The sequence below is a fragment of the Miscanthus floridulus genome, unplaced genomic scaffold, assembly GCF_019320115.1.
Source record: "Miscanthus floridulus cultivar M001 unplaced genomic scaffold, ASM1932011v1 fs_786_2_3, whole genome shotgun sequence".
In the NCBI taxonomy this organism is placed as follows: Eukaryota; Viridiplantae; Streptophyta; class Magnoliopsida; order Poales; family Poaceae; genus Miscanthus; species Miscanthus floridulus.
The window spans coordinates 1-68,348 of record NW_027097271.1 but is presented as its reverse complement, the minus strand read 5'-3'; the positions used below and the strand labels follow the sequence as shown (position 1 = coordinate 68,348).

The following is a 68,348-nucleotide window of genomic DNA, read 5'->3' as shown; positions in this document are numbered from 1 at the left end:
ATCCGGGCCAGCCCAAGCTTAGCCGTAAGGGTATAGGGGTTAATACCCCCACAGACCCTGTGCCAACAGCTGGTCATAGGATATCGGTGGGGAGCGGCGTGCCGCCCCGAATTTGTGTAGCGTCGGGGTGGTCTTGCTCGTGTCGTGCCTGGCGGGCGCGGCGAGAGCGGCCGCTCGGACGCCGCCTACGCCTGGGCTGCCGGTGCGCGACTTCATCATCGGTTGGTGGGGCTCGAGGAGTGAGGAGTACCATGTCGTACTCATGCCCTAGGGACATGAACTCTAGGCTCCCAAACCAAACCACCGTGCTGAGACACAATGGTCGTACGGGGTCTGCCATCCGGAACTTGCAGGGATGACAAAACTGACACGCAGGGTCCCCTACCTGGCGCGCCAACTGTTGGTGTTTCGGACCAGGGGGTCCTCAACCAACCAGTGAATTTGAACTGCGTGCTCCCAATTCTGGATGGTGATGCAAAGAGACACATGGTTTATACTGGTTTAGGCAATCGATGCCCTACGTCTAGTCTGAGAGATCGATCTTGTATTCCTTGCACCGAAGTGCTCGTAGTAGGGGGTTACAAGCTAGGGGAGAGAGGGAGCTAGTCCCAGGTCTCAGCAAGGTGTCGTGTGGGTCGTCTGAGACATTGCTCTCAGGCGGCTGGGATGTGTGTGTGTGTTACAATGTGTTCCTCCTTTCTTCTTCCCTCTAAGTGGCCCAAGTCCTCTCCTTTTATAGTTGAAGGGAGGACAAGGACAGTACATGTGTTCAACTATGCGGTGTCGTGCCAACAGGGGCGGCATGTCCGAGCACTGTGGCCTGTTCCTGTGGCGGCGTGGTCGTCGGAGTGGTCCGTCCTTGGAGCACTGGGGCGGCGTGCCAGTCCCATCAGATCCTGTGTGTCGTGAGAGCCCTGGGACTGCCCTGGAGTGGGTGCAGCGGTGGACGTGCAAGCCGCTGTGGATGGACTGTGCGCGAGGCCGAGGCTTGGTCGGTGCCGAGGCTGCACCGTAGTGGGGGTCTCGGCGGGCACAAACCCCGAGATAGCCGAGACCTTGGTGCACAGTGCTGAGGCCCCGAGTGGGCGGCTGACCTGGTGCGCCGGCTTGGAGGCGGTGATAACCCGGGCCAAGTTGTCCATGTCGCGTTGTTTTCGAGGCGGGGATCGCAAAGCACAGTGCAGTGTGGGCGCTGATCGTGGGCACATCGTCAGAACACAGTGGCCGGTAATCCCCACCGTGCCCTGTCCCAGCCGGTATGGCGTTGATGCGACCTCAGGTCCCGTCGGCCATTCTGTGGTGTTGAGCCATCGTCTAGCTGAGATTGCGGGAGTGGTTGAAGTATTAATGAGACATGACGTGCTGTCGGGAAGACCGGCCGAGGCGGGGGCGACGGACTATGGATAAGCTGGTCTCGCGTGATACGGGGAATGAGGCCTCGTGCGAGACGGAGAGCGGAGCCTCGCGCGGGATAGAGATCGGAGCCTCACGCGGGACGGAGATCGGACTCCTTGCTGAGGCCTTTCGTGAGAAGCCTCGCGCGATACGGAGAAGGCACCCCCTGCCGAGGCCTTCCGTGGAGAGCCTCGCGCGAAGCGGAGATCGTGTTCCCTGCCGAGGCCTTCCGTGGAGAGTCTCGCGCGAGGCGGAGATTGCGTCAGCACGCCGAGACCTCCTGCGCGAGGCTCGAGGCGAAGCGGAGGGCCTGGTGGGCTCGGACGTAGCGGGTGAGGGGCCCACGGCTTACCTTCTTGCTTTGTTTCTTGATGGGACTTAAGTGACCTCTTTGATGTTCGCCCGGGGTACCCCGTTCTAAGATACCCGACAAATACAGTTGAGGGCAGAGACCAGAGAGTGGCTTCACTATACTCTAGACACTAGTCCTGTGACAAAGGAAGTTCATCAACTCGTGGGCCGATCAATTTCGAGCCCATGTTGTAATTACAGTGGGTACTGGGTACAGGCTACAGCAACCCCTCTACTACTGGTCTACTGCTAGGCCCAGAGCCCTGGACCCCTGGATGCTTGGATGGATCCCATGACCAAAGATCCTTCGCGGCCCAGCCCCGCGCTCGACGGGGGCCTACCGTCCGCCATGGACACCTATGCCGCGCCGTGCGGGGAGGCCAGAACCAGAAATGCACGAGGGGGCCGGGGCCGGTCGGGAGGGTGGGTGGGTGCGTGCACACGGTGCGGAGCCGCTCACGTGCCCAGCCCAGCGCGACAGCGACGTCGCGCCGTGCCGCCCCATCCATGTCCACGGCGCCTGGATGAGAGAGAGCGCGTCGTAGCGTAGGGACGCGCTGTCCTGTCGTCTCTCAGCCGTATGCGCGGAGCTCTCGCAACTCTCTCAGCACGCAGCAAGGCGATGGCGTGCAGGAGTGGTCACCGTGAGCCGCCGCTCGGCCCGGCCCGGCGGCCGGCCCCACCGCGCGCAACCTCGGAGGCTGTCGCGAACCATATGCCGTTGGCCATTTCGCTTTTGGATAAAATCGGAGCCGCACCCGCACGCGTCCACCGCCATAGGATCCGGTGCGACTTTTCATTCCAACAAAAAAACAATAACGATTTCCCGGTCGTCTAAGCCCCCGTTTGGCAGGGCTTCACTTCACTGGTGAAGCTATTTTTTTTGGCTTCAGCTCCACGAACAGTTCCACCGGTGGAGCTGAAGCGGTTTTGGTAAACCGTTTGGCAAAATAACTTCTCTGTGAGAGTATGTTTTTAGGGGCATGGAGGACGAACCGGGAGAAGCCACTTTTTTTTTTTTTTGCTCCATCCCACCCAAAATCACTGTGAGAGCATGTTTTTAGGGGCTTCATAAGTGAAGCTATTTTACTTTACCCCATTTAATAAAAAACGACTCCAAACGGCTCTAAAGCCGATGAAAAAACCATGCCAAATTGGGCCTAAATACGAGCGGGACACCGGGGTTACACAATTCGCAGTGCAAAAGCGAAGGCAGCAGTGGAAGATCCGGAAGCCGCTAGAAGAAGCTCCCGTGGGACCCACCTCCTCGCGGGTGGGGTCCGCCGGGCCACCAGCAGTGAGTTGGCCACATGGCCCGGCGCGCGTGCCGCGCGTTAGCTACGTTCTCATCTCGCTGAGCAGCGGGATGAGATGATCAGCTCTCACATGCTTTAGCTTACTACAGGAGTAGTGGTTCATTAGTCTAGATATATTTACTGATCCCTTATTTTAAACAAAAAATAAGAGAAGACCCCTGGCCTGGTGCAGTTGTTGTACTGAATCTGTACACATTAATTTAGGTCTCGCTCGCTTCGCTGAAAAATCAAACTAAAATATTGTTCCAGTTGATTTGTTGGGAAAGAAAAATACTATTATAACTTAAAAACAAATTAAAAAGATGAATTATAAGAGAAGCGAACATGACCTTAAAAATTCAGGAGCTTGAGCGGCCAAAGTTTGCGCTTTTTCCCTTGGAATCTTCCGCTCTGGCACATTGCCGGGGCAATTATATTACTTACTTTGCCTAACACAATGTCATGTGATTATTTTATTTATTTCTATTTCTACACCGCTCGATCGAGCGAGCTAGATTTTTTAAAAGAAAATGAAAAAGAGCTTCCTAGCTCATCATCGCTTTGTTTAACTACACTCCCTAGCTCGATGAATCCATGGCCATGGAGTACTTTGTTGAGGGAGGTAGCTAGGGGGGCGCTATTGAATGAGATGCTTGTTAGCCAAGTTAAAATCAGGAATATATCAAATTAATTTTTTAGGTGTATTATACCATGATAATGTTTAGAAACACATTCATTATCGTAATGAATCCGAAATAAAAGCTAAGCTGAGAGCTTGTTGTCTGAAAGTTACGACAAACATCAGTTGTCTCGAAGGCAGAAAATTTATTGCTAGGCATCGAATTGAATTTATCCATGCTCTGTCTTGCCAAAATATGTATACTTGGACTTACAATATCCTAGTTCGTATGAGGCATGTCAATAATTCATTTTTTTTAAAAGTATTTGTTGTCAACACGCAACGCGAAGGACGACGAACGATATTTAGATCACGATCATGATCATTGCGTGGTGATATTCCAATAAATTTCTTTCTCTTCCCATAATTATCTTTTTGTTTTATTTTATTTTATTTACTTGCTTTACAGTGTCTCCATACAATGATTATTTGCCTGCCGGTGATTCCGTGAGTTTTATTATATTTTATTTACTTGCCTTCCAGTGTCTCCATGCAGTGATTATTTGCTTGCCAGATATGGATAGCATGAGTGTTTTGGTCCTGCCGGGTAGATGTTGACAATCCGTATGTTTTAGTTGTAGAGATATTTTATTTACTTGCCTTGCAATGTCTCCATGCAGTGATTATTTGTCTACCGGTGATTCCGTGAGTTTTGTTTTATTTTATTTATTTGCCTTCCAGTGTCTCTATGCAGTAATTATTTGCCTGCCGGATATGGATCGCATGAGATGCGATGATTATTTACGTGCGGGATATGGATAGCATGAGTGTTTTGGTTCTGCCGGGTGGATGTCGACAATCCGTATATTTTAGTAGTGTGTGTATATATATAGCCTGATCGTTTGTTGGTTTCAGTCAGATCTTATCAATTAGCTAATAATATTTTTTTCTCACAATAAATCAGCCACAGCCAAACTTATCAACACAGAAACAACCGACGAATGGGCTGATAGACACACACACAGATGGGTTTGCGTGTGCTCGTTGCTAATTTTTGCTGGGGCTGTCTGCTGCCTGCCCACGGCGCCGTATTCATTAGGGTCTCGTTTGATTTGTTTTTTTAGAGACGGAGACAGCAATGTAAGTGTCATGCGTGCATGTGATCGAGTGAGTGCATGACTTCAATAAATTCTAATTCAGCATCATCAGCGCTAGCTACAGGTCGATCGGTCGTTCCTTTTTGCTTTCGATTTCCTTCGTCATGTATATCACTGTCTTTTCATTTTCAGAATTTTACACCCATTATATATTAGTGCTTAATCACGTTTTATGTCCACCGGCCAGCACCCAAATCTATCCTAACAGTGGCGGTGATGAATTAGATCTATGTAGGTGAACATGACGTTCGAGTATTCGACGTCCCGTTCGACAGGAAATGAAATGAAATGAAAATGGAAAAAAAAAACCCGACAAGACCCAGACGTGTTTACACGTTCTCAGTTTACTAGTACAGTAGGGAGTGAATGAACAAAACAGACAAAGAAAAAGGCGAACGAACACAAAAGGGGCGGATGCTAGCTATGCTGCGTGCGCGCATGATAGTGTTGGTGTGTGCCTGGCTGCCATGCCATGCATGGATCTAAAGCTAGCTCCATCCTCCATCGCTCGAATTCTCTAAGCCAATACTTACATATAATAAAATTCGTGCCGAGATGGATATAGTATTATACAACTCCGACATGACAACTCATGCAAAAGTTGGAACAATTTGCTCTGGCTGCTGCATGCTGTTCACACCTATAGCTAGATATCGCTCGATTTCGATATGCATGGTCGGGCGTACGGCTATGGCTTGGATTAGCGCATCGCACTTTGCTTGACACGCAGATGGCGCTGTCCATCCTGCATTCCTGTACCAGGTCTTCCTGCAGATAGTAGTAGCTTATTACTAATTACAGTACGTAGTTTACTCGCTACTTAATAACAACACATGTAAAAGTTCTTCCTGCAGCTGGTCCATGAACTGATCAACCTAACATGTATTACCACGAGGCTTTGTACTGGTGTCACACGAGCTCACGGAGAAGTTACTGTAACACTGCAGGGGCCGAGCGCAGCGGTGCCTGGTGCTGTGGTGCTTTTTTACTGGCACGCACGGCAGTCGGCGGTCGGCAGAGAGAGGCTCCACCGCCTCCTGCCCTGCATGCTGATTTGCAGAGACGCAGGTCATGCATGCATGCGGCATGCCCTACCGGGTCGGACCAGCCGGTGTAGTAGGCGCTGATCGATCCGTCGTCGGCCCGGCCGCCTCGCCCTTGCGCGTGGCACCTTTTTCAGATCTCGCAGCAGTACGTGCCGCCACTGTTGGCACGTGCGCGCGTGTCAGGGCACACGTGTGCCGCGCCCGGCCCGGCCCGGCCCGGCCCCTGCTGCTCGCGCCGCAGCGATTCCAGGTCCAGCGATCATCAGCGATGGTCCCCCGCGCGGAGGCGACGGGGGAGGTCCAGGCCGAGGCCGAGCGGCGGCCAGGCCCCGCCTGCGTCGAGGCGTACGAGAGCGCGCGCTCGACCCGCTCACCCGACACGCCTGCCTGCCAGCCTGCATGCTGATCCCCGGAAACCACGGTTAGATTCACCTTTTTTTTTCGCTCAGAATCAGCACGGACGCGCGTACGTAGACGCAGTCACGCAGCGGCTCGCGGCCCCTTTTTGCGTGCGGCCGGGGCTCGCCGTCACGGGCCTCCGCACGGCACCGAACGCCGGCGCGCGATGACATGCCCACATCTCCACCACCACTCGATCCCCCCGCTCGGCGCGGGAGCGACGGGGGACGTGGATCTTGCGAGGCTAAGCTATCGTGGCGTGGTTGGACGTGGTCGTGTGTACGCACGCGTGCTTCTTCTCCATCGGATACGAGGCGTGGAGTTTACGTGCCGCCGGGCGCACTCGGGCCGATCGGGTCGCGGCGGGGCCACGTGCGGTGAATTCGCCGGGAAGCGATCGGTCGGCGGAGGGGATGGGTACGGTGGATCCATCCATCATATCTCCTGCTGCCGGTCTTATTTTTGCGGGGTGAAACGTGAAAGGGTGGGTTCGGATGTACTAGCTTGGTAGCTAGCCTTGTAGGGCGCGCCGCGGCACGTGAAGCGGTCTGATCGGGGCCGGCCGACCGGCCGAGCACCACGCACTAATACGCTTTTTTCACCGAGGCTTTGCTTCCGGTGGTCGGTTTCACCGGATCCGTTTTACCGCCACCACGGATCGACAAGATAGAAAGTGAAAGGCCGGCGGGCTAGGGCGCCGCAGCGACAGCAAAGGCACAAGCAAGGAAACGGCACGAGGAGCTGCCGTGGACGTGTCCCCTCAACGATTCTCCCGACTCCAATTAGTATTCGTTATTACCGGAAATGTCGTACGGCCAGTAACGAACTTTGTGTCTTGCAGGCTGTTACCGTATCGGTCGCTATTGTGAAAAAGGCGCGATCCAAATCGTTTCTTCTCTTATCCATCTGAAGCTTTGATGAATGAAAAGGAGACTTGGGAGCCATGAATGGGGGAGGAGTGGTGGCCTGGCCGAATCTGGAGTGGAGCACATGACCCGGTGGCCATCTCCATCCACGGGATGCCCGCAATTCCCGGCCTTACGTGCCTCCCCAGTCCCCACGCCTCCCCCAAACCGTCACGTGACCCCCCCCAGTCCCCATCCCACGTCGGCCCCTCAAATCGGAAAACTAATCAACTAATTAACCCGTGTGCACGACCTCCCGCCTCGGGATTAACCCCAGAACTCAGCAGAGGAGCATCGGTACGGCGCCGCGGCGGGTGATTAGCCCATTTAACCAGAAGCCAGCACGTGCGCGCCGGGCCTAACCGCCGCCTGCGTCTGCGCACCGTCGCACGCGCGCGGCGAAGGAAACCCTTCGGGTGCGCGAGTAGGTTGACCGCGTATAAAGGGTCTCGCGAGCGCTACCAGCAGCCATAGCTGGTAAGTAGAGTATAGCATAGTGGAGGACCGGGAGGGAGAAGGCGAAGCGAAGCCAAAGCAAGGTCGGAGTCGGAGAGGGAACAGGGAAGTGAGAGGGTGGGAAAGCTCTCTCTCGCGTCACGTGATCGAGAACTCGCCGATCCACCGGAGCGGCGGACTCCCTTGCGCGCGCGCGGCTTCTTCCGGTGCGGTCGGCGGCCGACGGCGGAGGCGCGGAAGCTACTAGCCGAAGAGAATTGTGCGGCGAAGGCGGCGATGGAGGGGCGTTGCGATTGACGTGCGACGATTATGGGTATGCCCGCCATGGCCTTTGTTGTGTTGTGTGTGTCTTTCGAGTCATTGGCGGACACAAACACAAGCATGGATCGATTGCACAGCTGACACCGACAGCTCTTTGGAAATATAATCTTGCCGCGCAGGGAACAAGGCGGCGACGCACGAGCACGACTTCCTCTCGCTGTACGCCGCCGCCACCGCCGCTAAGGAGGCTCCTCTCCTGCTCCACGACTCCAAGGCGCCGCCGCCTGCCTCTCAAGGTCTGCAAGCATGTTTTCTTCATTCTCTCTTCCTCGATCTCATGGCAATTGCAGTTACTCCCTCGTTCGACCTCCGTCCAGTACTCCTATAGTAGTGTTAGGTAGATCTGCTGCTTGCAGTTCCTTATTCCTGCCTGGATCAACCGGGGAAGAAGAAAACCTTGCAAGCCAGCTTGTAACTAGTTAATTAATCAAATTAGCCCGTTCCTCGCACTGACGCGTGATGATTGGGGTTTATATAAATATATATATAATAAAGTATAGTACCGTATAAATTTCGTGCAAATTAAGCAGGACGGCGATAAGAAACGACAACCAAAAGCAACGGTGGATCACGTGTGGGTTGGACGCAAGGAGCCGTCGACGGCCTTCCATCCCATCTGTCAGGGGCCCACCCACCCACCCACGGGCTGGCTTAATCATGCTTAGCCGGATGCACATTTTATTTTATTACGCGAACAATCGTGTGTTAATTTCCTTTCCTTCTTTTTTTTTAAAAAAGATCCTTCGTTCTTTTTACTGCTCCCTGGCTACCGCTGAGAAGAAAAGTTACTGCGTATATATAGGTAATTTCCTCTTGAAGACGCACGACTTCCTGCAGCCGTTGGATCAGAAGCCGGGAGCGCCGCTGGAGCCGTCGCCGCCGCTGCCCGCTTCCGCCGCGGAGAGCAGGCACCGGCAGCAGCAGGTGGTGCACGCGCTGCCCCTGCCCGGCGGCGTCGGCACCTTCAGCATCAGCCCCGCTCCCGTGTCGGTCGCGCTGCCGGCGGCGGCCGTCGTCAAGTCGGAGCCGCCGTTCGTGCTCTGGGGCCAGCCTGCCGCGACGCTGCAGCCGGGCGCGCGAGGTACGTTAACCACCAGCCAGTCAGCTTGTCCTTTGAATGTTTACCACCACCGTTTCTTCTAGCAAGCTAGCCCGTCGCGTGCGTCCATGCACAATGCACACGCCACACGGACACGGCGCCGCGGTCGCGGTCGCGGTCGCAGCGCGTGCGCGTCGTGTGCCGTGTCGCGTCGTTACTGTGTGTACGCAGGCCGCGCGGGCTTTGCGTGCGTGTCTCTACAGACAACGTGCATCAGACTATGAGAGAGAGCTAGAGACTACTCGTACCGTCGTAGTAGTACGTCTCTACCAGAGAGATGAGAGGGAGGGAACGGGCCTCGTGCATGTACGCCGGCCAGCAAGCCGGGCCCGTTCGGGGCCCATGTTGCCCGTGCACTTCAGCCTCGTGTCGTGTCACGTCGCGTCCTCTCTGTGGCGAGAGACCCACCCTACCACGTGACCTCCAGGTGCTTGCCCGCCGGGCCCGGCCCACTGATGGCCGCGCCGCGCCGGCTACATCCACGCCGGGTTCTAGCTGCCACCGGCCCCACCACCCACCGACATGTGGGGCCGCACGGCTCCGCCTGCACAATTCCTCGATAACTGTTTGTTTGTGGGAAAGGGGAAACAAATAAAGCTAAAGCTAAAGGCGGGCGCTTTGTATGTTTGCTGTGTTCTGGGTCTCCACCCCGCAGGGCACCAGCAGCAGCAGCAGCAGTGGGCGCTCCCCTTCGCCGGCGCCGGGCAGGTCAGGCCGCCGCCGCAGCAGGCACCACCGGATAGGAAGGCTCGCGGCGGCGGCGGAGGCGGAGTCATGGAGTCTGGCTCCAGATCCAGCGGCGGGGCGGGGTTCGACGACGACGACGGCCTCACCACGCACCGCGAGGTCTCCTCCTCGCTCCAAGGTACCCCAATTCCGCGCTGAATCTATGCGAAACTACTACTCCTCTGTTGCTCTTGACACCAGCGTCGATGGGAGAACTCGATCTTTATCTCGATTTTTGACAGTTTCCGCCCGTTTGTTTTATAATCTTTTTTTAAGCCACCCCCGTCCTTGTACTCATCGGGGGTAGTGTTCCGTGTTCGTGTAGCAGAGTTGACGGTGAGGAAGAGGATGACTGGTGTGGAAGGGATGAGTCCGCACGCGCTGGTGGCGATGGGCGCGGGCTGGAAGTGGCAGCCGGTCCACGTCCACCAGCTCCACGCACACCTCCTCGTCTCCGGCCGCCTCAGCGGCTCGCCTGCCCCAGCCGCGCTTGCGCTGCTGCGCGTCGCCTGCCGCGTGCGCGGGTCCCCTTGCCTCCGCCCGCTCGCCCACAACCTGCTCGACCGAATTCCCCACCCGTCCCCGCACCTCCTCCACTCCGCAGCGCGCCTCGCCTCCCGCCTCCGCCTGCCTTCCCTCGCGCTCCGCCACTATCTGGCTCTCCGTGCGCGCTACCCGGCCTTCCTCCCGCCCGCCCCTGCCATTGCCGACGTGCTGAAGTCCGCCCCTGGCCGGGCAGCACATGCCCACGCACTACGAGTTGCCGCACACGCGGTGGACGCTCGTTTCCTTGACAACACGCTCATCTCCATGTACTTTGCCTGTGGCGACGGCTGTAGGGCACGCCAAGTATTCGAGGGAATGTCCGACCGGGATGTTGTCACATGGACTTCACTAATATCTGGACTTGTGCAGAACGGTTGCCCCTTACAAGGGCTTCGCCATTTTGCATCAATGATGCACAGTGAGGTGTGCGCCGACTTTGTGCTGCTCGTATCCGTCCTCAAAGCCTATATGGAGCTCGATGACTTTCCTGGTGCCACAGCAGCCCATGCCTTAGTGGTCAAGAGTGGCTTTGACAACGAACTAGATGTGGTGATCACTCTGACAGCCATGTATGCTAAGTTTGGGTGCATCGTGTCTGCTAGGGCACTCTTTGATAGGGTGCCAACCCCACGGGTGAACGTGGTCCTTTGGAATGCCATGATATCAGGTTACTCTAAGAATGGCCTTGCCAATGAAGCAGTGCAACTTTTCAAGCAGATGAGGAAGGTTGCAAGGAGCTTGACCCCTGACTCTGTTACCTTGCGGTCGGTGATCCTGGCTTGTGCTCAGCTTGGATCCGTAGAACTTGCAGAATGGATGGATTGCTATGTCCAAGGCAGCGAGTACAGGGATGATGTGCTTGTTAACACAGCGCTGATTGACATGTATTCCAAGGCAGGGAGCATCGACAGTGCACAAACAGTCTTTGAACGTATGCACGTGCAGGAGCGGGATGTGGTCGTCTGGAGTGCTTTGATTGGTGGTTACGGGGTGCATGGCCATGTCGAGGAGGCTGTTGCCCTGTTCGAGGACATGAAGCGTGCTGGGGTGAAACCAAATGATGTGACATTCCTGGGCCTCCTGTCAGCTTGCAACCACGCCGGTGCTGTGGAGGAAGGGTGGAGCTACTTCCATTCAATGAAACATGACTATGGAATCGAGCCCCGGCACCAGCATTATGCCTGCATAGTAGACCTGCTTGCTCGTGCTGGTCATCTTGATAGGGCTTACCGGTTTATAATTGACATGCCCATCAAGCCAGAAATGAGTGTGTGGGGTGCATTGCTTCACGGTTGCAGGATGCATGAGCACTCAGACATGGCGCTGGCTGAGCATGCTGCGCAGCACATTTTTGAGCTGGAGCATTCCAACGCAGGGCATTATGTGCAGCTTGCAAACCTGTATGCATCTGCTGGGATGTGGAGCCATGTTGCTGGTCTCAGGGTCACCATGAGAGGGAGGGGCGTTAGCAAGGCAACAGGGTGCAGCTCCATTGATATCAATGGAGAGATGCACTCCTTCCATGCAGGGGATCATTCACATCCTAGGGCTGCTGAGATTTTTGCCGTGCTTAATCTTGTTTCTCCAACTCCAGTTGGGGGTGGAGGTGGACAAGAATATTTTTGAATGCTCTTTTCTTCCATCGTTCTTGCTGAGGGAGCATGTGTAATGTGTTGAAGTGAGGGAAACTAGGTCATATCCCATAATTATTTCCTTTGGTGTCCCAGCCTCATAATGGATTCTGTTGTTTATCCCTCACCATAACACAACCATGGCAGGGCACTCAAATCAACAAATGAACATGGTATACTATGGCAATTTTGCTTCATGAAAAGATGGTGTGCAATTATCTCTTTATTTTAATACGAGTAAAAAGGGGCTCACATGCCATTTTCTGCAATATTTTGTACTAATGGATAGTGTTTGCATCAACAGATTTGACAGTAAGGGTGGACAGGAAGGCTGGGAGCTGCAGCGATGGTGGTACAGATCAGCGGCCAAACACACCGCGGTCAAAACACTCGGCCACAGAGCAGCGCAGACGCAGCAAGATCAATGATAGGTGCTTTGATGCAGTAATTTTATGACCAATTATAAGCTCGTAAATAAGTTTTGACCTCTTTATGGATTATGTTTTTATTTTACTCCACATCATTCCTACAGGTTTCAGATACTTAGGGAGCTGTTGCCACACAATGATCAAAAGAGAGACAAAGCAACATTTCTCTTGGAGGTAAGGTTTCAACAGGTTTCCTGTTTTATCAAAGTAATCTTTCTCAGTTGATTAACACATGATTCCTTTGTGCCATCCTTTCTGATGCAGGTTATTGAATATATACGGTTTTTGCAAGAGAAAGTGCAAAAATACGAGGCAACATTCCCAGAATGGAACCAAGAAAATGCAAAGATGCTTCCATGGGTAATTGCTTCTTTCTCCAAAGCTGCAATGCTTGCTACTGCTGTTAGGAAAGGAACAGTCAATTCTTGATTGTGTCTGAATGTAGTTTTACATTTTTGCAGTCAAATATGTATTTTCGATCATTCTGGAAAAATGCACAGGCAAGTGTTTGTTGCTAAAAATGCATTTGCCTTACTGAATCGTTAACGTTGTATCGATAGTTTTCAACCAACATCTTATGCATGCTTGTTATTCTTGTGCTGCAGAGTAAAGGCCAAATCCCTGGAGATTCCCCGCCTGACCCTTCACATTTCATGAGAAATGGATCCTCCCCTGGATCTAATTTCACAGGGAAACTCGATGATAATCACAACATAGTGACATCTGCAGCTGCATCAGGGGCACAGGATCAGGCAGAAACTGATCACATGGCTAGCGGGTGCTACAGATCAGCAGATACACCGGCGAATATTACAAGTATGATCAATGGTTCACATATATTTTGCATTATTCTCAGAAGTGCTTTCTGAGACTAGATGCAGCACTGGTTACTTATGAGTCTTCTTTATATGCAGACAATGCTATATCTCAGTCCCAACCTCAATGGACAGGTCCGTCCCCTGTGGATGATTCTGCAGTGAACAGGGAAATGCTTAACATCCAGCAGTTGGCGATAGATGAAGGAACGATCAGCGTGTCCAGTAACTATTCCCAAGAGTAAGTCACAAAGAATATAAGTTATTTATCGCTCACTCCGTTCAAATATGCTTGTCACATTTGATTATGCATAGTCGTCGGTGCATATCTTTGACCAATAATTTCTTCTGCAACATATTCTTAGAATCCTTCAAATTTATGATATTTTGCTAGTGTTTTTCAATACAATTCTACACATATAACTTGCATACTTGCAAACCAAGTAATTTACATGTTATTGATGTTTGTTGTTTTTAAGGTTTGACTAAATTTTGTCCTAAACAACATAGTTCTATAACCGGACATAGTACCGTTTTTTTTCTGTACCCAAGTGTTTTAGGCCTTAATGTCAATAGCTCTCGTAGTTTTCATTCTTACTGTTAGTCTTTTTTTTTTTCCTTTGAGTGGGCCCAGCATTAGTTTTTCCCACCTGAAATTTCTTGCTATTTCGTTTGTACCTAGGTCCTTTCACAATATTGAACTCAGAAAGCACTTTGTGTTTAGGCATGGGCAATTAAGGATTTGTTATCTTTGCCGAAGATAAACGTATGTTGATACATCTTCTTTTCTTTTATTTGTAACAGGTTACTTAACTCGTTGACTGACACCCTTCAAAGCTCAGGTGTAGATTTGTCCCAAGCCAGCATCTCTGTGCAGATCAACCTGGGAAAGCGTGCTGTCAAGAGACCTGTTGCTGGTGTATCCTCCAACTCCAAGGTATAGTACCCCGACCATATGAGCAGCATTCCAGCAAAACTGAAATTAGCTCAAGTCATTTGTACAACTCATTTTAAGTGTGAGATGAGAAATATGTGATGGCCTTTTCACAATGTTGTGACAATGAAATATGTGCCTGGTTTCTGACAATGAAATACAAACGGTGGAAGCTCTGACATACCATCAGTCCATCACATAGGCATGATCATTTTGCATTTTTGCATCATTCATCCACACTGATTTATGATTTGACATGGTACTTCAATTCTGCGCAGGAACCAGCGGATCCAGCATCTAGTAACGAATTAGGCCATCAGCTGACGACAATGTTGGGTGCCAGTGCTGACGATCTCTCTCACGCAACGAAGCGGCATAAACCGGGCAACAGCTGATGACCGCTCTCACTCACCTCGCTGGGAGACGGATTGATCATTCTTTTCCTCCCAGCCAACGGGAGGCTCTTGGATTGGTTGTACATTGTGTGCTTGGTGACAAGCTGAGACCTCCGGTGTATTCTTTGATTTCATCACTCCCACCGCCATCCCCTATATTTAGTAGTCCATTGTTTTACGTAGAGAAACAAACCATGGAGGCTCTTGTACACAGGCTTCCATTCATATGAGAAGCTTCCCCTCCTTGACAAATCTCCGTGCTGTAGACCTGTAGCAGCCTGTAAGATATATGATGTCCAACAACTCTACTACCAGACCACCGGCTAGTCAAGTTGTTCCGCTATTTATGTACGGTGTTCTGTTTTGCTGGGAGTGTTATTGCACCGCCGTCTCAGTGAACTGATCGTCGGTCGTGTGCTTGTTTGTTTGTCCAACGGTTTATGTGGCTATGTGTGCGAATTTGTGGACGGATCCCGTCACCGTGCTCCAGTTCTGCCTCCCCGGCGCGGTCAGCGAGCTGACCATCTGCATCCATGTCGGTGCTGACGGATGGGCGTCGGCACCGGCGATTGCAGGACAGCGGGTGGCGTGGCCTGATGGTCGTCGGACGTCACGACGGTTGACGGACGGCGGCGGTGGGGGAGACAGAGTCCGAGATACGATCACATCGCTAATGCCAACGTTTGTTCGAGGCGCCATTGTGCGGCTTGTGCCACCTTGACTATGTGACGACGGTGACCAAGCGACTAAGCGAGGATAAACTACCTTGTGGTTGTGTGACTTGTCTGCGGGGCGGTGCAATATACCAAGTCTTTTAGGGGTCGTCTTGACGCACTGTCGTAGTGCGTGGACCAAGCAATCCATCACTAGTAGGAGTACTACTTACTGCGATACACCGCACAGTTGGTTGTAGTGATCGATCACTAATGCCAACGCCAACTGGATGGATTTGGTGGACTCAGCACGCCTGGCCTGACAGAGACACGCGACCTTGCCATTGCGAGCATCTTATCTGCGTGCACTACCAAGACTGCGCGGCGGCAGGGGCCGACGCACGGCGCGGCCACCATCTGGCCCCGTCGCCGCGCTGACCGAACCACCTCCCATGAGGCCACGACGGATCGAACTCGCATGCCAGCGTGGCAGGCGACCACAGCGAAACAAGGCGATCTCGCGTTCAGATGCAGGTACACCAACTCTCGTTGCTCATGGTGCGAGTGCCGTGCCACCACGAGTACTTGTATATATAATATAGAACGACAAAATTCTCTCTTTTTTTTTTTGAAAAATTGCGACAAAATTCTCTGCGTCCGTTGTTGGGCACGGACCGATGGGGATCACTCGTCGTTCCGTTCCGACGCCAACGAACGACGGCACAGGGTAGCCTGTTCTTTGCTCGTATAGTATCGTGGATTATAAGCTGGAACAGTATTTTTCTCTCACACAAAATCAGTCAGCAGTAAGTAATTCACGATCGTTTACGAGGAAACGAACGGGCTGACTCAGTACGCGCTCCGCTGCTGCGTGCACAGACACCGGTGGCTTGAATCCCAAGGCGACTGCATCGGTTTGCGTTGCGTGGCTTCAGGAAGACGATGACGGCTTCCATTCCAAGGGCAGCTTGTCAAAGCTGCGTCACCATACTCACATGCTAGCTCATGTACTTGCCATGTACTCCTCTTAATTAGCAGCTATATTGGGATTCAGGTCAGCGTGGTAGAACAAGAAAGTCCTAAAATATAGCGGGTTAGCGTCCCTGCACAGATATCGCTCGAGGAGAAACAGGAGGGCCAATGGTTGCAGTGCATTTCAGGAACAAACATCACGGATGCAACACAAACCTCCGTCTCAAAGTCAATCACCCCATTGTAATTTTGTAACACTGGAACAACTTTTCACTATTGTCGGTGTGTGTTTGCATCACATGGATCATGGATGAGAATGACCGATTCAATGTCAGAGACAAAATTTACCCCTCTTTAACCAATCTCAATTCTATTATCTTCGTCTGTACAAACAACAACAAAAAGGTTGTTTATTCTGAACAAAAAAAAGAATTGGTGAATCATTTCATGAATCTGTATCTAACCTAACCCAAGGAGGAGGTCCTTCATCTCATACGCTTGTTCATCAGAACAAACGAGGCCTCCGTTTATTGCCAACTCAACATGCATGCACAACATAATCCTTGCCAATCCTGTAGAGTGTGTGGTTCTGAAGTCTGAAAGGCTGCGCATTCACTGTACTGCGGGTATCACAAGACTGAAATGCCTTCTGCGGGCAAACACTCGTGTGGGTTCGCATAGAAGTAATCCTCTTCCTTGGGTTTGTCGGGAATCATCTGCCTCCTAGACGGCTCGCCCATGCGGCTGATATGTGACGCCATGACAGCAGAGGAGAACTCAGTCCAGCTCAATGTGCCGTTTCTGTACTCATCTACAAGCTCGACAATATGCCTCCGATCTAACAGTACCGTCTTCTTAAATCCCAAATATCTGTGCCCAGAAGAATAATAAGACATGTTACCATCAGCAGTTCAAAAGCGACAGGAGGTTTCATCAAGGCAAAAGATCATGACACTTCAGTTTCACCATACGAAAGTAACTATTACCTAGAATGCCAAAAAGTAAAACTATGCACACAAGATCATATTCAGTCCACAAGATTCTATTCTTACAAGGATCCCAGCATTTGTTTATGTTACTATATGTGATAATATAGTATAGCATAGCTAAAGAAAAATTCCATAGCATGGACAAAAATTTGCTTGTATTATGCATAATTTGGTAAAATTGCCAAGCACAGTGTCAGCTTGCAAGGATAACCACGCGGGCACACCTGTGAGTTTGTTTACTGACAAATTACTATTAGGATCTGACAAAGTACCTGCGATGACCTTCTACAACTTTTGCCATGTTACCATCATAAGTGGGTATGAAAATATCACTCTCCAAGGATACCATGTAATCCAGTGCTGCCATCTGGGAAGAATGGTTCTGGAAAAGACTGAGTTCTGAAGGCAACAGTGTCTCTTTTCTAACCTGATCATCACAATAGTAAATAATTTTAGGAACTCAATCATAAGAATGCAGTACTAAAATCAAAGATGATGAACTGACCACATTGGGATAAGCCAAGGTAAGAGCAGCCATTCTTCTTTGTCCACCATATATTTCACCTGCGGCAATGTAAATTTGATAACTGCGATCAATTCCGAGTGCCTGCAACACCAGTGCAGTCTCCTCCGGTGTTAAAGGACAGAGCCCGTCTTTCCTCTTGGCATCAGAGTCAATCACTTTCTCCTTCCACCATGGGTAGCCATATCTGTCAAGATCAAAATACAAATATTTTTTACAATAGATTATAAAAACAGCTGGAGAAAATTTTGGGGGAGGCCACGAGGATGTGCAATACCTCATTTTTGTGAGCTCTTCAGCCTCCATGTTGCTGCAACCATGTGTGCATCCAGAGAAGGCAAGCATGTCCATCTCATACCGTAAGTGAAGAACTACAAAGGGTCCATTCCGGCGAAGAACTTGAACCAAACGTCTGCCCAGATTTTCTATTTCAGGGGTAAATCTCAAAGCATTGTAATTGACACGACACCTTAGTTTCTGAATTTCCATGGGTAAGCCATTATTTGCAAGGCGAGCATCTGTCCTGTTTAGGTGAATGACCTTGTACTTCTTTATCAGAGGTAGAATCTGTTTTCCCCAAATAAACACTAACAATCTTCACCAGGTTTCGGATATAGTTTCAGCTCATGATGTCGCATTAGCGAAAAAGGAAGATGCAATCAAACCTGATGATGGTAATAGTCGATATCAGACCAACTGACTGGTGGCAGGGACCGAAGAAATCCCATTCCTACTCTTCTTTTAAGCCTTGGAGGCAGTTGTCTCAGAATTCGGACCTCGTCTCTTAGTGATGCTATGAAGTAGTCCACATCAAATATGTCTTGAAAATCACTGGAAAAGAAGCGTCAGAATAAATTGAAGGCAAACGATTCTTTTTGGAAAGGGAACAGAAAAGTGAATTGGTATAGAAAGAAAATATCACCTGGGATCAGCCCAAAATGAAGCTTTATCCAACTCTGGTACGATAAGAGTAACGTTCAGATACCTTGCAATTGTTACCATATCACAAATCTGTCTCAACAAAAAATGAAGAAAAAGTGTAACTTTGAGGCTGAAGTTTCAGTATTTGAAAGCCGGTCAAAATTCAGAAATAAAAACTCTGGTAGATGTATGTTCGATTTGATACACAGAAAGTTTAACAGTGGCAGAAATTCAGAAATATAACTTGTGACAGTTGTATTTAGATTTCGATACACAGTGCTTACTGCTGCTCGCATCTGGTTAAGCCCACCGTTGCAGGAGACCATCAGATAGCCATTGTTCTTGTAGATTCCTGGACGTAGTATTGATCAAATCAAACGATTGGCCATGCTACTTATTGGTGCCTTGACATAATACGTAGATAGAGGAACTCATGAAAATACATGGAGTGGTTAATCGAATTATTCTGCGGAATTAGTCTGATGAATTGGCCGGTGACTAGACAAAACGAGCAGAGAATTGAAATGGACTAGAAACAACCTCAGAGACTTTTGCACAAAAACAACATATCAAATACGTACACTGCACCTAGAGTAAACAATTCAAAGTTTAATGAAGACCCGGGGGTGGGGACGCCGGACGGACGTTGGAGAACATAATCTTTTCCCCATAAATAAATAAAACGTTCTCAAAAGGGATCAGAAATTCGTAACCAATGAAAGAAGAGAAGCTTGATTCGCAAATATTCCAAAAACCATGAACCAAGAAGCCACCAACTTACTTTTGGGTGGAAGCACCACAGCGCGCGCTGCGTGCCTCTGGCCGGCGTCCGCCACAGCCACCGCCATCGCCACCTCCTCCGATGGATTCTGCACGACGTGCGGGTGGTTGAGGCAGCCAGGCCACCTGGTGAGCACGCTAGGCGCCCAGAGCTCCCGGTAGGCCGCGAGGTGGACGACGCACGTCCAGAGCAGCACGGTGCTGGCGCGCGCTACCCACAGCTTCACCCGCGCCGACGACGAACGCCGCACCTTCTCGGACTTCCCGCCTCCTCCTCCGCCGCCCATCTCATCCGAGGCACGTCGAACCTCCCTCTTAGAGACAGGAGTGGAGGTTCTTGCGATCTCCCGTGACTGCCAAAGCTTATTAGCGGCTCTCTCGGCGTACTGCCTTGCCTGCCTTTTATGATTATTGGCCCCTTACCAAAAACAGTGTGCGCGAGAGCGGATTAGCGGACCGGCGAACCGTGCCGTGCCGGCGTCGCCGTGAGAGCTGCGGCGGCAACCGGCGGCGGGCGGGTGGCGCGTGTCAAGTCCGTGCCCGTGTGGCCTCCCAGCTTGGCTTATTTGTACGCACGGGGCCCTGTCCGTATGCAAGAGGAAGGCCTGCGACCCTGCGTTGCGTGGGAAGAGGCTATGAGCCTGGGAAGGGAAACCAATGTGCGGCCCCTGATGTCAGCGGAACAGTGGACATGGACAGGGTGTAGGAAGCCTCCAGTTTGACTTCAGCAGGCTTAGTGGACCTTGAAGTCATCTATCCTCAATCACAGAATTTTTTTTAGATAATGATCCTCAATCACAGATGCGAGCACATTGCCACATCTAGCTTTGTCCCAAGCCAATTTTAAAGCATTAATTAGTAGTACTAATATCTAAAAGATAAATATCTTAAATAAAAAGTTCTATATTATAACAATAGTTTTCAACAAAATGTCTATTAACGTCCATTTTGTGTTGTCAGCTGTAAAAGTTTTTGGCTTATAAGACAAATAAGATAAGATAGACTGAGATATATCAGGGAAAAAAAAGGGTAGGGGGGTGTCATCTGCAACTAGTGACACTGGCATGTGGGCCAGGGTTAGGCTGTGACCCACACGGCACGCTTTTGAATGTTCCTAGCCTGCCAAAGAGAAATAAGATGCGCAAATGGGAAAGTTGAAAAAGAGTGGGTGACAGCCGGAATGTCCGTGGGGCTTCTTGTGTGCAGCATGGAGCCCATCCTCAACTACAATAACGCCCATAGGTAAGGCCTTGTTTAGTTCCTTCACCGAAAGTTTACTTCCTATCATATCAAATATTTAGACACATGTACGTAGTGTTAAATATAAACTAAAAAATAACTAATTACATATATTGCGACTAATTTGCGAGACGAATTTTTTAAGTCTAATTAGTCCATTATTTGACAATGTGATGCTATAGTAAACATGTGTTAATAACGGATTAATTAGACTTAATAAATTCGTCTTGCAATTACTGAGGACACGGATTAATTAGGCTTAATAAATTCATCTCGCAGAGGACTTCTGTAATTTATTTTATTATTACTATCAAACACTTTCATGTAACACATGACACCCGTAAACTTTACTCTCAATTTAACAGCACCTAAGCCAAGGAGTCCATCCACGGACCCATCCAAAAACTGAGGCGGCCTAATCGACTAATCGTTTTCAGCTTGAAAACGGCCAGGAGCACCCCCTCGAACCAGCCAACCAGGCATTGCTTGTAGTTGTAGAGAAAGGAATGTTTGATCTAAAAGAGTAAAACCAATTGCTGCGATATTTCAGTTTCTAGATTTTGGTGCCATCCGTGATCGTTAAAGCGGTTTGCTCATGAAACCGAAAAGATTCTTCTCGCAGTGGCATAAGTTTGGCGTGCTATCAAGCTGACATTGGGTCGAAGGGTATCATCATCAACAGAAAACTTATCTGTTTGTTAGCCATATTTTTCTAGGTTAAATTTGCGTAAGCAGCTGGCACGCGTCGTCACAATTGACACGTAAGGTTTCTTCTGTGAAACAAAGACAGAAATACATGGGGCTCCTGGGAACAGGTGTCGAACCTCTGAACCTGCTATCTTCTTATCGTCTAGGACACGATCAGACATCACAAGGCATGAGCTGCATCAGTATCGGATGAATCTGACGCGCGCGATCTCCCTCTCCCACTCCCCGTTGGTAATCGACCTGTAACATCTAGAGTACTGTTTCTACGAAGAGGAAACAATGTTTCTTCACTACTCCCTCCTTCACAAAATAAATAAATTCCTAAAATCAAGTCAAACTATCTCGAATTTGGCCAACTTTACGGGAAACGATAACACCATCTATGACGTCAAAGAATTATATTATTTTGAAATAAATTTCTGGTGCTAGGATTCGTTGTGTGGCAAGCAAATACCTGTCAAGCCTCAATCCAAACACGCCCTTAATCCCCCAAGCCCCATGGGAGAGGTATTAACCTAACAAGAAGGTGGTTTACTTCCACTCTGCGACTACTTGTACCACCAAATGCATCAACACTGACACAGAGCTTGAAAGACGATCTACGTACATATTAAACCATAGTAGCAGTTGGGAGCAAATAAACCACAGCAACAGAATAATCACCACGCACTCCAAAGGTGATGCAATAAGCGCATGATAGAATCGGCATAGCGAACAACGCAGCCTGCGTCCTGCGTTTTCAGCAAGCAAGCGGTGGGCCAATGCCCAATGATATCATTACACTGCTGTGACTGCTCGAACAAGTAAAGTTGCTCCCTCCGGCCTCCGGGCCGTCTCAATAATAATTAAAAAAAAACTCAGGCTCTTTTCATTTGTCTTGTAATCCATACTTTTTAGCTTAATTTTTTAGTCGGGACAGTGTTTTTCTCTCACAACAAATCAGACGGAACAGTGTTTTAGCTTGTTTTTTCAGCGAAGCGAACGAGTCTCAATCTTTAAATAGTTAAGCAGTCTCAAATTTGATTAAAAAAACTCAAGCCTGCGGGAGTCATGACCGCCCCATTGTGATTAAGAAAAAAAAATCTTTTCACACAGACCGAGAAAATCCCCAAACCTCGCCCCATCCATACACAGGGAGCCACCACCCGTGGGAAAGACCGTCTCTTAACTTGTGCTTCTCTTAAGAAGTGCTTTGGCCTGGGACAAGGGGATTTTTAACTACCCTTAGTCTGAAATTCGCTCCACCTGAAGGGTGCCTCCGGAACTGCTAACCAACTGAACTAGCATCCTTTGGCTTCTCAAATTTGATTGTTATAAATAATAGTATCAATATTTATATACCTTTATATATGTAATTAATCTAATGATACTTAATTTGTTAGGCATCATAAATATTAGTATTTTTTAGATATTTGCAGCCTGTTCGTTTATGCTGAAATGTCGTGAGAGAGAAACATTGTTTTATGGCTGAAAAATAATTCTGAATAAGATAAACAGGGCATTGGTTGAGATTAATGTATCCCTCAAAAAATGAAATTTAATTCTTCTTTGGACGGAAGGGAGTAGATAATCTCACAAGACTGCTGTTCGACGCCCAATCTGAATGCAACGGCATGCCCTAGCCCAGCATACACTAGTCAAATCAACAACCCTCACCAATGTCCCGAGGCTATCATCCTGTTCATTTGGCTATGGCTTGTCGTAAATGATCGTAAATTTTCAGTCGGAATAATATTTTTCTCTTATATAAACCAGCCAGCAGTACTTTTTCACGAATCAGCAACGATATGAACCAGCCAACCGAACAGGCTGCATCTTTGTATCGTATCCGCGTGAGCTCATGCCGGTTGGTACTTAGGGATGGTTACGATGACCAACTGAATCCTTCCTAGAGAGACGAATCACGAAATCAGGTGTGATCATGCGCGCATGATAAAATCATGAAAAGTGAGGGCTCTGTTCGGCTGGTCTATAAATCGCTTGTGCTGATTTGTACTGCTGATTTATTAGAAGAGAAAAATATTGTACCACGGCTGATAAGCCGGCTTATTATAATGGCAGCCGAACAGAGCCGAGATTCATAGGCCGTTCATCGCATCCTCCAACGAAGTTTTCTCCTAAGTATTCTCCAGCGAAACTAAGATTGACTTGGAACGCCGGCCCAGCAATCAGATTCATATATTTTTATTGTAGATTCACCTTCAAGCACTCGGTACAGGTGCCTGGTAAGTTTGGAAGTGAAAACGGCGTGCGACAGAGAGTAACAATAAGCGTATCCGTACAGTAGAATCGCAGGTACTGCGTATATACTGACAAAAACAAGGACAGTTTTGAACTCCACGACTTATCCTTGGGGTTTGTTAGCTATACTATAGAATATTCTGGGTATGATAGTTGTTTATATCACAGATCCATATGCACCAGCTGGTACTTATTGGCACGAGCACCGTGCACTACAAGCCTAAATAATGGAATCACTATGGAAAGCGCAATCTCTAAAATAGGATAGTCACAGAGAAATGTGCTCGGTACGTTTCAAACAGTCATCATTTACTTTGCATTGCTGCACCGAACAAAGTGGACACAAGTGTGTAGTTCTATATATATATATATATATATATATATATATATATATATATATATATATATATATATATATATATACACACACACAGACGGTGACTAGGATCCTCGAAAAGAAGAAAGAAGGAAAGGGTGACTAGGATAAGCTCGGAGAAATGTGCTCAGTAAGGACCTGTTTGGTTCGCGTACTAGTAGAGCCTAGTACAGCCTGGCTCGTATCTGAGAGCCTGGCTCACATGGGACAGGCTGAGTGCATGCGACCTGTCATGTTTGGTTGACTGCGTCGACTTAGCCTGGCTGAGAAGAGATGCTGTTTGGTTGCTTGTATGAAGATATATTGCATGAGATAAAAATATTACAAGGTTATGAATATAATTTTTTATTTTATGCAAATACACTCCTAAAGTACTTATTTTATCTAACTATGTCTTAAACATCTTTAAAATACATTAATATCACTTGATATTCACTAATCATACACTAATAGTGTCATTAGGTGTGAAAGCAGTTGCATCCAGCGAGCCAGGCCTGGCAGGAACGGCCGATTTGCTCATTCCTGCAGAGCCTGGCCGCGGGGTGCCTCGTGCACGCGCAGAGCCTGGTTCAACCAGGTGAGCAGGCAACCAAACGGCCGGTCCCTGCATCCCGCCAGCCTGGTTCAGGTGGATGCAGGGAACCAAACAGGCCCTAAGTTTTAGCAAGTCATCATTTTAATTTGTAGTGTTGCACACTTGCACTGAACAATGGAGTATGTGGCATAGCAAGGGGACGACGATTACACTCATAAAAACATGAGCACAAGAATGTGACATGTAACCTGAACTTAATTTAAGGATAGTGTAAAAAGAGCACATCATCTCAGATGAGCCAAAGAGAAGAAAACAACATACACTAACCTGCCGTATGAAGTAGAAGTCAAAATTAGCATCCATGCTCAGCCATTTATACTTTGCCCAATAGCCCCATACGGCCATATCTAACACCATAAGGATCTCATCTGCCACCTGCGTACTCAGGGGAAAAACATTGAAAGCCATGATACAGTCAGACCTATTTGATCATGATTCATGGTGATTTGTTTGCAGAAAACAAAAGTCTGGTTTCGTGCAAGAGATAGTACATAATCAAATCATATTGCCACTGAAGAATTCCTAGACGATCAGTATGCTAGATACCGTGTTGGATACTGTTGTAACAAGACTTATTTGTACTAATAATGCAATTATATCAAGTACTCCTGGTTACTGACCTTAAGTGATGAACACTTCACCTTTGCAGTGTTGATGAGTAGCATCCAAGTGTGCTATTTTTGAAAGCATAAGTTGATAATCTGCACATAGAAATCCACAGCTTGTCTATTAAAAGCCAAACAGTACACACCTCAAGGGCGCATCACCTTCCATTGCAAGCTCTTTTAATCAACAATTATGAGGATGCAATCTTATCCCTGAGCATATCACAAAAGGCAATTACCTCAGTTTTTGCTTTCAGAGCCACACAAAATCTGTTCCATGAAAGCCTCAGGCGTGAGTCCACTACGTCATAGCTATGTCATCCAAACCCAAGGCCTTCATGAGAAATGTATACTCAAAGGCTGTCTCATCACAGTGCATGAAACGCCCACCCTCACCAAAATGGCCACTTTGCATATTAGTTTTGAGAATAACTGACTGGGAACAGGATCTGCATGTGACATCTCTTACTTTTGCAACCCACTTAGCAGCTTCCCAAACTCCTATCCTGCCAAACAAAGATAATGAAAAACTGGCAAGGAAACTAACAATGCTCAACTAAGAAGCCTACCCAAATACTGCAACTGCGAGGTGACAGCAAAAGGATAAATAAGTAAAAAAAAAACCCACAATTTCACGTGGAAAAAGTATATACATATGATCAATGCAGTCTACAAAAGAATGAATTTATACTAGGGCAAAACCTTGTATCATTAAACGAGGCAGTCACCAGGACTGGAGGATAGCATACACCAGGTGCTAAGTTATCATAAGGAGAATAACTGCTGATCGCCTCAAATTCAGCTGGGATATTAGGGTCATCCAAAACTCTTCATAGTCCAAGACAGTGAGAGGCAAAGTAGGATCCAACATTGTGTTGCAGATATCAAGAAAAGGAACCTGTTTTAAGTAGAAATACATGTGTTAACCATAAATGAAAACCTGAACAAAATGAGTATTAGCAGAAGCATAAGTAGGGAGAGAAATCCCAGTATGAAATGGATCCATTTACTTGCCCAAGAATTTGTATGTCTAACTGAGCTGATTGACTTACCTTGAGAACTGCAGCAGAAAATAAGTCTGGAAGCATATTAATGACGGCGCCTACTAGCAGACCACCAGCACTACAGCCTATAGCACAAAGTCGATTTTGGTGAACAAAGCCTTCCTTTATGAGATGCATACCACATGCAGCAAAATCTTGAATTGAATTTATCTTGTTAGCTTTGGTTCCTGCCAGATGCCATGATAAATCCCCTCCACCCCTACATGATTAGGCTCAAGAATTTAGTGCCTCATATAAAACAGAAGTTATCAATATAAACAAGAATTATCACAACAGAAATGAATAGAACATAATTTTCTGTTCATATTGCAGAGCATTCCTGATATCAGTAGCTTGGCTGTTCAGACCTCCAATCAACTTTGGATGAAACTAGAATTTCAGAGCCGGCAAAACAACTATCGTAAATCTGGCCAGTGCCCCTGTAATAAGGGAATGTTCAATGGGGAACTCATATGCCAGGACAGTAAATGACATGTGTTTTTGCCTGAGATGGAGCACCATTTATCCCAATATGTTAGAAAATAATATCTTTAACTTTATCAGAACTAAAGGTTAAAATTCATGTACTGCTAAGATTCAGTGGATTAATGGATATGGATCCTTCTTTTTTGTGGCATGCAATAACTCCTGGCCACTTATGCAGGAATGCTAGTCTGCTTGTCAAACAATCTTTTATATAAAATTCTGAAATATAGGTGGCGACAGCAGTCACTGCAGCTCTGTAGCCTGAACGTACCTAACATCTGCAAATGCAAGAACCCAACCTCGAGAGAGGAGACTTAACCTCTCAGAACACCAGCTTTTGTCCAAATCTTCTCCATAAGCTCCATAACCGTATAAGATCCCAGGTGATTCTCCATGAAAATGTTGCTTCCCGTGAATACAGGATGACTAAAGGTATTGAAACACCATCATGTGATATAACTTCAATCCTTTGACATGAGAATAGCTTGGAAAGATCACTCCAACTTTGTGAATTTTCAACAAGATGCATGTTTTGTTGGATGCTTGAAGCATTGGATTTACAAGCCTATTGAATGAGATGCTTGTTAGCCAAGTTAAAATCAGGAATATATCAAATTAATTTTTTAGGTGTATTATACCATGATAATGTTTAGAAACACATTCATTATCGTAATGAATCCGAAATAAAAGCTAAGCTGAGAGCTTGTTGTCTGAAAGTTACGACAAACATCAGTTGTCTCGAAGGCAGAAAATTTATTGCTAGGCATCGAATTGAATTTATCCATGCTCTGTCTTGCCAAAATATGTATACTTGGACTTACAATATCCTAGTTCGTATGAGGCATGTCAATAATTCATTTTTTTTAAAGTATTTGTTGTCAACACGCAACGCGAAGGACGACGAACGATATTTAGATCACGATCATGATCATTGCGTGGTGATATTCCAATAAATTTCTTTCTCTTCCCATAATTATCTTTTTGTTTTATTTTATTTTATTTACTTGCTTTACAGTGTCTCCATACAATGATTATTTGCCTGCCGGTGATTCCGTGAGTTTTATTATATTTTATTTACTTGCCTTCCAGTGTCTCCATGCAGTGATTATTTGCTTGCCAGATATGGATAGCATGAGTGTTTTGGTCCTGCCGGGTAGATGTTGACAATCCGTATGTTTTAGTTGTAGAGATATTTTATTTACTTGCCTTGCAATGTCTCCATGCAGTGATTATTTGTCTACCGGTGATTCCGTGAGTTTTGTTTATTTTATTTATTTGCCTTCCAGTGTCTCTATGCAGTAATTATTTGCCTGCCGGATATGGATCGCATGAGATGCGATGATTATTTACGTGCGGGATATGGATAGCATGAGTGTTTTGGTTCTGCCGGGTGGATGTCGACAATCCGTATATTTTAGTAGTGTGTGTATATATATAGCCTGATCGTTTGTTGGTTTCAGTCAGATCTTATCAATTAGCTAATAATATTTTTTTCTCACAATAAATCAGCCACAGCCAAACTTATCAACACAGAAACAACCGACGAATGGGCTGATAGACACACACACAGATGGGTTTGCGTGTGCTCGTTGCTAATTTTTGCTGGGGCTGTCTGCTGCCTGCCCACGGCGCCGTATTCATTAGGGTCTCGTTTGATTTGTTTTTTTAGAGACGGAGACAGCAATGTAAGTGTCATGCGTGCATGTGATCGAGTGAGTGCATGACTTCAATAAATTCTAATTCAGCATCATCAGCGCTAGCTACAGGTCGATCGGTCGTTCCTTTTTGCTTTCGATTTCCTTCGTCATGTATATCACTGTCTTTTCATTTTCAGAATTTTACACCCATTATATATTAGTGCTTAATCACGTTTTATGTCCACCGGCCAGCACCCAAATCTATCCTAACAGTGGCGGTGATGAATTAGATCTATGTAGGTGAACATGACGTTCGAGTATTCGACGTCCCGTTCGACAGGAAATGAAATGAAATGAAAATGGAAAAAAAAAACCCGACAAGACCCAGACGTGTTTACACGTTCTCAGTTTACTAGTACAGTAGGGAGTGAATGAACAAAACAGACAAAGAAAAAGGCGAACGAACACAAAAGGGGCGGATGCTAGCTATGCTGCGTGCGCGCATGATAGTGTTGGTGTGTGCCTGGCTGCCATGCCATGCATGGATCTAAAGCTAGCTCCATCCTCCATCGCTCGAATTCTCTAAGCCAATACTTACATATAATAAAATTCGTGCCGAGATGGATATAGTATTATACAACTCCGACATGACAACTCATGCAAAAGTTGGAACAATTTGCTCTGGCTGCTGCATGCTGTTCACACCTATAGCTAGATATCGCTCGATTTCGATATGCATGGTCGGGCGTACGGCTATGGCTTGGATTAGCGCATCGCACTTTGCTTGACACGCAGATGGCGCTGTCCATCCTGCATTCCTGTACCAGGTCTTCCTGCAGATAGTAGTAGCTTATTACTAATTACAGTACGTAGTTTACTCGCTACTTAATAACAACACATGTAAAAGTTCTTCCTGCAGCTGGTCCATGAACTGATCAACCTAACATGTATTACCACGAGGCTTTGTACTGGTGTCACACGAGCTCACGGAGAAGTTACTGTAACACTGCAGGGGCCGAGCGCAGCGGTGCCTGGTGCTGTGGTGCTTTTTTACTGGCACGCACGGCAGTCGGCGGTCGGCAGAGAGAGGCTCCACCGCCTCCTGCCCTGCATGCTGATTTGCAGAGACGCAGGTCATGCATGCATGCGGCATGCCCTACCGGGTCGGACCAGCCGGTGTAGTAGGCGCTGATCGATCCGTCGTCGGCCCGGCCGCCTCGCCCTTGCGCGTGGCACCTTTTTCAGATCTCGCAGCAGTACGTGCCGCCACTGTTGGCACGTGCGCGCGTGTCAGGGCACACGTGTGCCGCGCCCGGCCCGGCCCGGCCCGGCCCCTGCTGCTCGCGCCGCAGCGATTCCAGGTCCAGCGATCATCAGCGATGGTCCCCCGCGCGGAGGCGACGGGGGAGGTCCAGGCCGAGGCCGAGCGGCGGCCAGGCCCCGCCTGCGTCGAGGCGTACGAGAGCGCGCGCTCGACCCGCTCACCCGACACGCCTGCCTGCCAGCCTGCATGCTGATCCCCGGAAACCACGGTTAGATTCACCTTTTTTTTTTCGCTCAGAATCAGCACGGACGCGCGTACGTAGACGCAGTCACGCAGCGGCTCGCGGCCCCTTTTTGCGTGCGGCCGGGGCTCGCCGTCACGGGCCTCCGCACGGCACCGAACGCCGGCGCGCGATGACATGCCCACATCTCCACCACCACTCGATCCCCCCGCTCGGCGCGGGAGCGACGGGGGACGTGGATCTTGCGAGGCTAAGCTATCGTGGCGTGGTTGGACGTGGTCGTGTGTACGCACGCGTGCTTCTTCTCCATCGGATACGAGGCGTGGAGTTTACGTGCCGCCGGGCGCACTCGGGCCGATCGGGTCGCGGCGGGGCCACGTGCGGTGAATTCGCCGGGAAGCGATCGGTCGGCGGAGGGGATGGGTACGGTGGATCCATCCATCATATCTCCTGCTGCCGGTCTTATTTTTGCGGGGTGAAACGTGAAAGGGTGGGTTCGGATGTACTAGCTTGGTAGCTAGCCTTGTAGGGCGCGCCGCGGCACGTGAAGCGGTCTGATCGGGGCCGGCCGACCGGCCGAGCACCACGCACTAATACGCTTTTTTCACCGAGGCTTTGCTTCCGGTGGTCGGTTTCACCGGATCCGTTTTACCGCCACCACGGATCGACAAGATAGAAAGTGAAAGGCCGGCGGGCTAGGGCGCCGCAGCGACAGCAAAGGCACAAGCAAGGAAACGGCACGAGGAGCTGCCGTGGACGTGTCCCCTCAACGATTCTCCCGACTCCAATTAGTATTCGTTATTACCGGAAATGTCGTACGGCCAGTAACGAACTTTGTGTCTTGCAGGCTGTTACCGTATCGGTCGCTATTGTGAAAAAGGCGCGATCCAAATCGTTTCTTCTCTTATCCATCTGAAGCTTTGATGAATGAAAAGGAGACTTGGGAGCCATGAATGGGGGAGGAGTGGTGGCCTGGCCGAATCTGGAGTGGAGCACATGACCCGGTGGCCATCTCCATCCACGGGATGCCCGCAATTCCCGGCCTTACGTGCCTCCCCAGTCCCCACGCCTCCCCCAAACCGTCACGTGACCCCCCCCAGTCCCCATCCCACGTCGGCCCCTCAAATCGGAAAACTAATCAACTAATTAACCCGTGTGCACGACCTCCCGCCTCGGGATTAACCCCAGAACTCAGCAGAGGAGCATCGGTACGGCGCCGCGGCGGGTGATTAGCCCATTTAACCAGAAGCCAGCACGTGCGCGCCGGGCCTAACCGCCGCCTGCGTCTGCGCACCGTCGCACGCGCGCGGCGAAGGAAACCCTTCGGGTGCGCGAGTAGGTTGACCGCGTATAAAGGGTCTCGCGAGCGCTACCAGCAGCCATAGCTGGTAAGTAGAGTATAGCATAGTGGAGGACCGGGAGGGAGAAGGCGAAGCGAAGCCAAAGCAAGGTCGGAGTCGGAGAGGGAACAGGGAAGTGAGAGGGTGGGAAAGCTCCTCTCTCGCGTCACGTGATCGAGAACTCGCCGATCCACCGGAGCGGCGGACTCCCTTGCGCGCGCGCGGCTTCTTCCGGTGCGGTCGGCGGCCGACGGCGGAGGCGCGGAAGCTACTAGCCGAAGAGAATTGTGCGGCGAAGGCGGCGATGGAGGGGCGTTGCGATTGACGTGCGACGATTATGGGTATGCCCGCCATGGCCTTTGTTGTGTTGTGTGTGTCTTTCGAGTCATTGGCGGACACAAACACAAGCATGGATCGATTGCACAGCTGACACCGACAGCTCTTTGGAAATATAATCTTGCCGCGCAGGGAACAAGGCGGCGACGCACGAGCACGACTTCCTCTCGCTGTACGCCGCCGCCACCGCCGCTAAGGAGGCTCCTCTCCTGCTCCACGACTCCAAGGCGCCGCCGCCTGCCTCTCAAGGTCTGCAAGCATGTTTTCTTCATTCTCTCTTCCTCGATCTCATGGCAATTGCAGTTACTCCCTCGTTCGACCTCCGTCCAGTACTCCTATAGTAGTGTTAGGTAGATCTGCTGCTTGCAGTTCCTTATTCCTGCCTGGATCAACCGGGGAAGAAGAAAACCTTGCAAGCCAGCTTGTAACTAGTTAATTAATCAAATTAGCCCGTTCCTCGCACTGACGCGTGATGATTGGGGTTTATATAAATATATATATAATAAAGTATAGTACCGTATAAATTTCGTGCAAATTAAGCAGGACGGCGATAAGAAACGACAACCAAAAGCAACGGTGGATCACGTGTGGGTTGGACGCAAGGAGCCGTCGACGGCCTTCCATCCCATCTGTCAGGGGCCCACCCACCCACCCACGGGCTGGCTTAATCATGCTTAGCCGGATGCACATTTTATTTTATTACGCGAACAATCGTGTGTTAATTTCCTTTCCTTCTTTTTTTTAAAAAAAAGATCCTTCGTTCTTTTTACTGCTCCCTGGCTACCGCTGAGAAGAAAAGTTACTGCGTATATATAGGTAATTTCCTCTTGAAGACGCACGACTTCCTGCAGCCGTTGGATCAGAAGCCGGGAGCGCCGCTGGAGCCGTCGCCGCCGCTGCCCGCTTCCGCCGCGGAGAGCAGGCACCGGCAGCAGCAGGTGGTGCACGCGCTGCCCCTGCCCGGCGGCGTCGGCACCTTCAGCATCAGCCCCGCTCCCGTGTCGGTCGCGCTGCCGGCGGCGGCCGTCGTCAAGTCGGAGCCGCCGTTCGTGCTCTGGGGCCAGCCTGCCGCGACGCTGCAGCCGGGCGCGCGAGGTACGTTAACCACCAGCCAGTCAGCTTGTCCTTTGAATGTTTACCACCACCGTTTCTTCTAGCAAGCTAGCCCGTCGCGTGCGTCCATGCACAATGCACACGCCACACGGACACGGCGCCGCGGTCGCGGTCGCGGTCGCAGCGCGTGCGCGTCGTGTGCCGTGTCGCGTCGTTACTGTGTGTACGCAGGCCGCGCGGGCTTTGCGTGCGTGTCTCTACAGACAACGTGCATCAGACTATGAGAGAGAGCTAGAGACTACTCGTACCGTCGTAGTAGTACGTCTCTACCAGAGAGATGAGAGGGAGGGAACGGGCCTCGTGCATGTACGCCGGCCAGCAAGCCGGGCCCGTTCGGGGCCCATGTTGCCCGTGCACTTCAGCCTCGTGTCGTGTCACGTCGCGTCCTCTCTGTGGCGAGAGACCCACCCTACCACGTGACCTCCAGGTGCTTGCCCGCCGGGCCCGGCCCACTGATGGCCGCGCCGCGCCGGCTACATCCACGCCGGGTTCTAGCTGCCACCGGCCCCACCACCCACCGACATGTGGGGCCGCACGGCTCCGCCTGCACAATTCCTCGATAACTGTTTGTTTGTGGGAAAGGGGAAACAAATAAAGCTAAAGCTAAAGGCGGGCGCTTTGTATGTTTGCTGTGTTCTGGGTCTCCACCCCGCAGGGCACCAGCAGCAGCAGCAGCAGTGGGCGCTCCCCTTCGCCGGCGCCGGGCAGGTCAGGCCGCCGCCGCAGCAGGCACCACCGGATAGGAAGGCTCGCGGCGGCGGCGGAGGCGGAGTCATGGAGTCTGGCTCCAGATCCAGCGGCGGGGCGGGGTTCGACGACGACGACGGCCTCACCACGCACCGCGAGGTCTCCTCCTCGCTCCAAGGTACCCCAATTCCGCGCTGAATCTATGCGAAACTACTACTCCTCTGTTGCTCTTGACACCAGCGTCGATGGGAGAACTCGATCTTTATCTCGATTTTTGACAGTTTCCGCCCGTTTGTTTTATAATCTTTTTTTAAGCCACCCCCGTCCTTGTACTCATCGGGGGTAGTGTTCCGTGTTCGTGTAGCAGAGTTGACGGTGAGGAAGAGGATGACTGGTGTGGAAGGGATGAGTCCGCACGCGCTGGTGGCGATGGGCGCGGGCTGGAAGTGGCAGCCGGTCCACGTCCACCAGCTCCACGCACACCTCCTCGTCTCCGGCCGCCTCAGCGGCTCGCCTGCCCCAGCCGCGCTTGCGCTGCTGCGCGTCGCCTGCCGCGTGCGCGGGTCCCCTTGCCTCCGCCCGCTCGCCCACAACCTGCTCGACCGAATTCCCCACCCGTCCCCGCACCTCCTCCACTCCGCAGCGCGCCTCGCCTCCCGCCTCCGCCTGCCTTCCCTCGCGCTCCGCCACTATCTGGCTCTCCGTGCGCGCTACCCGGCCTTCCTCCCGCCCGCCCCTGCCATTGCCGACGTGCTGAAGTCCGCCCCTGGCCGGGCAGCACATGCCCACGCACTACGAGTTGCCGCACACGCGGTGGACGCTCGTTTCCTTGACAACACGCTCATCTCCATGTACTTTGCCTGTGGCGACGGCTGTAGGGCACGCCAAGTATTCGAGGGAATGTCCGACCGGGATGTTGTCACATGGACTTCACTAATATCTGGACTTGTGCAGAACGGTTGCCCCTTACAAGGGCTTCGCCATTTTGCATCAATGATGCACAGTGAGGTGTGCGCCGACTTTGTGCTGCTCGTATCCGTCCTCAAAGCCTATATGGAGCTCGATGACTTTCCTGGTGCCACAGCAGCCCATGCCTTAGTGGTCAAGAGTGGCTTTGACAACGAACTAGATGTGGTGATCACTCTGACAGCCATGTATGCTAAGTTTGGGTGCATCGTGTCTGCTAGGGCACTCTTTGATAGGGTGCCAACCCCACGGGTGAACGTGGTCCTTTGGAATGCCATGATATCAGGTTACTCTAAGAATGGCCTTGCCAATGAAGCAGTGCAACTTTTCAAGCAGATGAGGAAGGTTGCAAGGAGCTTGACCCCTGACTCTGTTACCTTGCGGTCGGTGATCCTGGCTTGTGCTCAGCTTGGATCCGTAGAACTTGCAGAATGGATGGATTGCTATGTCCAAGGCAGCGAGTACAGGGATGATGTGCTTGTTAACACAGCGCTGATTGACATGTATTCCAAGGCAGGGAGCATCGACAGTGCACAAACAGTCTTTGAACGTATGCACGTGCAGGAGCGGGATGTGGTCGTCTGGAGTGCTTTGATTGGTGGTTACGGGGTGCATGGCCATGTCGAGGAGGCTGTTGCCCTGTTCGAGGACATGAAGCGTGCTGGGGTGAAACCAAATGATGTGACATTCCTGGGCCTCCTGTCAGCTTGCAACCACGCCGGTGCTGTGGAGGAAGGGTGGAGCTACTTCCATTCAATGAAACATGACTATGGAATCGAGCCCCGGCACCAGCATTATGCCTGCATAGTAGACCTGCTTGCTCGTGCTGGTCATCTTGATAGGGCTTACCGGTTTATAATTGACATGCCCATCAAGCCAGAAATGAGTGTGTGGGGTGCATTGCTTCACGGTTGCAGGATGCATGAGCACTCAGACATGGCGCTGGCTGAGCATGCTGCGCAGCACATTTTTGAGCTGGAGCATTCCAACGCAGGGCATTATGTGCAGCTTGCAAACCTGTATGCATCTGCTGGGATGTGGAGCCATGTTGCTGGTCTCAGGGTCACCATGAGAGGGAGGGGCGTTAGCAAGGCAACAGGGTGCAGCTCCATTGATATCAATGGAGAGATGCACTCCTTCCATGCAGGGGATCATTCACATCCTAGGGCTGCTGAGATTTTTGCCGTGCTTAATCTTGTTTCTCCAACTCCAGTTGGGGGTGGAGGTGGACAAGAATATTTTTGAATGCTCTTTTCTTCCATCGTTCTTGCTGAGGGAGCATGTGTAATGTGTTGAAGTGAGGGAAACTAGGTCATATCCCATAATTATTTCCTTTGGTGTCCCAGCCTCATAATGGATTCTGTTGTTTATCCCTCACCATAACACAACCATGGCAGGGCACTCAAATCAACAAATGAACATGGTATACTATGGCAATTTTGCTTCATGAAAAGATGGTGTGCAATTATCTCTTTATTTTAATACGAGTAAAAAGGGGCTCACATGCCATTTTCTGCAATATTTTGTACTAATGGATAGTGTTTGCATCAACAGATTTGACAGTAAGGGTGGACAGGAAGGCTGGGAGCTGCAGCGATGGTGGTACAGATCAGCGGCCAAACACACCGCGGTCAAAACACTCGGCCACAGAGCAGCGCAGACGCAGCAAGATCAATGATAGGTGCTTTGATGCAGTAATTTTATGACCAATTATAAGCTCGTAAATAAGTTTTGACCTCTTTATGGATTATGTTTTTATTTTACTCCACATCATTCCTACAGGTTTCAGATACTTAGGGAGCTGTTGCCACACAATGATCAAAAGAGAGACAAAGCAACATTTCTCTTGGAGGTAAGGTTTCAACAGGTTTCCTGTTTTATCAAAGTAATCTTTCTCAGTTGATTAACACATGATTCCTTTGTGCCATCCTTTCTGATGCAGGTTATTGAATATATACGGTTTTTGCAAGAGAAAGTGCAAAAATACGAGGCAACATTCCCAGAATGGAACCAAGAAAATGCAAAGATGCTTCCATGGGTAATTGCTTCTTTCTCCAAAGCTGCAATGCTTGCTACTGCTGTTAGGAAAGGAACAGTCAATTCTTGATTGTGTCTGAATGTAGTTTTACATTTTTGCAGTCAAATATGTATTTTCGATCATTCTGGAAAAATGCACAGGCAAGTGTTTGTTGCTAAAAATGCATTTGCCTTACTGAATCGTTAACGTTGTATCGATAGTTTTCAACCAACATCTTATGCATGCTTGTTATTCTTGTGCTGCAGAGTAAAGGCCAAATCCCTGGAGATTCCCCGCCTGACCCTTCACATTTCATGAGAAATGGATCCTCCCCTGGATCTAATTTCACAGGGAAACTCGATGATAATCACAACATAGTGACATCTGCAGCTGCATCAGGGGCACAGGATCAGGCAGAAACTGATCACATGGCTAGCGGGTGCTACAGATCAGCAGATACACCGGCGAATATTACAAGTATGATCAATGGTTCACATATATTTTGCATTATTCTCAGAAGTGCTTTCTGAGACTAGATGCAGCACTGGTTACTTATGAGTCTTCTTTATATGCAGACAATGCTATATCTCAGTCCCAACCTCAATGGACAGGTCCGTCCCCTGTGGATGATTCTGCAGTGAACAGGGAAATGCTTAACATCCAGCAGTTGGCGATAGATGAAGGAACGATCAGCGTGTCCAGTAACTATTCCCAAGAGTAAGTCACAAAGAATATAAGTTATTTATCGCTCACTCCGTTCAAATATGCTTGTCACATTTGATTATGCATAGTCGTCGGTGCATATCTTTGACCAATAATTTCTTCTGCAACATATTCTTAGAATCCTTCAAATTTATGATATTTTGCTAGTGTTTTTCAATACAATTCTACACATATAACTTGCATACTTGCAAACCAAGTAATTTACATGTTATTGATGTTTGTTGTTTTTAAGGTTTGACTAAATTTTGTCCTAAACAACATAGTTCTATAACCGGACATAGTACCGTTTTTTTTCTGTACCCAAGTGTTTTAGGCCTTAATGTCAATAGCTCTCGTAGTTTTCATTCTTACTGTTAGTCTTTTTTTTTTTCCTTTGAGTGGGCCCAGCATTAGTTTTTCCCACCTGAAATTTCTTGCTATTTCGTTTGTACCTAGGTCCTTTCACAATATTGAACTCAGAAAGCACTTTGTGTTTAGGCATGGGCAATTAAGGATTTGTTATCTTTGCCGAAGATAAACGTATGTTGATACATCTTCTTTTCTTTTATTTGTAACAGGTTACTTAACTCGTTGACTGACACCCTTCAAAGCTCAGGTGTAGATTTGTCCCAAGCCAGCATCTCTGTGCAGATCAACCTGGGAAAGCGTGCTGTCAAGAGACCTGTTGCTGGTGTATCCTCCAACTCCAAGGTATAGTACCCCGACCATATGAGCAGCATTCCAGCAAAACTGAAATTAGCTCAAGTCATTTGTACAACTCATTTTAAGTGTGAGATGAGAAATATGTGATGGCCTTTTCACAATGTTGTGACAATGAAATATGTGCCTGGTTTCTGACAATGAAATACAAACGGTGGAAGCTCTGACATACCATCAGTCCATCACATAGGCATGATCATTTTGCATTTTTGCATCATTCATCCACACTGATTTATGATTTGACATGGTACTTCAATTCTGCGCAGGAACCAGCCGGATCCAGCATCTAGTAACGAATTAGGCCATCAGCTGACGACAATGTTGGGTGCCAGTGCTGACGATCTCTCTCACGCAACGAAGCGGCATAAACCGGGCAACAGCTGATGACCGCTCTCACTCACCTCGCTGGGAGACGGATTGATCATTCTTTTCCTCCCAGCCAACGGGAGGCTCTTGGATTGGTTGTACATTGTGTGCTTGGTGACAAGCTGAGACCTCCGGTGTATTCTTTGATTTCATCACTCCCACCGCCATCCCCTATATTTAGTAGTCCATTGTTTTACGTAGAGAAACAAACCATGGAGGCTCTTGTACACAGGCTTCCATTCATATGAGAAGCTTCCCCTCCTTGACAAATCTCCGTGCTGTAGACCTGTAGCAGCCTGTAAGATATATGATGTCCAACAACTCTACTACCAGACCACCGGCTAGTCAAGTTGTTCCGCTATTTATGTACGGTGTTCTGTTTTGCTGGGAGTGTTATTGCACCGCCGTCTCAGTGAACTGATCGTCGGTCGTGTGCTTGTTTGTTTGTCCAACGGTTTATGTGGCTATGTGTGCGAATTTGTGGACGGATCCCGTCACCGTGCTCCAGTTCTGCCTCCCCGGCGCGGTCAGCGAGCTGACCATCTGCATCCATGTCGGTGCTGACGGATGGGCGTCGGCACCGGCGATTGCAGGACAGCGGGTGGCGTGGCCTGATGGTCGTCGGACGTCACGACGGTTGACGGACGGCGGCGGTGGGGGAGACAGAGTCCGAGATACGATCACATCGCTAATGCCAACGTTTGTTCGAGGCGCCATTGTGCGGCTTGTGCCACCTTGACTATGTGACGACGGTGACCAAGCGACTAAGCGAGGATAAACTACCTTGTGGTTGTGTGACTTGTCTGCGGGGCGGTGCAATATACCAAGTCTTTTAGGGGTCGTCTTGACGCACTGTCGTAGTGCGTGGACCAAGCAATCCATCACTAGTAGGAGTACTACTTACTGCGATACACCGCACAGTTGGTTGTAGTGATCGATCACTAATGCCAACGCCAACTGGATGGATTTGGTGGACTCAGCACGCCTGGCCTGACAGAGACACGCGACCTTGCCATTGCGAGCATCTTATCTGCGTGCACTACCAAGACTGCGCGGCGGCAGGGGCCGACGCACGGCGCGGCCACCATCTGGCCCCGTCGCCGCGCTGACCGAACCACCTCCCATGAGGCCACGACGGATCGAACTCGCATGCCAGCGTGGCAGGCGACCACAGCGAAACAAGGCGATCTCGCGTTCAGATGCAGGTACACCAACTCTCGTTGCTCATGGTGCGAGTGCCGTGCCACCACGAGTACTTGTATATATAATATAGAACGACAAAATTCTCTCTTTTTTTTTTTGAAAAATTGCGACAAAATTCTCTGCGTCCGTTGTTGGGCACGGACCGATGGGGATCACTCGTCGTTCCGTTCCGACGCCAACGAACGACGGCACAGGGTAGCCTGTTCTTTGCTCGTATAGTATCGTGGATTATAAGCTGGAACAGTATTTTTCTCTCACACAAAATCAGTCAGCAGTAAGTAATTCACGATCGTTTACGAGGAAACGAACGGGCTGACTCAGTACGCGCTCCGCTGCTGCGTGCACAGACACCGGTGGCTTGAATCCCAAGGCGACTGCATCGGTTTGCGTTGCGTGGCTTCAGGAAGACGATGACGGCTTCCATTCCAAGGGCAGCTTGTCAAAGCTGCGTCACCATACTCACATGCTAGCTCATGTACTTGCCATGTACTCCTCTTAATTAGCAGCTATATTGGGATTCAGGTCAGCGTGGTAGAACAAGAAAGTCCTAAAATATAGCGGGTTAGCGTCCCTGCACAGATATCGCTCGAGGAGAAACAGGAGGGCCAATGGTTGCAGTGCATTTCAGGAACAAACATCACGGATGCAACACAAACCTCCGTCTCAAAGTCAATCACCCCATTGTAATTTTGTAACACTGGAACAACTTTTCACTATTGTCGGTGTGTGTTTGCATCACATGGATCATGGATGAGAATGACCGATTCAATGTCAGAGACAAAATTTACCCCTCTTTAACCAATCTCAATTCTATTATCTTCGTCTGTACAAACAACAACAAAAAGGTTGTTTATTCTGAACAAAAAAAAGAATTGGTGAATCATTTCATGAATCTGTATCTAACCTAACCCAAGGAGGAGGTCCTTCATCTCATACGCTTGTTCATCAGAACAAACGAGGCCTCCGTTTATTGCCAACTCAACATGCATGCACAACATAATCCTTGCCAATCCTGTAGAGTGTGTGGTTCTGAAGTCTGAAAGGCTGCGCATTCACTGTACTGCGGGTATCACAAGACTGAAATGCCTTCTGCGGGCAAACACTCGTGTGGGTTCGCATAGAAGTAATCCTCTTCCTTGGGTTTGTCGGGAATCATCTGCCTCCTAGACGGCTCGCCCATGCGGCTGATATGTGACGCCATGACAGCAGAGGAGAACTCAGTCCAGCTCAATGTGCCGTTTCTGTACTCATCTACAAGCTCGACAATATGCCTCCGATCTAACAGTACCGTCTTCTTAAATCCCAAATATCTGTGCCCAGAAGAATAATAAGACATGTTACCATCAGCAGTTCAAAAGCGACAGGAGGTTTCATCAAGGCAAAAGATCATGACACTTCAGTTTCACCATACGAAAGTAACTATTACCTAGAATGCCAAAAAGTAAAACTATGCACACAAGATCATATTCAGTCCACAAGATTCTATTCTTACAAGGATCCCAGCATTTGTTTATGTTACTATATGTGATAATATAGTATAGCATAGCTAAAGAAAAATTCCATAGCATGGACAAAAATTTGCTTGTATTATGCATAATTTGGTAAAATTGCCAAGCACAGTGTCAGCTTGCAAGGATAACCACGCGGGCACACCTGTGAGTTTGTTTACTGACAAATTACTATTAGGATCTGACAAAGTACCTGCGATGACCTTCTACAACTTTTGCCATGTTACCATCATAAGTGGGTATGAAAATATCACTCTCCAAGGATACCATGTAATCCAGTGCTGCCATCTGGGAAGAATGGTTCTGGAAAAGACTGAGTTCTGAAGGCAACAGTGTCTCTTTTCTAACCTGATCATCACAATAGTAAATAATTTTAGGAACTCAATCATAAGAATGCAGTACTAAAATCAAAGATGATGAACTGACCACATTGGGATAAGCCAAGGTAAGAGCAGCCATTCTTCTTTGTCCACCATATATTTCACCTGCGGCAATGTAAATTTGATAACTGCGATCAATTCCGAGTGCCTGCAACACCAGTGCAGTCTCCTCCGGTGTTAAAGGACAGAGCCCGTCTTTCCTCTTGGCATCAGAGTCAATCACTTTCTCCTTCCACCATGGGTAGCCATATCTGTCAAGATCAAAATACAAATATTTTTTACAATAGATTATAAAAACAGCTGGAGAAAATTTTGGGGGAGGCCACGAGGATGTGCAATACCTCATTTTTGTGAGCTCTTCAGCCTCCATGTTGCTGCAACCATGTGTGCATCCAGAGAAGGCAAGCATGTCCATCTCATACCGTAAGTGAAGAACTACAAAGGGTCCATTCCGGCGAAGAACTTGAACCAAACGTCTGCCCAGATTTTCTATTTCAGGGGTAAATCTCAAAGCATTGTAATTGACACGACACCTTAGTTTCTGAATTTCCATGGGTAAGCCATTATTTGCAAGGCGAGCATCTGTCCTGTTTAGGTGAATGACCTTGTACTTCTTTATCAGAGGTAGAATCTGTTTTCCCCAAATAAACACTAACAATCTTCACCAGGTTTCGGATATAGTTTCAGCTCATGATGTCGCATTAGCGAAAAAGGAAGATGCAATCAAACCTGATGATGGTAATAGTCGATATCAGACCAACTGACTGGTGGCAGGGACCGAAGAAATCCCATTCCTACTCTTCTTTTAAGCCTTGGAGGCAGTTGTCTCAGAATTCGGACCTCGTCTCTTAGTGATGCTATGAAGTAGTCCACATCAAATATGTCTTGAAAATCACTGGAAAAGAAGCGTCAGAATAAATTGAAGGCAAACGATTCTTTTTGGAAAGGGAACAGAAAAGTGAATTGGTATAGAAAGAAAATATCACCTGGGATCAGCCCAAAATGAAGCTTTATCCAACTCTGGTACGATAAGAGTAACGTTCAGATACCTTGCAATTGTTACCATATCACAAATCTGTCTCAACAAAAAATGAAGAAAAAGTGTAACTTTGAGGCTGAAGTTTCAGTATTTGAAAGCCGGTCAAAATTCAGAAATAAAAACTCTGGTAGATGTATGTTCGATTTGATACACAGAAAGTTTAACAGTGGCAGAAATTCAGAAATATAACTTGTGACAGTTGTATTTAGATTTCGATACACAGTGCTTACTGCTGCTCGCATCTGGTTAAGCCCACCGTTGCAGGAGACCATCAGATAGCCATTGTTCTTGTAGATTCCTGGACGTAGTATTGATCAAATCAAACGATTGGCCATGCTACTTATTGGTGCCTTGACATAATACGTAGATAGAGGAACTCATGAAAATACATGGAGTGGTTAATCGAATTATTCTGCGGAATTAGTCTGATGAATTGGCCGGTGACTAGACAAAACGAGCAGAGAATTGAAATGGACTAGAAACAACCTCAGAGACTTTTGCACAAAAACAACATATCAAATACGTACACTGCACCTAGAGTAAACAATTCAAAGTTTAATGAAGACCCGGGGGTGGGGACGCCGGACGGACGTTGGAGAACATAATCTTTTCCCCATAAATAAATAAAACGTTCTCAAAAGGGATCAGAAATTCGTAACCAATGAAAGAAGAGAAGCTTGATTCGCAAATATTCCAAAAACCATGAACCAAGAAGCCACCAACTTACTTTTGGGTGGAAGCACCACAGCGCGCGCTGCGTGCCTCTGGCCGGCGTCCGCCACAGCCACCGCCATCGCCACCTCCTCCGATGGATTCTGCACGACGTGCGGGTGGTTGAGGCAGCCAGGCCACCTGGTGAGCACGCTAGGCGCCCAGAGCTCCCGGTAGGCCGCGAGGTGGACGACGCACGTCCAGAGCAGCACGGTGCTGGCGCGCGCTACCCACAGCTTCACCCGCGCCGACGACGAACGCCGCACCTTCTCGGACTTCCCGCCTCCTCCTCCGCCGCCCATCTCATCCGAGGCACGTCGAACCTCCCTCTTAGAGACAGGAGTGGAGGTTCTTGCGATCTCCCGTGACTGCCAAAGCTTATTAGCGGCTCTCTCGGCGTACTGCCTTGCCTGCCTTTTATGATTATTGGCCCCTTACCAAAAACAGTGTGCGCGAGAGCGGATTAGCGGACCGGCGAACCGTGCCGTGCCGGCGTCGCCGTGAGAGCTGCGGCGGCAACCGGCGGCGGGCGGGTGGCGCGTGTCAAGTCCGTGCCCGTGTGGCCTCCCAGCTTGGCTTATTTGTACGCACGGGGCCCTGTCCGTATGCAAGAGGAAGGCCTGCGACCCTGCGTTGCGTGGGAAGAGGCTATGAGCCTGGGAAGGGAAACCAATGTGCGGCCCCTGATGTCAGCGGAACAGTGGACATGGACAGGGTGTAGGAAGCCTCCAGTTTGACTTCAGCAGGCTTAGTGGACCTTGAAGTCATCTATCCTCAATCACAGAATTTTTTTTAGATAATGATCCTCAATCACAGATGCGAGCACATTGCCACATCTAGCTTTGTCCCAAGCCAATTTTAAAGCATTAATTAGTAGTACTAATATCTAAAAGATAAATATCTTAAATAAAAAGTTCTATATTATAACAATAGTTTTCAACAAAATGTCTATTAACGTCCATTTTGTGTTGTCAGCTGTAAAAGTTTTTGGCTTATAAGACAAATAAGATAAGATAGACTGAGATATATCAGGGAAAAAAAAAGGGTAGGGGGGTGTCATCTGCAACTAGTGACACTGGCATGTGGGCCAGGGTTAGGCTGTGACCCACACGGCACGCTTTTGAATGTTCCTAGCCTGCCAAAGAGAAATAAGATGCGCAAATGGGAAAGTTGAAAAAGAGTGGGTGACAGCCGGAATGTCCGTGGGGCTTCTTGTGTGCAGCATGGAGCCCATCCTCAACTACAATAACGCCCATAGGTAAGGCCTTGTTTAGTTCCTTCACCGAAAGTTTACTTCCTATCATATCAAATATTTAGACACATGTACGTAGTGTTAAATATAAACTAAAAAATAACTAATTACATATATTGCGACTAATTTGCGAGACGAATTTTTTAAGTCTAATTAGTCCATTATTTGACAATGTGATGCTATAGTAAACATGTGTTAATAACGGATTAATTAGACTTAATAAATTCGTCTTGCAATTACTGAGGACACGGATTAATTAGGCTTAATAAATTCATCTCGCAGAGGACTTCTGTAATTTATTTTATTATTACTATCAAACACTTTCATGTAACACATGACACCCGTAAACTTTACTCTCAATTTAACAGCACCTAAGCCAAGGAGTCCATCCACGGACCCATCCAAAAACTGAGGCGGCCTAATCGACTAATCGTTTTCAGCTTGAAAACGGCCAGGAGCACCCCCTCGAACCAGCCAACCAGGCATTGCTTGTAGTTGTAGAGAAAGGAATGTTTGATCTAAAAGAGTAAAACCAATTGCTGCGATATTTCAGTTTCTAGATTTTGGTGCCATCCGTGATCGTTAAAGCGGTTTGCTCATGAAACCGAAAAGATTCTTCTCGCAGTGGCATAAGTTTGGCGTGCTATCAAGCTGACATTGGGTCGAAGGGTATCATCATCAACAGAAAACTTATCTGTTTGTTAGCCATATTTTTCTAGGTTAAATTTGCGTAAGCAGCTGGCACGCGTCGTCACAATTGACACGTAAGGTTTCTTCTGTGAAACAAAGACAGAAATACATGGGGCTCCTGGGAACAGGTGTCGAACCTCTGAACCTGCTATCTTCTTATCGTCTAGGACACGATCAGACATCACAAGGCATGAGCTGCATCAGTATCGGATGAATCTGACGCGCGCGATCTCCCTCTCCCACTCCCCGTTGGTAATCGACCTGTAACATCTAGAGTACTGTTTCTACGAAGAGGAAACAATGTTTCTTCACTACTCCCTCCTTCACAAAATAAATAAATTCCTAAAATCAAGTCAAACTATCTCGAATTTGGCCAACTTTACGGGAAACGATAACACCATCTATGACGTCAAAGAATTATATTATTTTGAAATAAATTTCTGGTGCTAGGATTCGTTGTGTGGCAAGCAAATACCTGTCAAGCCTCAATCCAAACACGCCCTTAATCCCCCAAGCCCCATGGGAGAGGTATTAACCTAACAAGAAGGTGGTTTACTTCCACTCTGCGACTACTTGTACCACCAAATGCATCAACACTGACACAGAGCTTGAAAGACGATCTACGTACATATTAAACCATAGTAGCAGTTGGGAGCAAATAAACCACAGCAACAGAATAATCACCACGCACTCCAAAGGTGATGCAATAAGCGCATGATAGAATCGGCATAGCGAACAACGCAGCCTGCGTCCTGCGTTTTCAGCAAGCAAGCGGTGGGCCAATGCCCAATGATATCATTACACTGCTGTGACTGCTCGAACAAGTAAAGTTGCTCCCTCCGGCCTCCGGGCCGTCTCAATAATAATTAAAAAAAAACTCAGGCTCTTTTCATTTGTCTTGTAATCCATACTTTTTAGCTTAATTTTTTAGTCGGGACAGTGTTTTTCTCTCACAACAAATCAGACGGAACAGTGTTTTAGCTTGTTTTTTCAGCGAAGCGAACGAGTCTCAATCTTTAAATAGTTAAGCAGTCTCAAATTTGATTAAAAAAACTCAAGCCTGCGGGAGTCATGACCGCCCCATTGTGATTAAGAAAAAAAAATCTTTTCACACAGACCGAGAAAATCCCCAAACCTCGCCCCATCCATACACAGGGAGCCACCACCCGTGGGAAAGACCGTCTCTTAACTTGTGCTTCTCTTAAGAAGTGCTTTGGCCTGGGACAAGGGGATTTTTAACTACCCTTAGTCTGAAATTCGCTCCACCTGAAGGGTGCCTCCGGAACTGCTAACCAACTGAACTAGCATCCTTTGGCTTCTCAAATTTGATTGTTATAAATAATAGTATCAATATTTATATACCTTTATATATGTAATTAATCTAATGATACTTAATTTGTTAGGCATCATAAATATTAGTATTTTTTAGATATTTGCAGCCTGTTCGTTTATGCTGAAATGTCGTGAGAGAGAAACATTGTTTTATGGCTGAAAAATAATTCTGAATAAGATAAACAGGGCATTGGTTGAGATTAATGTATCCCTCAAAAAATGAAATTTAATTCTTCTTTGGACGGAAGGGAGTAGATAATCTCACAAGACTGCTGTTCGACGCCCAATCTGAATGCAACGGCATGCCCTAGCCCAGCATACACTAGTCAAATCAACAACCCTCACCAATGTCCCGAGGCTATCATCCTGTTCATTTGGCTATGGCTTGTCGTAAATGATCGTAAATTTTCAGTCGGAATAATATTTTTCTCTTATATAAACCAGCCAGCAGTACTTTTTCACGAATCAGCAACGATATGAACCAGCCAACCGAACAGGCTGCATCTTTGTATCGTATCCGCGTGAGCTCATGCCGGTTGGTACTTAGGGATGGTTACGATGACCAACTGAATCCTTCCTAGAGAGACGAATCACGAAATCAGGTGTGATCATGCGCGCATGATAAAATCATGAAAAGTGAGGGCTCTGTTCGGCTGGTCTATAAATCGCTTGTGCTGATTTGTACTGCTGATTTATTAGAAGAGAAAAATATTGTACCACGGCTGATAAGCCGGCTTATTATAATGGCAGCCGAACAGAGCCGAGATTCATAGGCCGTTCATCGCATCCTCCAACGAAGTTTTCTCCTAAGTATTCTCCAGCGAAACTAAGATTGACTTGGAACGCCGGCCCAGCAATCAGATTCATATATTTTTATTGTAGATTCACCTTCAAGCACTCGGTACAGGTGCCTGGTAAGTTTGGAAGTGAAAACGGCGTGCGACAGAGAGTAACAATAAGCGTATCCGTACAGTAGAATCGCAGGTACTGCGTATATACTGACAAAAACAAGGACAGTTTTGAACTCCACGACTTATCCTTGGGGTTTGTTAGCTATACTATAGAATATTCTGGGTATGATAGTTGTTTATATCACAGATCCATATGCACCAGCTGGTACTTATTGGCACGAGCACCGTGCACTACAAGCCTAAATAATGGAATCACTATGGAAAGCGCAATCTCTAAAATAGGATAGTCACAGAGAAATGTGCTCGGTACGTTTCAAACAGTCATCATTTACTTTGCATTGCTGCACCGAACAAAGTGGACACAAGTGTGTAGTTCTATATATATATATATATATATATATATATATATATATATATATATATATATATATATATATATATATACACACACACAGACGGTGACTAGGATCCTCGAAAAGAAGAAAGAAGGAAAGGGTGACTAGGATAAGCTCGGAGAAATGTGCTCAGTAAGGACCTGTTTGGTTCGCGTACTAGTAGAGCCTAGTACAGCCTGGCTCGTATCTGAGAGCCTGGCTCACATGGGACAGGCTGAGTGCATGCGACCTGTCATGTTTGGTTGACTGCGTCGACTTAGCCTGGCTGAGAAGAGATGCTGTTTGGTTGCTTGTATGAAGATATATTGCATGAGATAAAAATATTACAAGGTTATGAATATAATTTTTTATTTTATGCAAATACACTCCTAAAGTACTTATTTTATCTAACTATGTCTTAAACATCTTTAAAATACATTAATATCACTTGATATTCACTAATCATACACTAATAGTGTCATTAGGTGTGAAAGCAGTTGCATCCAGCGAGCCAGGCCTGGCAGGAACGGCCGATTTGCTCATTCCTGCAGAGCCTGGCCGCGGGGTGCCTCGTGCACGCGCAGAGCCTGGTTCAACCAGGTGAGCAGGCAACCAAACGGCCGGTCCCTGCATCCCGCCAGCCTGGTTCAGGTGGATGCAGGGAACCAAACAGGCCCTAAGTTTTAGCAAGTCATCATTTTAATTTGTAGTGTTGCACACTTGCACTGAACAATGGAGTATGTGGCATAGCAAGGGGACGACGATTACACTCATAAAAACATGAGCACAAGAATGTGACATGTAACCTGAACTTAATTTAAGGATAGTGTAAAAAGAGCACATCATCTCAGATGAGCCAAAGAGAAGAAAACAACATACACTAACCTGCCGTATGAAGTAGAAGTCAAAATTAGCATCCATGCTCAGCCATTTATACTTTGCCCAATAGCCCCATACGGCCATATCTAACACCATAAGGATCTCATCTGCCACCTGCGTACTCAGGGGAAAAACATTGAAAGCCATGATACAGTCAGACCTATTTGATCATGATTCATGGTGATTTGTTTGCAGAAAACAAAAGTCTGGTTTCGTGCAAGAGATAGTACATAATCAAATCATATTGCCACTGAAGAATTCCTAGACGATCAGTATGCTAGATACCGTGTTGGATACTGTTGTAACAAGACTTATTTGTACTAATAATGCAATTATATCAAGTACTCCTGGTTACTGACCTTAAGTGATGAACACTTCACCTTTGCAGTGTTGATGAGTAGCATCCAAGTGTGCTATTTTTGAAAGCATAAGTTGATAATCTGCACATAGAAATCCACAGCTTGTCTATTAAAAGCCAAACAGTACACACCTCAAGGGCGCATCACCTTCCATTGCAAGCTCTTTTAATCAACAATTATGAGGATGCAATCTTATCCCTGAGCATATCACAAAAGGCAATTACCTCAGTTTTTGCTTTCAGAGCCACACAAAATCTGTTCCATGAAAGCCTCAGGCGTGAGTCCACTACGTCATAGCTATGTCATCCAAACCCAAGGCCTTCATGAGAAATGTATACTCAAAGGCTGTCTCATCACAGTGCATGAAACGCCCACCCTCACCAAAATGGCCACTTTGCATATTAGTTTTGAGAATAACTGACTGGGAACAGGATCTGCATGTGACATCTCTTACTTTTGCAACCCACTTAGCAGCTTCCCAAACTCCTATCCTGCCAAACAAAGATAATGAAAAACTGGCAAGGAAACTAACAATGCTCAACTAAGAAGCCTACCCAAATACTGCAACTGCGAGGTGACAGCAAAAGGATAAATAAGTAAAAAAACCCACAATTTCACGTGGAAAAAGTATATACATATGATCAATGCAGTCTACAAAAGAATGAATTTATACTAGGGCAAAACCTTGTATCATTAAACGAGGCAGTCACCAGGACTGGAGGATAGCATACACCAGGTGCTAAGTTATCATAAGGAGAATAACTGCTGATCGCCTCAAATTCAGCTGGGATATTAGGGTCTCCAAACTCTTCATAGTCCAAGACAGTGAGAGGCAAAGTAGGATCCAACATTGTGTTGCAGATATCAAGAAAAGGAACCTGTTTTAAGTAGAAATACATGTGTTAACCATAAATGAAAACCTGAACAAAATGAGTATTAGCAGAAGCATAAGTAGGGAGAGAAATCCCAGTATGAAATGGATCCATTTACTTGCCCAAGAATTTGTATGTCTAACTGAGCTGATTAACTTACCTTGAGAACTGCAGCAGAAAATAAGTCTGGAAGCATATTAATGACGGCGCCTACTAGCAGACCACCAGCACTACAGCCTATAGCACAAAGTCGATTTTGGTGAACAAAGCCTTCCTTTATGAGATGCATACCACATGCAGCAAAATCTTGAATTGAATTTATCTTGTTAGCTTTGGTTCCTGCCAGATGCCATGATAAATCCCCTCCACCCCTACATGATTAGGCTCAAGAATTTAGTGCCTCATATAAAACAGAAGTTATCAATATAAACAAGAATTATCACAACAGAAAATGAATAGAACATAATTTTCTGTTCATATTGCAGAGCATTCCTGATATCAGTAGCTTGGCTGTTCAGACCTCCAATCAACTTTGGATGAAAACTAGAATTTCAAGACCGGCAAAACAACTATCGTAAATCTGGCCAGTGCCCCTGTAATAAGGGAATGTTCAATGGGGAACTCATATGCCAGGACAGTAAATGACATGTTGTTTTTGCCTGAGATGGAGCACCATTTATCCCAATATGTTAGAAAATAATATCTTTAACTTTATCAGAAACTAAAGGTTAAAATTCATGTACTGCTAAGATTCAGTGGATTAATGGATATGGATCCTTCTTTTTTTGTGGCATGCAATAACTCCTGGCCACTTATGCAGGAATGCTAGTCTGCTTGTCAAACAATCTTTTATATAAAATTCTGAAATATGGTGGCGACAGCAGTCACTGCAGCTCTGTAGCCTGAACGTACCTAACATCTGCAAATGCAAGAACCCAACCTCGAGAGAGGAGACTTAACCTCTCAGAACACCAGCTTTTGTCCAAATCTTCTCCATAAGCTCCATAACCGTATAAGATCCCAGGTGATTCTCCATGAAAATGTGCTTCCCGTGAATACAGGATGACTAAAGGTATTGAAACACCATCATGTGATATAACTTCAATCCTTTGACATGAGAATAGCTTGGAAAGATCACTCCAACTTTGTGAATTTTCAACAAGATGCATGTTTTGTTGGATGCTTGAAGCATTGGATTTAAAGCCCAGGCTGCCTAGATTTGCAGAGAGGGTAGTTACTTCCTCTTGATGAAGGATGGTGAAAGTCTTTTTTCTCAAATCATAGTCCACAGTTAAGTCTGGTATCTGAGGCACGCCAATTTAAAGATTTATACGAACAAACTTTACAAAGCTGCAAGTTTGTACTGAATGATACATTAGTTAATAAAATAATGAGGCAGTTTAACATGATGGAAAACTATTGTTTAGCTGTACAAGTTCTGTGAAATACACCCAATTGTATGGTAAATGAAACTGCACTAGCAGCATGAATGGTACAATGGAATTCCCTAAGCTATATGCTCTAATAGTGTTAAATGAAGCATCAGATGCTGGAACTCAAGAAAAGGAGGCCTAATGATATCTAAAATAAAAATAGTACACAAAATCACGTTTGACATAGATAAGCAAAAGCTGTACCACAGGTGATGAAACAACTAGCCGATAAGTAGATGACATGAAATCATTGTTGGATCCAGCAACAATGCTGCATAACTCTGACGGTATGGGGAAAAACCATGGATTGAGATCATCAAGTTCCTTTGGCTCCTGCAGGATTCATAAAGCTATTAAATCTATCTGAATGCTCTAAGCAACAAACTGTAATGATTAGTTCCTATAATAAAAATCAAATACAGTTTATAATCCACAACTGTCATTAATAAACTTAAGGGCGTACCCAGTGCAGAGAGCTCCCGCTCTATGCGGGGTCTGGGGAAGGGTGTCAGTGGCAAGCCTTACCCTCGCCTGTGCAATGCGAGGAGACCGCGACTCGAACCCGGGACCTTCCGGTCACACGCGGTAAGGCTCTACCGCTTGCACCAGGCCCACCCTTCTCATTAATAAACTTAACACAATCCCAAAATAAGTCAGTGCTTGCAACAGATGCTTTATAGTCTAAGCAGAATCATGAAATGTCTATGAGTTCTATCTCACTAAAACAAACAATATTGCAAATGATACAAGGCAAGAAAATATACCTGAACATCAACATCAATTGGCATATTGATGGAGCAAAAAAGAGGAGTCCCATTCTTTTGAAGATAGAGAACTAAATTATCATGAAAAATGTCCATATCCTGAATGGTGCAGTCCGGCGTAGGTAACGTCACAATCTAGAAATAGGCATGCAATCACCGACTTAGGAAAAAAATATCACCCTTAATTTGAAATAATATTGCCTACATAAAAAAAACTGGTTACAGTTAACAACAATAATTCACCCATACTACAGAGAATTGTATTGAAGCTGTGTATTTCAAAGGCGGATGTGACCAGCATCTTTTGATATTAGATATATCAGATTATCAGCGCTACTGAATAAAAATATCATAACATTACTAAACTAATAGGCACTGCCTACATCTCTCTTTTGTGCCCCAGCTGTATGAACATATGTTCAACTTCCAAAGTGGAACTAAATCCACCAGTAATAAACCACAGAGAAAGAGAGACACCTGCCATCTATCCACCAGTGACTTTTCAGCCCTACACCTGGCCAGATAGTAGCCTTCAGTTGTCGTTTCGGTATCATTTACAGGAGCATTGGTAAGAATGTAAAAGAACCCGTTGTGGTGCTCCAAAAAGTACTGAACTTTGTCAACACGTTTCCGTATAGGCCATAAGCCTTCTCTTAGATTATCAGATTCGATCACAAAAACCTGCAGACATAGAAGCAAAATATAATAATTAAGTATATACGCAAAGGGCCAGAAGATCAATGCTGCAAAGTGCATTGGGAATCAGAAAAAAGTTTGAAAAGAAACCTTCCTCAGATGATGTCCTAGTGTTAGAATTGACAGTCATATACTTAAAATCTTTTGTGCTTGTAATATCCACGCAACAGTTTGCATCTTTCGCTGTGAAAACTAGAAACCCTGCTTCATCCGATTGCAACTTTTTACAGAAAACCCTGTCACATCGCATGTAAGCATTTTTAAAACATAAAATGATCAAAACTGTTCAAGCTTCATATTAATAGAACATATGCCCTTGGTAGGAAAGAAATTACTGGTTAGGACGCAGAGTCTCATCACAGACAGTGTAAAATAAACTTTCACTGCTGCCAGCCTATGCTAAACTAACTATTCCCTTGTTTGGTGGACTAAAGATGACATGCTCAGACAGAAGATCTTTCACTTCAAGGGAAAATAGTTCACCCCCAGATGTATCAACTGTATATGCAAGAAACCTATGATCTGGAGAGATTCGACAAGTCCCAATGTGGACATAACCTGCGCAATATCTAAAATAATAAATGTATGCAGACAAGCAACAAACATCCACATTTTGAAAAATCAGTAAACAGGAGCAAATAGGCATGGTGCAGAGGCAGGGTGATTTTTTCCCATTATCTTTAAACAAGCAAAATAATCAATGTATATGACACTATGCACAAGTAGATCAGGTCAAGGTAAGCATGTGGATAAAGTAACCTAGAAAACTCAAAATTAGCACCTACCATTTTTTTTCTGCAACCTCGTTCCAGTCAAGCAACACTTGCTCCTTCTCTGAACCAGAAAGGTAATCAAGCAGAGTTCCTACCAGACCACTAGAAGGCCTCAGCTTCTGGCCTTTTGCGTGGGCGAGTCAGGGAAAATGCATGTTCTCGGTGGAGTTGTGAAGACATTTTTCCATATCAATTGAGCTTACGAAAGTTGTTTCGGATCCAAGCAATATGCCCCAGAAGTGTAGCACCCTACTCTTCATCATGAACTCTACATGTCAAGGAACTTTAGAGCAGGAACAATACTATAGCATATTAACTCGAGATAACTTAGCATTCAAAAAAAAAAACTCTTAGCGATAAATTAACATTTCCAAAGAAACAAAGAAATGAAATTAATCTTAACATGGGCACTCAGATCAAGCGATGTTCATTTACTGCAATGCAAAGGTTCGACATTGTTCACAACCATTACCATCCAAATCCAAGCAACTGAAACCTATTTTAGGCTTACTGCTCCGATTATATACAGACAAAACCTGACAGTGCCAAACTGGAGACGTCACAAACCAACTGCTTCAGACAATAGACATGAAAGACATCTCAAATTAAGAGAAAGAAGAAAAGAAAGTCCAGAAACAACCGCCATACAGGTCATGAGTCTAATAACATTAGTGACCTCAAATCTCAAATAGAACAACAAATTAGCAACGAACTGGCACTAACAACCCTGAGCATCTCACTACAGCCGCTTACATGGTCAATGCCATCATCGACCTGCTTCAACTCCCCAGCTTGAACGCCCAGGGTTCATCGCTGAGGAGCCTTGCTCTTCCAAGCCTCCTCCAACTGCAAGGGCATCACGGCTGAGATCTGGAGATGCGCTACAAAACCTGCCATCCTTGTCCTCCAACAAGTTGCTCAGACCTGCTCCTAAATCACCAATCTCAGCTGCCATCCTAGGCTCATCCCAAGCCACTGGTTTTCTACCCATCTCAATGTCGCCAACAGCTCTCCCCATGTTTGGACTCATGAAACCATTTGTTGGACGAGGCCTCAGACCATGCTCCTGTTGGACCCTACCACAGAAGTTGTTCTTGGAAGGAGGGATCGTTGTAAAGAAGATCTCTTTGATGTTTTCTATGACTCCCCTGTTGTATGGGTTGGCTCGTTGATCATAGCGATACCTGAAGTTCTCATATGTTGTCTACAAAGCAGAAGTAGGGCAACTGATTAGCAATTGGCACAACATACTTCATCAGGCAAGGATATAAATACATCCTTCTTGGAATCAGTTTTAACCTGATTTGTGCTCATGAGATACAAATGGAACACAGAGAGGCCACCAACAAACCAGACTGCAATGAATGTGTAGATGATTAAAGCAATAGATGCAGGGGTCTTTGCCATTGCCTTCCAAATTGTTATCTGCTCTTCATTTCTGATCTTAACAATGAGCACCCAGCAGAACCCAAAGACATACAGGCAGAGCAGAGTTGTTGAGAATACAAACATATAGAAGAACCTGTCCACGGGACCGCTCCGGGTGAGCCATCCTCTGGTTCATCGTTCATCCCTACTGAAAGCACGGCGGCGACGGCGGAGTCGTGACACCAGGCTGCGTGGGCGAGTGGGGGCGGCCGGTGAGGTCACGGCGTGGGCGAGTGGGGGCGGCCGCGGTGGGCAGGACGGGGAGGCGGCAGCGGTGCCGTCGACCAGCTTGCTGCCCGCGCGCCGGCGAGACCTGGCCGCGCGCCGGCGAGTCGGGGCGGCCGCGGTGGGCTGGGCGGGGGAGGCGGCGGCGGCGCCGTCAACCACCTCGCTGCCTGGCGGCGTCTCTCTCTCCCGTTCCTTCTCTCCCTCCCGGTCCTTGTCGTGCGAACAGAACAAGATAAGGTTCTGACCGGGATGAGCGAGGGGTAAAAGGGGAAAGGAAATAACAAAAAAAAATTTAAAATCAAAATACGATACATATACTGGTCCATGGTATTCTAGCGATGCGTCGCGTTTGAAAATGGCAAACGGATGAATTCTATTTACGAGATGGCAAAAGAACAAAGCCCACATTTGATAACGACGAAATAGCAATTTTCTCAACAATCCGAATACTTTTACCATCAGACTCCTAGAACTCTAAGCTAAGCTAAACAACAGACCCTGTACATCTGTCCTAGTACTACTACGTTGTTAGCATTTGAATTCAGAAAACAGCTGAATATCTAATCGACGAATTAAACAGTACAAGTGTAAAATCTCATTTCTGACAGTTATATGCCAAACCATAAGTAAATACACAGGACTAGACTAACGTCCTTAAATCACCACAATTTAGAAAACCATGCCATCACATTCCCAGCCATACAGTATAAAACAAAGAGGCAGCGCGATACGAATCAAGGGCCCCAGGGCTGAGTAAGGATGGCAACGGATCGGGTTTGGTATGGATATTCGTGGGTTTTGGGTTCTGCGGGTTCGGGTTTGGGATGATTTTTCACCCACGGTTTTCGAGTTCGGGGCCCCGAAACCAATCGGGTTCGGTTTTGGGTTTGGTTTTCCACCCGTGGATATCCAATGGATATCCGAAATAAATCATTTGGAATTAAAACTCATGTTTTATAATATACTAATAATAATTTGTTTACTTAGATTATTAAATTTATTTAAAGTTGACTCATGAAAATATTTATTATTTGTTGCCTCTTGTTTATACATGTGAATATGTTTATATATATCTGTGGGTTTCGGGTATCTATTCGGGTTTCGGGTATCCGTTCGGGTTTCGGGTATCCGCGGGTTTGGTTTTGGTGATGGATTTCCACCCGAATCGGTTTTTGGGGCGGGTTCGGGTTTCGATTTTGGGTTTCGGTTTTGGGTGCACGGAGACTCCACCTGATCCGAACCCGACCCGTTGCCATCCTTAGGGCTGAGGCGGTGTGGTGGCGGAAGCGGGAAGACGGGCGCGCATCTCGGTGGCAAGGCGCGCACGAAGGCCGCCACCACCTGCCGAGCCGACGAAGGCGTCGGCATACGCGTTCTCTGCGGCGAGGAGGGCCGCGAGGTCCGGGTCGGAGGTGTCGCGCATCCAGTGGTACGGGTCGCTCCACGACCTCCCGTGCGCCGACACATTGAAGGGGACCTTCTTCGCCACAGGAAGCGTCGGGAGAGCTGTAGCTCTCGGGAGGTGCGGCTGCGAGGGGTGGAGGGAGCTGCGGCGGCAGGAAGTGGCGAAGAGGCGGAGGAACACGCCGGGGCACAGGCGCCGGTTTGATGGGCTACTGCAGTTTGCTCTTTGCTGCGGAAGGAGTGGCCTGGGCCTGCTGATGGTTGGTTTTGTTAAGTTTCAGGCGTTCAGCGTGTTGTATTTTGAAACTCAAGCAGTACAACCCAGCCGGAAAAGCCCCCGAGTCCCACGCATGTTTTGTTTGACGGAAAAAGTCATATTTTGAAAGTGGTTAAAAACGATAAATACTTGATAAATGTTTTTAAACCAAATAAAGTGTCTCTATGCTTTACAAAAAAATGGAAGATAGATGTTGATACTCTAAACCCAAATAAAATAATTAGACCACATGAAAATATATCTAGATGTTTCAAAAAATAAAAGATTTGCCTCTAGAAATAGGAAAATGTATCTAGAAAAAACAAGAAAATTTCCAAAATATTCTAATAGATATATTAATGTGTTTTTAAAAAATATTGCAATAAAAGACATAATATGCAGTCAACACATGCATAAATGCATTCAACATTAATGTATGCTGCATTTATGCCAGCTGCATCTCATGTTTTTGCCATGCAATTTTTTAAAACATGTTTATACACCGATTAGAATGTTTTGGAAATTTTCTGTATTTTTCTAGATATTCTATTTTTCTAGAGCTAAATCTATTTTTCAGCATGTAGATATATTTTCATGAGTTCTAACTATTTTATTTGGGCTTGGAGTATCAAAATCTATCTCCAAACTTTTCGGGGAATTTTTAAAAGCCTTGAGACACTTTTTTGGTTTTAAAACCTTCATTAAGTATTTACCGAATGTTTTAGCTGAAAAGGACAAAACCACTCCAAATAACGAGAACAAGGTAATTTGAACGGTTTCAGGGTTTAGGGGGTCAGATATGTAGATTTAAAGTTCGAGGAGGAAAATCATACTACAGTTCCTTGTTTGACCTTCTACATCACTACATGACTAGTGTCGGCATGTGTTTATGAAAAAAAATTATACTCCCCTCTATCAAAAATATTTTTTCAGAAGTTAAATCATTAAAGAGTTGATCAGAATTATACAAAAAAAATACTAACATCTAAGATATAAGATAAGTGCCATTACAATAATTAGGAAATATATCTTTTAGTAAACATTGTTGAAGGCATAAATGTTAATACTATTAACTATAAATTTGGTTAAATTTAGGTTAGTTTGACTTGCATAGATCCTATGTTTTTTTTTTTACCGAAACTGTGGAGCAAAGCTCCCTAGGAAATATATTGCCAACCAAAACCGAGACAGGTCACAGGGAGTTAGCTAGAAGCTAACTGAAGGGGGAGAAAGGAACTACCTATTACAAAGAGTTCAACCAAGTTGTAATTATATGACAAATATCTGGAGGAAGACGACAGAAGTGAAGCTTGACTTCACGTATAAAGCGTTGTTTCCAAGCCGTAGGAGAACGGACAAGGCTGTTGAAGATACAGTCATCGTTCTTTCCAAATGCACCAGGCTGCTATCAAGAAAAAGTTCCATGAAGAAAGGGATGCGTAGCTGTTATTTCATCTGAATGGTCATCATTGTGCATAGGAGGAACCAACGAGTAACACTAGAGGAGCATTCAAAAAACAAGTGCATAGCTGATTCCTCTATATTATCATAGCATAGCACACAATTGTAGCCTTCATCAAGATGCTTGTGACATCTTCTCAAGATATTTCTTGTGTTCAGGCGATCACTGAGTAGCAGCCAACCAAAAAAATTCACACGTGGTATATATTTGAATTTCCATATCCAAATAAAAGGAGCTGGCGGGGTAATTGATCTGAGTGTGATTTTAGTACTTGCTTGAAGTGTAAGCCGAACCCCAAATGGATGGCCAGATGTCATCATTGTGCCTGTAGATCCTATAGTTGTGTTCTTTTATGAACGGAGATATATAATAGAAAATTAACAATAAAATATTTAAATAGTTAATTCCTATGACGTATACATTTTTTTTACCAATCCACGTACATAATTGATGATGATACAACAGATATAGCCACGATTAGTGTTCAAAATACAAGCGGCCTCAATGATTTGTCCCATTATGCATTAAAAATTTAGGTTAATTACAGATGTCATGTTTTAAAGATATACCTTTATTATTCATGATAATAAAAACGTACCACTACATTTTCACAAACGTTCAACATATGCCATTACTTGCTCTTCAATATATTCATTAGAATTCGTGGAACAAATTGCCATTGTCTTTTTCGTTCCTCCTAGCGAGGACCTCGACCCTTCTAAAATCCTATCAGGCCTTGTTTTGCTACAATCGTATTCAGCCGTCGACGAGAGTGTTCGAGGTGAGCACCCACGTGGTGCCCCCACCTCCGCACACCAGGAAGGGCAGGCTTGTTCGGCTGCATATCTAGATGACCGCCACATGCCCTGTGATGTATAGCATATTACAGGGCACTACAGCGATAATAGGTTAATGGCTTGACTCAGGTGTCCCATTGGAGCATGGTTCTTTTATTTTCATCATTTTTTCAAGTAAAACGTTGAATGTATTGCCCTATACAGACGACCAGCCTAGCAGTCTAGCACTAGCACACTACAAATAGTTTTCACATGCCAACATGGCCTCGATTTGGACAAACTGAGAAGGCAAGTGATTTTGTTAGAACATCTATCGTAGCAAGCAAGCCTTTTTATTACATATTGATACTGAAGCTATATAATTAATTGTATTCCTTATTTATATTATAATCTGAATAGGGTAAAGTTTAGGCCTAAACTGCCATTTCGTTGCAGGCCTCAATTTTCTGGCCCTAACTGGTATTCTGCTGCAAGGCCTCAATTTTTTTTTTGGAAAGGGCCCTGCTCGCATTTTATCTCAATAATTCATATGTATCGAAGTAAATTAAAGTGTAAAATTAACTATTTTTTATTTAATTCAATTTAACACATATAAATTAAGATAGATACAAGTAAAAAAAAAACAATCCCTTAAGAGATACAGCAAACAAAACCTAGCCGATTCTATCACCTACACTACACCACCAAGCAAGCAAAAGCCCCATCTCACTTTTTTTTTTGGCTCAGCACTCGGCCTAAACTAGTGATCCAAACCAGAACCCACCACCGTCGTTCATCCTCACGATCGCGTCTCATGCGCTCCACTAGACCACCACTCTGCGCCTAACTTGGGGGCCCACCCCCGTCGGCGCGTTGGCCACCCTTCCTCCGGCACACGACGCTGCCTCACTGTCACCGGTCACCAGCCTCTGTGGCTCACTACCAGTAGCTCGTACGAGATCAACAAACGCGGCCACGCGGGCCCTTAGGCGATCGGTCCACGGTCTAGTACCGCAGCCCATCGCATCAACTTGGCGAACCAAATCGCCGGCTAGTGGTGGCAGACCGCCGCCGCTCCATTCATCCCGTTCGGTGTCGTGCCGCGGAGGCCCCCGCGGCGGCGGGCGATGGCGCCGCGCCGACACGGCGCACAGCGCCCCCTGCCCGAGGGCCGAGGCGAGAAGCACCCAGGCCAGAGGCCACTGGTCCCGCGGCCGCCAAAACCTAACTTCTCGAAGTCGCATCGCAGCACCTGTAGCCGCAGTTCCGCGCCAGTACTCCACCGACGGGCGGGACCGGGGCAGGTACAGTGATCATTGTTGGTCCACGAGGTCAGTTATCGCGCGCGGGCTCGGTACGGCAGCGGTAGGCAACGGGAAGACCCGGCGGAGGCGCGGTGCCCGTGCCACCAGTGGGGTCGCGGTCGCGGCTGCCCGCCTGCCTGGCCCCACCCTGCGCGCGCCACGGACGCGTACGGCACCGCCCCGCACAGTACAAATTCTGGGCGGTTGCTGCTGCTGCCCTGTCGCTCCCTCGCTCCCCGCCGGTCGCCACTTTGCCGCGGTCAAAGAAGAGTGACGCGTGCGCTCGGGAGCCACCCTCACCAACTCCACAGTCGACACCACCTCACCGCCCTGCGCACCGCCCGACGCGCGCGACCACGAGCCACTGACGCGTCGGCCCGACGGTAAATACAAGCGGAGCCGTGAGATGTTAACCGACCGGACCGGACCTGCTCCACCGACCCGGCACCGTGCCCATAAACTCGATCGAGAGCGACCACCAGCGCTAGCAGCTGAAACACCCCGTCATCTATCCCATACCATACGCCCGCCCGCCCGACCGCCCGCCGCGACGCTCCCTAGGCTCCGAGCTCGGAAGAACTTGCGTTGCTCGCCCACACGGCGCCACTCATGCAGGAGCCCGGGCGCCGGCCCGTGCCGCCGTTCGCGGGCGTCGACCTCCGCCGCCCCAAGGGCTACCCCGCGCCGGCGGCGACGAAGGAGGCGGCGGAGGAGGAGCCGGCTCCGGCGCCCGGCGGCGACCCGTGCCCGCGGTGCGGGTCGCGGGACACCAAGTTCTGCTACTACAACAACTACAACACGTCGCAGCCGCGCCACTTCTGCAAGTCGTGCCGCCGCTACTGGACCAAGGGCGGGTCCCTCCGCAACGTCCCCGTCGGGGGCGGCACCCGCAAGAGCAGCAGCTCCTCGCCCTCGTCCTCGGCGACGTCGGCCTCACCCAAGAACACTAAGCGGTCCAAGAACTCCAAGCGCCGCCGCGTCGCCCCGGCGCCGGACCCCGCCGCACCCGGCACGGACGCCTCCACCGCCACGGCCGACTTCGCGAACACGGCACCGTCGACGGAAGCCGCAGCAGCGACGGTTGCCGCCTCGGAGAAGCCGACCGCGACGGAGCAGCCCGCAGCAGCGGTTGTCGCCACGGAGACGATGCCGCCGGCCGCGCCTCCGGCGGCCGTCGTCAGCGGTTTCACGGACGACACGTCTACGGCGCCCGGGCTCGGGCTAGCAGATGTTGGCAGCGTCGGCGGCGGCAAGGAGCTGCTGCCGGACCCGAGCCACTTCGAGTGGCCGTCGGGCTGCGACCTGGGGTCCTACTGGGGCACCGGCGTGTTCGCCGACACCGACCTCGCGCTGTTCCTCAACCTGCCGTGAGCCCGTGACGCCGCCACCATGGTTAACTAATCAACAGAGTACGCCGTGCGTCAGGCTCTTGAAGCTATAGGTGCTGCCGTTTCCTGAGCCTACTGTAGCGATCTCTCCTCGTCTAGTCTGACAGTCTTTTACACTAGTGTTTTGCTGGTTTTAAATCGCCCCGCTTTGTACTCCAATCTAGTGAAGGCTAACATGGGATAACCGGGCTCTGCATGAATCTGTGCTTGTTTTGGAGTACTCCTTGTTTTGAGCTGATCATGGTGCTTTTTGAGGCCATGAGAATCACAAGAACAGCTGCAAGGAGAACGACGGCGAACTTCGAAGTTGTGTCTTAGCAACAAGTGTTGGAGGCATATATTCTAAAGCCGGCCACGCATGTCACGCCGGTTCTTGCAAACGCTAAACTAGTATTATCGTTTAACCATCACCATCGATCGCCGATCAGGTTCCAGTTCGGTCGCTAGTTATCCACCCGTATATAATACGCAGAAACCTACTTGTTGTAAATAAATTGCTAATCCGTCCCAGAGCCGCAGAGCAACACGACGGCATGGAGTCAGTCGATCGTGTCGTGCATCCGGCCGAGCCGCCGAGATCACGCCACAGGGCACAGGCCGAGAGAATATTAGGCCCTGTTTAGATTCCACCAAAAAAACAAAAAAATTTCAAGATTTTCCGTCACATCAAATCTTGCGGCACATGCATAGAGCATTAAATGTAGATAAAAAGAATAACTAATTGCACAGTTTATCTGTAATTGGCGAGATGAATCTTTTAAGCCTAAATAGTCCATAATTAAACAATTTTTGCCAAATACAAACAAAATGCAAATTTCCGGAACTAAACGCGCCCTTATTCGGTGGAGCCTACTCGTAGGGGCAGAAAGGCTGGCTCAGGCTTCGTTCAGTTCCAAAAAAGTTTTTTCAAAAAGCTACAGTATTCATCACATCGAATCTTACACTATATGTATGGAGTATTAAATGTAGACGAAAAAAACTTAATTACACGGTTTAATTGAAAATCACGAGACAAATATTTTGAGCCTAAATACTATCATAGTCAAATTTTCAAATTTCATCCGACTACACGAGGCCTCACTTACGAGGGCACGCGCAACTCCAATGATGCGGCCGGGCGACTAGGCGATCCGAAAATGTACGTCAAGTGATTGGTAGTTTTGTTTGGCACGCACGTACTCCTACGGCTACGGGGCATGGACGACGTACACTCGTGCAGTATGGGGGCTGGAGGTGGAACCCAACCCAAGCCGGGGATTTGTTCGGTTGGACGTCGGCGTCGCGGGGGCTTTTCGAAATTCCGGGCCGCGGCGGGCGCCGACAACGCCTTGATTCCGACGGCGACGGGCCGTCCTGCGCGCCGTGCCAGGGACGGGTCAGGGTCAGGGTCAGTGTCAGCGTCAGGTCGTCAGTCGCCGCCCTGTACTGCGGCCGCGACGTGTGTCGGGGTGCGATTCGTGCCGCCCGCTTGCACGCTTGGCCTCGGCCCCGCGGTACAAGCAAGCGACCGCTGGGACGCGTCTTCGGGCTCTATTTGGAGACTCCTCTATTTGGGCTGTGTATAGGGCCTGTTTGTTTTAAATAAATCATCTACTTATAAGTTATAAAAAGTAAAATAAATGACTTATTCGGTTAAACACCATCAACTTATAAGTCATCCTTGCTTATAAGTTTTAAGTTAGTTCATCCCTGCTTAAAACTTATAAGCCACTCTTTTCTACATAGGGTCCACACCTTTAATAAGTTTATAAGCCATCTACAACCAAACAGGTATGATTTATAAGTCACTGGTTTTCGGTCACATGACTTAATAAGTCACCTGACTTATGAAAATCAAACAGGCCCTTAGTTCGCGAATTTTGGGTATTTGGCTACTGCAGCACTTTCGTTTTTATTTAGCAATTATTGTTTAATCATGGACTAATTAGGCTCAAAACGTTCGTCTCACAATTTCCAACCAAACTGTGTAGTTTTTTTCGTCTACATTTAATGCTTTATACACGTATCGTAAGATTCGATGTGATGGCTACTGTAACACTTTTGAGAAAACTTTTTGAAAACTAAACAAACACTTACTTGAGATTTGAGGGCTTGAGTAAATGCAGACCGTAAAGTCTTAGGACGTCACGTAATAAAATATAAATTACAGAATTCATCAGTAATCCACAAGATAAATTTATTAAATTTAATTAATCTATTATTAACATGTGTGTTATTTTAGCATCATATTATCAAATCATAAACTAATTAGGTTTAAAAAATTTATCTCGTAAATTAGTCGTAAACCGTGTAATTAATTATTTTTAGTCTATATTTAATATTTTATGTATGTGTCAAATATTTAACAGAATAAGGAGTAAATTTTAGGGAGTTACTAAACAATCCTGAGACGGATGGCGCTGCCGGCCATCAGTAGCCACGCCGCATGTGCGGCAGAGCGTGGCCTAGGAATTCCCCAAGTAAGGCGATATCACAGAGAACAAAAGCTCTCTTGTGGTTGTTTAAGCTGTATTCTCAACCAAAAATGCACAGAAAACTTGTGACGCGTTACATCTGTGGCTTGTCAGTCTGAGGCAGGGAACCAAACGGTCTCGTAAAAAAAGTTATTGTAAATTGTGAGCTATGAAAAAATTATGATAAATTATATGTTATAAAAATATAAACTATTTAGTTAAAATAAGTGTAAAACTTACCTCATCCCTCTATTTACCTTAGAACAACTATGAAAAAGCTCTTTACTTCCGCCCATTTCGAAAAAGTCAAAAGCCAAAAACAAGATTTATGGTGTTTCAAAATTGTACCATGAAAAAGCAGGTTTATGTTACACCTTTTTGGTTGGCTTTTCAGGTTTAGGTTATACTTTTTTGGTTAATTTTTGACTTCTTAAAATAAGAAGCACTTGGCAAAAGACCAACCAAACAGACCCTCGGTACTCTAACTTTTGCTATAGCATACAGAGAAGCCGAACTTGGTAAAAAAAAAAAACATATCTTCAGCCGCTCCCTTTTGAGGTATAGATAGAGTGAAATAAAACCTCCATAGCTACCGTACATTTGGCAGGTGAAGCCAAAGCAGACTGTAGTTGTGTCGAATAGGAGCTAAGTCTCACGTACTAGTTGCTATCTTCGTTTCGTTTTTAAGAGACATACGTTTGCGTGCTCTTAAACCGGCTTGATCTGCTTATTTTTTCATCCGGAACAGTATTTTTCTCTCACAAATTCATCTAGTATTCCTCCAAACCATCCAGATTCCTCCAGAATTCAGACAAGCGATCAGGCCCATACAATTCTAATTCTATTTTTAGTCAAATTGAGTTTGACCGATTTTATAGAAAATAGGATTAATATCTATGAATTTTGGTATACTATAAAAATATATTTTATGGTGAATATAATTACACTTGTTTGATATCATAAGCATTGGTACTTAATTTACAAACTTGATCAAACTCAAAATAATTTGAGTTATACTATGCTAGAACTACAATTCCTTTTAGGATTTGTTTGTTTTGTTTTCGTATGAGCTTTTGGACCTTAATTTTTAGACCTTTCAAAAATTTAATACCTTCCATAAGCCGCCCTAAAGGCTTTTGATTTCTAAAAACAGTTTGATTTCGAAAAGTCGAAAAGCTAGTAGTGTAAAAATGACTAAAAGCTCAAACAATAGGTCTTAGTGCAGAAGGACCGAAGAGTAAGAAATAAACTTGGGCCCCAGAACTCGCAAAGGCTCTGTTCGGCTTACCCCATATTCAATTTGTTCGGCTTGTTTTTCAGTCGGAACAATGTTTTTCTCTCATAACAATTCAGTCAAAACAGTGTTTTTTCAGCCAGTTTCAACGTCAGATCAGCAAATGGGGCCAAAGGGTGTTGGGTGCCGGCCCCACTGAAAACATTCTTCCTTCAATTTCTTATCCATGCAACTTATTCATAATTTTAATTTAAAAGAAAAGGAGCACAAAAAATCGCTGATAGGCGGCCTACTTCTTTTAACCATAGCATGGGCCCACTACACAGGTAGTGCTTCGGACAGCTCCACGGGTCGTGCGGGATAGAATCGGTCCACCACTCCCGTACCCCGAACCACCTGACCTGAGAGGGAGACCGTGCTCCCCTCGACGCCGCCGCCGCCGCTTCCCCCGCCGGAGAAGATGGCCGAGAAGCCGGCGGGGCCCATCTCGAGTACGAGGATCCGAGGCGGCCTCGCGGCCTCAGCTCCCTCCTCCAGGTCTCCTTTCCCTCGATCCGCATTTCCACCGCCGTTTCGTTTTGAATCTTTTTGAACTCGCTTCAGCTGTTCGTTCCGCATTTCCTGATGCAGGAGGCTGTCTTCCATATCGTTCACCGCGGCCCCGAATCAGAGCAAGAAGGTGCGGTTCCGCTCGTCCCTTTCGAAATACCTGCAACTTTCCTCTGCGCTTTTCTAGCTTTTGAGATCAGGTGTTTGTTTTGTTGGGTAGTAAGTGGGGTTCCTGTGATCGATTTTCGAATCTTCTTTTGTTTTGTGCGCTAGTAGTGTCACAAAAGTTGTTGTGATTGGGCACGGAACAATGCATTGATGAAGTAGAGTGGATCCTTTAATAGTGTACAGTGCGGTTACCAGAAATGCAAGCGTGCTACCGTGGTACGACTTGTTATTGCTGATATCTACTCCAACATCTCTATGTGCAGGTTCCTGACCCCCCAAAGGCCGTGAGGCCAACAAGAGCCACGCCTGCCAAGAAGCGGCCACAGGTGGATCAAGCTCAGAAGCGGAAAGAAGAGATTGCTGCTCTGCAGGAGCAGCTTAGTGGCTTGCAAAGAAAGTTGCATGAGAAAGATGAAGCTCTGAGATCCGCGGAGAACTTGATCGGCCGAATCACTGCAACGAATGAAGCAGTTGATGGTTTGAGGAGCCAGCTCTCCGAGAAGGAACTACTGATTGAATCTACTGGTTCGGAGCTGCATGGTGCAAAGGTGAATTAGGATTTGGTCAATACATTTTGCAGTGCACTACATTCATTGAATATACTGTTCTCTTTGGAACTCTTCCACACGAGAAAGCACCACCCTACCTATCACATTATTGTTTTTCAAAGTTGGAGAAAATTGTGGGTGTTGAATGCTTTAGCACCTTGTTTGACAGTTGCAATATTTTTACTTTAGGGGTACTATTATAATTAGTTCGATACGTATAAAACTTAGGAACTGTGATTTTCTTTTTACAGCAGTCACTCTTTATTATACTTTGCAGCCCAATTGAGGGGTAATCTAAATGGTCATCAGTCATCCTGAAAATAGTGCCATTAGATGTACACCATCTTTCATAAACCCGTGATGGTCCCGCACTATTTACTCCATCTTTGTATTATCATTTTGTGATTGATGTTGAACTGCACTGGAGAGAGGAACTTTTGGTGGTATAGTTTGGGGCTCTAACTATACTGTTGCCAGACATTCAGTGTTGTTTCATGGTTCAGCCAATCCATTTTCAAACACGAAAGGGGGCCCACTTTATAATTCTACTCTTCCTGTATTTTTCTTGAATTTTATTGCTAAGCGATCCTGTTATGCATGTTTGAACAACTCTGTCCATTATGATATATTTGATGCTTCTTACTTTTGTACTTATGCATGTTTGTGTCTCGCTATAGATTGCTTGCATCATGTGAAATCACCTCCTGCAACCTTTATTTATGTGACACATAACTAAAGGTGCTCTCTGAAATCACATGTTTAATAGCAAAACTTTACTGACTTGCTGTGCAACTTCCATTTACTGTAGATCATGCTAGCAGAGAAGCAGGCAGCACTAGAGAAGTTAGAGTGGGAGGCAAATGTGTCAAGTACGAAGGTCGAAGAACTCCAAGTTGATGTAGCTTCTATAGATGCTGAAGTTTCTGCTCTCATGAAGTTGTTCAGGAAAATAACAGAGAATGACACAGCCCCTCCACCCAGGGATAAAACTGACGATCTGTCTTTGGAATGCGAACCAGTTCAACTTGATGTAAGTTACTCTCTTTTCCTTGCTGAAGTTCTGTCTCAGTCTTTAGCATAATACTTGACAATATTATTTTTTGGACTAGTTTACTCTAACCAGCGAAAGCATGCATATATTCATGTTTTCTTTTTAAGTTCTCACGTGCTGCCCCTTTTGACATGTGGTAGGACACAGTTTATGACATTGACATTGAGAAGATGGAGCAGGAAATGTCAGCCTACGTCTCGGCTTTAGCTGCCGCCAAGGAGAACCCTACCGATGACATCATGAGAGCAGTAACCGAGGCAAGATTAAGACTTCAAGCCATTGTACTCTGACCAGACTGAAGCGCTGTATAACCAAAGGAAAGGAGCAACAGCCTGTTCGTTTTGGTTGAAACGATCATAGATTATGAGCTAGAAGTACTGCTGGCTGGTTTGGTGTGAGAAAAATACTGTTGTAGCTTATAATCCGCGATCGTATAAAGCCGAAACAAATAGGAAGTCGATACCCTCGCTGGTTGGCTGATCGCTGTGTTTTGCCGGTGGCGTATGCCCCACTCCTAGCTGACTTTGCTCGCTCAGGGCCTTGGCTTAGTTCTTCTCCCACTTTGGATCTGATTGTGGCCGCCAGTGAGCTTGTTGTAACTTCGCTGGTTGTTTTCTAGGCTGATAAACCCGGCTTGTGTTGGTTTGTTGTGAGAGAAAAACACTGTTGGCTGACTGATAAGTCTTGACTGAAACCAATAAATGACCATGCTGTATGAAGTATGAACCGTGTTGTACGTGACTGAACCTCCTTAATAGATGGCATCGTGTACTTCTTTAGCAACAAAGATGGTTCGGTTTGTCTTGACGGTTGAAACTTCGTTGTTCTTGCCGGTGCGGCACCGTGCTGTAATATATAGTTCACCATCTGGCTTTTTCTATCCTC

At 47.1% G+C, this 68,348-nt stretch overlaps 8 protein-coding genes across 9 annotated transcripts; 4 read left to right on the top strand and 4 right to left on the bottom strand.

Annotated features, from left to right (window-relative positions):
* The first annotated feature begins 7,554 nt into the window (after positions 1-7,554).
* LOC136533106 (uncharacterized) lies at positions 7,555-14,869 on the top strand. The gene is made up of 13 exons (XM_066525673.1): positions 7,555-7,936; positions 8,064-8,180; positions 8,747-9,025; positions 9,699-9,908; positions 10,098-11,915; positions 12,251-12,377; positions 12,479-12,548; positions 12,639-12,734; positions 12,836-12,874; positions 12,980-13,190; positions 13,289-13,430; positions 13,994-14,126; positions 14,402-14,869. The coding sequence occupies exons 1-13, from the start codon at positions 7,933-7,935 to the stop codon at positions 14,516-14,518; spliced, it is 3,363 nt and encodes a 1,120-aa protein (XP_066381770.1). The 5' UTR covers positions 7,555-7,932; the 3' UTR covers positions 14,519-14,869.
* A 1,618-nt stretch (positions 14,870-16,487) lies between these two features.
* Positions 16,488-25,407, bottom strand: LOC136533105 (rhamnogalacturonan I rhamnosyltransferase 1-like). Its single transcript, XM_066525672.1, has 11 exons — positions 25,360-25,407; positions 25,136-25,216; positions 24,783-24,890; positions 19,358-19,969; positions 18,861-18,928; positions 18,578-18,666; positions 18,321-18,486; positions 17,933-18,222; positions 17,638-17,842; positions 17,405-17,559; positions 16,488-17,013 (listed from the first exon to the last, which is right to left on the bottom strand). Exons 4-11 carry the CDS (start codon positions 19,641-19,643, stop codon positions 16,773-16,775), a joined length of 1,500 nt encoding a protein of 499 aa, XP_066381769.1. The 5' UTR covers positions 19,644-19,969; positions 24,783-24,890; positions 25,136-25,216; positions 25,360-25,407; the 3' UTR covers positions 16,488-16,772.
* Positions 25,408-31,277: 5,870 nt separating this feature from the next.
* On the top strand, positions 31,278-37,876 carry LOC136533102 (pentatricopeptide repeat-containing protein At1g50270-like). The gene is made up of 12 exons (XM_066525670.1): positions 31,278-31,472; positions 31,600-31,716; positions 32,284-32,562; positions 33,236-33,445; positions 33,635-35,452; positions 35,788-35,914; positions 36,016-36,085; positions 36,176-36,271; positions 36,373-36,411; positions 36,517-36,727; positions 36,826-36,967; positions 37,531-37,876. The coding sequence occupies exons 1-12, from the start codon at positions 31,469-31,471 to the stop codon at positions 37,667-37,669; spliced, it is 3,252 nt and encodes a 1,083-aa protein (XP_066381767.1). The 5' UTR covers positions 31,278-31,468; the 3' UTR covers positions 37,670-37,876.
* A 2,149-nt stretch (positions 37,877-40,025) lies between these two features.
* On the bottom strand, positions 40,026-48,948 carry LOC136533101 (rhamnogalacturonan I rhamnosyltransferase 1-like). The gene is made up of 11 exons (XM_066525669.1): positions 48,901-48,948; positions 48,677-48,757; positions 48,324-48,431; positions 42,896-43,507; positions 42,399-42,466; positions 42,116-42,204; positions 41,859-42,024; positions 41,471-41,760; positions 41,176-41,380; positions 40,943-41,097; positions 40,026-40,551 (listed from the first exon to the last, which is right to left on the bottom strand). Exons 4-11 carry the CDS (start codon positions 43,179-43,181, stop codon positions 40,311-40,313), a joined length of 1,500 nt encoding a protein of 499 aa, XP_066381766.1. The 5' UTR covers positions 43,182-43,507; positions 48,324-48,431; positions 48,677-48,757; positions 48,901-48,948; the 3' UTR covers positions 40,026-40,310.
* Positions 48,949-49,004: 56 nt separating this feature from the next.
* LOC136533104 (uncharacterized) lies at positions 49,005-53,869 on the bottom strand. Its single transcript, XM_066525671.1, has 9 exons — positions 53,863-53,869; positions 52,851-52,999; positions 52,223-52,426; positions 51,746-51,880; positions 51,186-51,314; positions 50,461-50,852; positions 49,709-49,919; positions 49,361-49,554; positions 49,005-49,162 (listed from the first exon to the last, which is right to left on the bottom strand). Exons 1-9 carry the CDS (start codon positions 53,867-53,869, stop codon positions 49,144-49,146), a joined length of 1,440 nt encoding a protein of 479 aa, XP_066381768.1. The 3' UTR covers positions 49,005-49,143.
* LOC136533100 (probable protein S-acyltransferase 7) lies at positions 53,619-60,085 on the bottom strand. The gene is made up of 4 exons (XM_066525668.1): positions 60,021-60,085; positions 56,241-56,525; positions 54,514-54,769; positions 53,619-54,418 (listed from the first exon to the last, which is right to left on the bottom strand). Exons 1-4 carry the CDS (start codon positions 60,083-60,085, stop codon positions 53,981-53,983), a joined length of 1,044 nt encoding a protein of 347 aa, XP_066381765.1. The 3' UTR covers positions 53,619-53,980.
* A 437-nt stretch (positions 60,086-60,522) lies between these two features.
* Positions 60,523-61,662, top strand: LOC136533107 (dof zinc finger protein MNB1A-like). The gene has a single exon (XM_066525675.1). It carries the CDS (start codon positions 60,682-60,684, stop codon positions 61,441-61,443), a length of 762 nt encoding a protein of 253 aa, XP_066381772.1. The 5' UTR covers positions 60,523-60,681; the 3' UTR covers positions 61,444-61,662.
* A 3,830-nt stretch (positions 61,663-65,492) lies between these two features.
* On the top strand, positions 65,493-68,216 carry LOC136533108 (protein MICROTUBULE BINDING PROTEIN 2C-like). 2 transcript variants are annotated; one of them, XM_066525677.1, is made up of 5 exons: positions 65,493-65,684; positions 65,778-65,826; positions 66,128-66,412; positions 67,221-67,442; positions 67,611-68,216. In XM_066525677.1, the coding sequence occupies exons 1-5, from the start codon at positions 65,608-65,610 to the stop codon at positions 67,668-67,670; spliced, it is 693 nt and encodes a 230-aa protein (XP_066381774.1). In that variant the 5' UTR covers positions 65,493-65,607; the 3' UTR covers positions 67,671-68,216. The 2 variants fall into 2 exon arrangements, with proteins under 2 accessions (XP_066381774.1, XP_066381773.1); XM_066525676.1 differs by having other exon boundaries at positions 67,604-68,209.
* Positions 68,217-68,348: the final 132 nt, after the last annotated feature.

What these genes read in the sequence shown, in the direction of transcription:
- LOC136533106 (XM_066525673.1), top strand. An exon ending in GCTGCAGCCGGGCGCGCGAG is followed by an intron (nt 9,026 to 9,698) that starts GTACGTTAACCA and finishes TCCACCCCGCAG; the next exon opens with GGCACCAGCAGCAGCAGCAG. An exon ending in TACACCGGCGAATATTACAA is followed by an intron (nt 13,191 to 13,288) that starts GTATGATCAATG and finishes CTTTATATGCAG; the next exon opens with ACAATGCTATATCTCAGTCC.
- LOC136533105 (XM_066525672.1), bottom strand. Translation starts at nt 19,643, where the DNA reads ATGGGCGGCGGAGGAGGAGGCGGGAAGTCCGAGAAGGTGCGGCGTTCG. An exon ending in TCGACTATTACCATCATCAG is followed by an intron (nt 18,223 to 18,320) that starts GTTTGATTGCAT and finishes TGGGGAAAACAG; the next exon opens with ATTCTACCTCTGATAAAGAA. An exon ending in GTTGTAGAAGGTCATCGCAG is followed by an intron (nt 17,014 to 17,404) that starts GTACTTTGTCAG and finishes TTCTGGGCACAG; the next exon opens with ATATTTGGGATTTAAGAAGA.
- LOC136533102 (XM_066525670.1), top strand. An exon ending in TTCTCCAACTCCAGTTGGGG is followed by an intron (nt 35,453 to 35,787) that starts GTGGAGGTGGAC and finishes TTGCATCAACAG; the next exon opens with ATTTGACAGTAAGGGTGGAC. An exon ending in AAGCAACATTTCTCTTGGAG is followed by an intron (nt 36,086 to 36,175) that starts GTAAGGTTTCAA and finishes TTTCTGATGCAG; the next exon opens with GTTATTGAATATATACGGTT.
- LOC136533101 (XM_066525669.1), bottom strand. Translation starts at nt 43,181, where the DNA reads ATGGGCGGCGGAGGAGGAGGCGGGAAGTCCGAGAAGGTGCGGCGTTCG. An exon ending in CCTTGGCTTATCCCAATGTG is followed by an intron (nt 41,098 to 41,175) that starts GTCAGTTCATCA and finishes TGTGATGATCAG; the next exon opens with GTTAGAAAAGAGACACTGTT. An exon ending in GTTGTAGAAGGTCATCGCAG is followed by an intron (nt 40,552 to 40,942) that starts GTACTTTGTCAG and finishes TTCTGGGCACAG; the next exon opens with ATATTTGGGATTTAAGAAGA.
- LOC136533104 (XM_066525671.1), bottom strand. An exon ending in CTTGCATTTGCAGATGTTAG is followed by an intron (nt 49,920 to 50,460) that starts GTACGTTCAGGC and finishes CTAATCATGTAG; the next exon opens with GGGTGGAGGGGATTTATCAT. An exon ending in TTTCTGCTGCAGTTCTCAAG is followed by an intron (nt 49,555 to 49,708) that starts GTAAGTTAATCA and finishes TACTTAAAACAG; the next exon opens with GTTCCTTTTCTTGATATCTG.
- LOC136533100 (XM_066525668.1), bottom strand. Translation starts at nt 60,085, where the DNA reads ATGATCACTGTACCTGCCCCGGTCCCGCCCGTCGGTGGAGTACTGGCG. An exon ending in CTCCTCGCCGCAGAGAACGC is followed by an intron (nt 54,770 to 56,240) that starts GTATGCCGACGC and finishes ACGATGAACCAG; the next exon opens with AGGATGGCTCACCCGGAGCG. An exon ending in ATCTCATGAGCACAAATCAG is followed by an intron (nt 54,419 to 54,513) that starts GTTAAAACTGAT and finishes TCTGCTTTGTAG; the next exon opens with ACAACATATGAGAACTTCAG.
- LOC136533107 (XM_066525675.1), top strand. Translation starts at nt 60,682, where the DNA reads ATGCAGGAGCCCGGGCGCCGGCCCGTGCCGCCGTTCGCGGGCGTCGAC.
- LOC136533108 (XM_066525676.1), top strand. Translation starts at nt 65,608, where the DNA reads ATGGCCGAGAAGCCGGCGGGGCCCATCTCGAGTACGAGGATCCGAGGC. An exon ending in CGGAGCTGCATGGTGCAAAG is followed by an intron (nt 66,413 to 67,220) that starts GTGAATTAGGAT and finishes CATTTACTGTAG; the next exon opens with ATCATGCTAGCAGAGAAGCA. An exon ending in GCGAACCAGTTCAACTTGAT is followed by an intron (nt 67,443 to 67,603) that starts GTAAGTTACTCT and finishes GACATGTGGTAG; the next exon opens with GACACAGTTTATGACATTGA.